Consider the following 72089-nt stretch of genomic DNA (forward strand, 5'->3'; position numbering starts at 1 on the left):
GTAGATTCCCACAAATCAGTAATTCATTAATGTTCTAAGTTCTAACCAAAGCCCTTGGCAAAAGAGAAGTTTGATGTTTTCATATATAAACTTGGATTGGTGCATAATTCATTCCTCACTGAGAAGGTGTTGAGAATAATTATAACTCAGATAAGAACTTTTGCTTATGTTCAGAGTGAAAATGCAAGTAGTTCCAGATAGTTTAGAAAATATATTTTCAAAAAGTAATCCTATTTTTGGAAAGAAAAATAAATAAATTGTAATTCACTTTAGTAAAAAAGTGAAAGTCTTATTTTTATCAGTTGACTCTAAAATTGTACTCGGAGTAATCTTAAAAATAGATTCTCCACTAAAACTATAAAGAGAGGGCAACGTAAGAGGTTTTACGCACACACTTGAGCAGTCAAGCAAGAGAGACAGAGAGAGAGAGAACAGGTAGCCAAGGAAGAGGCATTCTTAGGAAACACATAGTACGAGATAGTCGTCTGTACAATTATGTATAGTCACACAAAAGGTTGTACAATCATACAACCAGGTTCGTACAGTAATAAGAAAAGACCATACATGTTATCTTGCAGGTCATACAGCAATTCTCTGTTGTTTTTAGGTTTTTCAGCAAGTTGTACAAGCTTGGTTCAAGGCATTTTTTGTATCTGGGCTTGTTTTTTTGGGTAGCGTGTGAAGGACTTTCCCTTGTAAGTTTTTCTGAATGAATGAAACGCTGGTTTGGAGGAGTAATTATCTATGTGAATGTGAATTTTAATTTCATCATTAATTCATCATATACTTGTTTGATTGACATCACAAGGACATTAGTCACCTAGGGCTTGAAATTCTAACGCGCTTCTATGCAAACCCCTTCTATGGAAGCAAATTCACAAGCAACAAAAGGAGCAAGGTTTAAAATGCTACTTCTAGTCAGTGGAGACGTGAAAGAGAGCTTGTTCTCCTAAATTCAAGTCAAGGGACGTGAAGACGACAAGAGAAGAAGAGGGAAATGACAGATCATGAATCTTAGAGCAAAGCACACATGAGAGATAAGCATGCAGTGAGATTGTTGCAAGCAAATACCACGTGGATAAAATTTGATAGATGCTGAGCTGAGATCCATTTAGAAATCATGTAGAGGAGATTCATGCGAAGTACCCATGAATATTTCCCAGGCTGCATGAGGAGTGCCTAGGTTGAGGAAAGCCACAAACCCGTGGCTTTGATACCACTATTAGAACACACCAGAATGGAGATCAGCATGAGATGCATATCATTATATACCCATATAAATGCATGATCCATGACTTGTGGATTCATCTTCCAAGAGGTCTCTTGGACTCTCGATGACTTTCTATTCAATTGTGACTTTTCATATTCCTACTCAAGTAAAGAATCATACTCCTAATGGATTAGGTTTCCAACACATAGGCAAAGCTTTTTGTCTTCTAACCTAAATTTGAGTATGCCTTAATAATATAGCCAAACTTCCATGTTGGCTGTAAATGAATAAAAATTTAGGGAAGACCAAAATTCAGTACAACCATTAACGTCTCTTTTTCTGGTCTTCCTTACTCTTTCGAAAGAAAAAGTGGATCCATATTTGAATGGACATACTAGAAGTAAATAGAAAGTAGACTTGATAATTGGAATCGATATCTCAATAAAACAACACCTCACAGTGCAATTAATATTCCTAGTGTATTTTTATTCACATGAAGGTAAAGCATGATCTTTGTATATATTCTAAATCTAGTACTGTTTGTTGGATGTGCAGTGCCTCCAACTTAATCTTCCATATAAACCTAAATATCTCCCTGGAGATATTTTGGTCAATCTACAAATACATGATGAAGTTAGTTTGGTAAGCAAATTTCAAAAGCTTTGCAGCCTGTATCAATCACAAATCACGTATAACAGAATCCAACAAATTGTATCATGAAGGTTTTGAGACATCGTAAATCCAAGTCCGCAGAATAGCATATAAGATGGCAATGCTTTCATTATCAAATTAAATAATACACGAAAGGAATTACATACATGTACCATACAGGATGCAGCACAAGGATCCAAGTATATACTGTATGTTTTAAAAATTACGTTGAAAACATGGATAGATAGTTAAAAGACGTGATAAAGTACAGTGATACATTCATTTTAATGATTAATTCAAAACATATATGGCAGCTGGACAACCTGCACCAGACAAATATCAGCTGATTGTGCTAAGTTTCATGTTAATTGCTTGCTCCACTCTGAGGCAGCTCAATAGACCATGCACTTGCTAACTGTATTAAGAGTTCATCAACTGTATTACCCTCCCAGTCTTCTGGCAATTCCATGACTGATGATTCTTGGAGACTCAAAAGAAGCTCTTTCTTCACTTCTAGCGAAATCCCCAGGCAGTCTGGACCACTTTCAACAACCATATCCATAATCTGAAGGAGCAAGGACAATTTTCCATAGTCAGAAAATCACCCATTTAATCTATGGTCAGGATCAAGAAAATCAAATACTGTTCAGAAACATCTTTCAAAGTCATAAGCTATTAATATTAGCAATAATATATGTTATCATGATCTCATCTCTGATACTACACAAGTAAAATATCAAAGAAATCATTGACCATTTAGTTTTCACACAAGTAGACACGTGCTGCAAGTTGTTAAGTATCCCTGTTATGGTGTTATCATACTTGAGAGATTCTGGAATTCTTTTCCAGATCCAAGAGATCCCAGCCTGTAGAAAGGTGGATTTGACCAGTATTCTGCCTCGATCAGTTTCCCAGCTATTCCTGTGAGAGAACCAGATATGACACAGATTGCGCAACCCAAAGCAGTCCAATCAAGGATCCTTGTGAAAAGTAAATACGTAAAACAAGGCCTAGCTACTATCCTTCAGGATTTTCTATAACCTAGAGTAGGAGAAAATGTCATTTATGGTGTTCAATGACATTTTCTAACTTGGTATTCATTTGATAATTGTCACTATCATGTATACCTGTAGGCTGTCTATTGAATTTTTAAAAATTCTAAATACTATGTTGCATGGGTGCACCTGGGTGTGATTACCAGTGCATATACATTGTACACGTGACAAGGATGAAAACTTTTTAAGCTACAAGTGTAGGGGTATGGTGATTTGCCTTTGTAAAGGAGGTCATGGGGTAATTGTTTCTTGAAGTTTGACATGGAAGAGATAGACAAGTTTGTCATCAATATATCTCCAAGTTCTAGAATAGCACAGAAGGCAGAATATAATATGGAAATCAAGTTGAGAGCTGACAGCTTCGGGTTTCAGCTTTCAAAATGCTTGAAGCTAATCTGAACATGGGAACAGAAACATCAACAAAAATAAATCCCAGCCCCATTTATAAGCAGACAAGACACAACAGTATTTTGAAAGAAATACACAGCGACAACAACAAATTGTAAGGATATCGTAACTATCCTTTCCATGCTTGTTGCATCGGAAGAGATTTGAACATGGCAGCATGGCCTGCTATAAACAATGACCAGCATAATGACCATTTTTTAATGTGGATAGAAGAGCACATATAACATTAATACATAAAACAGTAGCATGTGATCACTAAAACTTGTTATGAATTTACCCAACAGGGCAGTGGCTCACTGGTAAAGTCAACAGACCATTAAGCGATCAGCCAGGGTTCCCTGCTTGGGTCTGCCCTGCCCATATAGCATGAGTTTCAAAGGGATGAGACCAGGTGCAAGTACTGGGCAATTATGGCAGAATAAATACTCCTCAAACCTGGCAACTAAGCTGAAGGAAGTCCACTCTTTGTAGTGCAGCCACTTGGGGGATGTTTCTTGAAGCACTTTAAAAAATGCTATGAATTCAGATATGGCTCTTTATCTATCTTCCCTGAAGACGTGTAAGATACAGTGGAAAATCCATTTCAATGTGGCAAAAAACATTGAGATTCATTTTCTCCATGAAAAAACTAGAAATCAACCAGAGTGGAGCTTAAAATGCTCTATAAAACAACCTCATCAAAGCAAAATAAAAAAGCCTGAACTGACCAAGAGCATGAAATGGTGCATCAATAGTAAAAGTACTCATTGTTCCACAAAGGTAAAACTATCAATATTAGATGGTCTTTAGTTTTTGGGAAAAAAGTTTAACCCAGTTAGCAAAACAAAAATACTAAGGTCAGACAAGAGATGTTTCTCCGTTAACTACCAAAGCCATAAGCAAAGCTTGTATTGTAGGGTTAAGTCTTGTTCTGCTGTATAGGTCCGAACTATGTTATTGGCATAAATGTTTAATGCATGCAAGGGTGAAATATTAACATCAGCTAACACATTTGTGGCCAAAAGGTCTATGTAGTTCTGCTGCAGTGGATTCAGAAACCAAAACAGGCAATGGAAGAATAGATGGCATTAAAAAATTGGAACTAAAAGTAGTAAATAGCTACTAGCTTCTATTTAAAACCATAATTGCACCCCTGAATGCAACATTTCAAAACTAAAGATACCTGTTGAATCCAATGTATTCCAAAATCAAAGAATCTCTGTTGCTGCAGCAACTGTCCGATAGCATGCAATGCCTCACTTGCTGTCCCAGTTGAAAGCTGATCAAGTACTGGACCTGATCTACTCATCAACCTCACTAGCAAGAGCTCATCTCCAGCAAACAGTACTTCGTTATATGCTGAATCAACATCTCCAGAATGTAGACATTCCATTGCACGGTTCCATAAACCACAATAGGGGCCCTTCCCCTGCCCACTATTGTATTCTGACACCTCAGCATCCAATTCAGGGACAGAAACTCTTGAAGAAGCTCTAGATGTTCCTGCATCTTCCCCAGCTACCCTGATTGCTGCAAGAGTCTCTTCATCTTTTGAAGCCTGCCAAACACTTCTAGCAGAAGGACCTTCTCCAAGTCTTACAGGTCCAGATCCCCTGTCCCAAGCTCTTCTGTTAACGACTTGCTCCCCATCCTGATGCTCCTGCCTTGAAAATCTTCCATCGTTTGCAGCACCAACCATACCCCTCCTAGAGCTTACTTGGCCTTCAGGTAAATGACCATTCCTAAAAGTTCCATGTGCATAACCATCCCACGTATCACTACCAGCTTCAGAAGACCTCCATTGGGCCTCTCTTGTTCCTCTGGCTCCCAAAGGAATAAAATCAGATTGAGCAAACCTTTCAGGAAATGAGGCCCGACCATCATTCCCTTTGCCAAACTTGGGCCCAGGGTAATCAGGTGCCCCATAGTATTTGTTCAAAGACCTATTAGTTGGACCTTCGTATCCCATCATATGATTGCTACCTCGCCTTCCAGATGAAAAGGCCAAGTCTCGGGCCATATCTTCTACAACTCTCTCAAGGCTACGTACCCTGTTCTCCAAAGAAAGCATACTATCTTGGGAGCTTCCCATGAAATCCTGAAAATAGAAAATGCAAGCAAAATTTAATAATCCACAACTTGCACATAGCTGAATCCCAATGTTATTTTCCTTTCCATATCGTACACATCTCTGAATGATAGAACAGGTCTGTCAATATCTGAAACAAGACTCCAAATGACAATGAAAGTGGAGAAAGCAAACATTTCAGAACCGTTAACTAACCCATAGCTTAACCTGTTAAAACTCTATTGACCTTTTAGGTTAAACTAGAAAAGTATATTTTGCAAACTGGAAAAATCATTAGTCATGGCAGGTCTCAACTAAGATATTATCCGCAGATAACAGTATAATGGTACAGATTGCCATCGAAGAAATAAGTTCGGCTAAGCCAAAAAAATAAATACTTTTCAAGCTAGAAAAATTATTTAGGACACATAATGTCTCAGCTTAGATATTATCAGTGTGCAGTGCAATAATGGTGAAGATATGAATCCAAGGGAATCATCTTGTACTCACTGTTGCTGTTTTAAAAGAGCCATGTCTGTTAGCAACTTAGCAGCATATAAAACTCTAAACTTAAGCCCAAAAAGAGGTTGTTTATGGACCTGGGTCTTCAAACTGAAATTTCAAGGGCACACTAGTTTAATAGTCTAGACTCTATCGTAAAATTTAAAAACATGCCAAAACGAAAACAATAATCATATGCTTACAAGCATTTAAAGACTTGTATTGTGTTTTGCAGAGGGAGACCCACAAAGAACCACAAGGGACTAGATTCTTCAGTTCTCTTGTTCGTGAGAGAACCATTGAGTTCTGCAAGCTAGTGGATTTCATCTCCAAATTGAACTTTGATCCTGATCTCTGAAAAACCAAGAGAAAATTGGCAGAAAGTTCCCATTCCTAAGCACACCTGAAACAACTAGTTTTATTTTTTCCATTAGCATTTGTTGATCACAGAAACAAGGCGGTTAGGAGGAAAAACCAACAGACACAGCAAACATTGATCGTGAATTCGGTGGCATTGTCCTTCCAGATCTACTGTCAGAACTTGGAACTGAGATTGATACCGAGCGGCGAGTATCAAATGTTAGCCATATTGAACAGGGAGTTGTATAATCAATCATCACCATAGAGGTTGGTGTATGCTACTCAGCTATGTGAAAATCTTGATAGAGTTAAAAATATTGCTCCTGCCAGATGTGAAGCATATGCGGCATCCTGTCTACAAGACTACAACCCTTTTCATGATGCAGAAATTATTAAAAATCCATCAGAGTCAGCAAAGAATTGAAGGTAGTTGACAGATCTTCCCTGGTTTTAGAGAAGGAAAATGAAGTCCTCATTATATTGACATCCCTCTATATTTCCATTTCAATATAGTATGGCAGACAAGCAAATATTTAAGGCAACTTTATTTCTGATGTAGCCAATTGCATGGCAAAAAGCACCCCCAAAAAGTGTAAACACAACTGTAGTAAAAAAAAAACTGGTTATATTTTACTACAAGTTTTTATACAGTGAAAAGAGAAGAAAAGAATAAATGATGTAGGTCCAGTTGTTATGTTTTATTTATGTATGATACACTAGGATAAGCAGATTGGGAAAAAAACTTTTATCATAATGAAAATGCATGGTTTATGTATTTATTTGAGAAGTTTGAACAAGAATATGCAAGGAAATGAATGGAAGTAATATGCATACTAAGGTATTAATTTTCAATAATAAAAAAAATTACTTAAAAAAACTAGATAGAAATGATTTTATCAGAAAAAAGAGAAGCTAGTAAAATATAGATTTATGGATAGGCATCAATAATCTTTTATCTATGAATGTGTCAATACCTGTATATATATTTATATGAACAAATATATTACATCAGGTGTCCATAATGAGTTTAAGCTCTTTAGTTATGTCCAGGCTAACTATTTCCCTCATAACTTCTTTGTTAATTTATAAAATGCCTAAAGCAAACACTCGAAAGCTTTGGTAAATCAGGTGTTCATCTGAACGGGACATGCCAAATCACTTGTAAAAATCCTTTAAACAGCTTTGAGACAAGCCTGGTTCACATTCCCTTGAGGTCTAAGCAAAACTTCACAGCTTCCCACCACAGCATTGCTTCTGGCAACAACACCTTCGGGCCTCAACAGTGTACCAATGGTTATAGATATTATACTGGTCTCTCTTAAGACTTTTCTCACTGCTACTTTGACAATGAATAGCTATTGTGCCTTGTGCAAATCCATATTGTGCCAGATCATAACATTACGTTGATGTCAATTTTCACATCATGTGGATCTTTCCTCCTAGAGAGTTGGCATGCAAGACTCACCTGTACCATGGACACTTTCTGTGTATCAAAGATGAGAATCGAGATGATTCTCCACCCTGGCTTCTTACAGCTTCACATCATGCATGGGTTGAGATTTCCTATGTGCCAGTTCAGATGTGTTCACATCAGATTAAAACCAAGGGAAAATACTAGATTGACAGGAAAAATAGGATCTGTAGACTTTGCTTGAATGAAATTGAATCAGAAGAGAATACTCTTTTGCCATGTCAGTCATGAGAGCAGGGACGGAAACTGTTTGTTTAGAGATTCTAGAGGCTCCCTATCCTCCCTCATCAGCTACCATGATTGTGATGTGTAGCACTTTTTATATGAGAGCTCTTCCTCCATAAAATGAAACTCATGCTGGTAAATTTACAGTCAGCCTAAGGCAATCCAAAAGACAATCAAAAATCAATTTTAAGACTCATTTCATCCAACTCAAAGCAGAATCACCACCCTATGAAACCTCAGGCTGCTTCATCTGTGGTCAGACAGTACACAGGATCCCCTCATCATCAGGCTCAGCCAAAACCTATGGTGACCCATTTACAAAGCATGACAGTCCTAAGGGGTACACAGGGTACTGGGAATTTGATATCACATGGCAGGAGAGGGAGAGGCTTTGAGAGACGGAAGAAGAGATAAAGGTGCAGACATCAAGGAACATATACTGTCATTTATACATGGAATAGAGATGTCATTGTCAATCTAAGAAAGAAAGGATATTTCTGACTGTTTCAAACTTTCACCACTGAATATGACCTATTGCTATAAACATCCTTCACCCACTGTGATATCCATGTCTCAATGAGAATTAACAGTTTGTGAGTCCGCTAGGTTTGCAAGAGCACTTCTCATAACTGGATACTCTTTTCGCTATATTGATATGCAATACCTGGCTTCTCTTCAACTTTTCTTCTATAATAAAATTATATTGTTTTGTGCATATGATTATCTTAGGTATTTTTATTTTCCTATTTGGGTTGTTACATGCTGAGATGTTGTTGGTCCCATTGACCACTGCTTTGATCATTCAACTATTTTGCAACATCAAGCCAGTAGTCGCCTAGTTTTTTTGGGAAGTTGACAGAAATAAGTACCACCTCGTTGTGCAGATTATGGTCATCTATACTGAAATGCTCTGATGCCTTTCTATTTTTTTCGAGATTAGGAAATAAAACGAGGGTTCTTTCAGAGGGTATTTGGACCTATCTTGTGCAATATAACTCTACTAGGACTGTAGTGAGCAGAAGAGTTCAGGGAATTTTGTTGCATATATGTTGAAAATGCAGGTGAGCATTCTCAACATATTGTCAGCTGATGATCTTGTTACAGATATTCTGCTATAACTGTGTTTGAGTTGCATCTCACTAAATTTTAAAAGGTATACATGTAGGAAAATAAATTAGTTACCAGTGAAAATTCGAAAAGCTATAAGATATAATGTGTTCTTCCTTCTTCAGTGCTATGATATAAACAGACAGATAAAACAGATACCATAAAAGCCAACAAACAGAATTCAATAGTATACAAACTTCTAGGCTTCAGCAAATTTTTGTGGCACAAAAAAGGGCAAAAGTTTACACATTCGAGACAATATTGGAACTACATTCAGATACAACTTATGCTTAAGTCACTCCGCGGCCCGCAACAATGTATGCCATTTGGGTCCTGGTTCACCAAAGGTAAAGGATGAATGAATTACTGAAAAATCAAGAAACCGTGATGCCTTAGTAAACCCTAAAATTTTGTAGACTAAAGCCAGGGTGTTAGGCCAAACAACCACTAAAATAACTGCAACCTGAAAAAAAATCCAGTGCCAACACAAGACATTACAAAAATAATTTCAAAAGCTGAACCCATCTCATTTTTCCTGTTCAGCGGGCATTCCTCATTTTCTTAATCATAATGACAAACTTTTTGGTTCTGTTGACAAACATTTTGGTTCTGCTTCTCAACATTTGTGATATTCTCATCCTCTATTTCACAAAAAGTTGCACAAAATGTGTACTTCAATAAATTGGGAAGCGTCCAAAAAACAACAATTGGGAACAAATTCAAAAAATCAGTGAGAAAATGGCAAAAAATCAGCCTTTTATATGCCGCAATGCTGCCTGCAGTGATCTTTCCAAAAAATCATGATTTTGTCCAGGTGACAATGTTTTAGAAGTAAAAATCATTCGCCTGTAATCTCCAATTATAATTGGCAATTCTGGTAACACAGATTTCACATTAGCTGTCCACAGGTAACCCAAACTTAATCAAACATGCATAGCCACACAGTCACAGCCACACTACATGCATATACCTACTAATAATCAGAGAATATTGGATTCTCCTGCAAGGAGATGAGAAGCCTTGCAATGGAAGTTGTGCATGTAAGCATTAAGACATTCACAGTCAAATTGCTGGTTCTAGACTTTCATCTGCATTCTGATTTTATATCATCATAGATAATCAGTGTTCCACAGAGGCACATCCCCCTACCCAAGGTAGGGGCTGAACCCCCCACAGTAACAGACACTTTATTCACCCTGTACATACCCACTAATAATCAGAGAATACTCCTGCAAGGAGATGGGGAGCCTTACCCATGTTATCAGAACCGCCTGGTCGGACTGGTTGGAGGGCAAAACCAAACCAGTGAACCAGATCGTTTTTGGCTAGTTTGGTCATCTGGACTGGCCAGTTCAGTACCAAACCAGCTGGTTTGTACAATGCTACCAAGGACCCTTTGAACGCAATTTCTTTTTTAAAAAGCAATGATTTATGACTGTGGAAGCCTAATATTTGACCATACTGCCCCACTAATGCTATGCAATTAATGGCAATGTTAAATTCTTAAAGTAAAAGAAACAAAATAAAGGAAAATGTCACTTTTGCTTTAAGAATTTAACATTACCATTAATTGCCTAAGGATTTTTGGGAGTGGTTTCAAACTCATTGGATTTCATATGGAGAAAGTAGAATTTATATCTCACTCAAAATCCAGCAGACTTAACAGTTTTTTAGGATTTCAGGAAGCCTGGGGAAACATTTCCCCATGCCCCCGTTTGGGGAAAACTCTCTGAAATGCAAAGTAAATGTTTCCCCAGTGTGCAGTAGCCAAATCCTGTAAGGTTACCAGCCACCAAATCGTGTCATCAATCCAGAAAACTGGGGAAGATGGAGGAAATCCACAGTGTGTTTGCAAGGTATCAGCTTCCTCACTCTTAACATTTAACATGTTGAAGGGTGAGGTGAATATATTTCTCTGAAAGAATAAATAAATAGGTGTGTATGTATGCATTAACCCAAAGCCCCAAGGGATAGCTTGATTGGTTCAACAATATTGCAAAAAGTGCAATATTGATGGAAGGTTGCGAGATCCATTTCCATTGAGTCATTTGGGGTTACCAAGCTGCATGCACAGTGGCAGTTATACTTATCTCTATCCGAAATTTGGTGAAGAAGCCAGAAATCCATGAAGTTGTTGAAATTTTGATGTTCTATGTTGTTACAATCACTTAAATCCAGGATTCATGGGAGCCATTCTCCACAAAATATTACAAAAAGGGATCCAAAGCATTTGTGATCCAGGCTGCTAGGAATTATCCTCTCCTGCGAAATCTCCCAATAGCTCTGTTGCGCAAAACTCCTGAACTGCCCATGTACCAGTATCAGAAACTCACAGAACTTTTGGGAAACACCCAAGTGCCCATGAGGGTTGTAGAACCCATAAGAAGTTTTAAAAACCTTAATCTATGGAAAAAGGACAGATTAATAGTGTTCCACAGGGACGCGGGGAGACATGCCCCGGCGCTCCCCCATGCTCAAGGGACAGGGAAACTCCTAGGGAAATGTTTCCCCCATGTCCCCGTTTTGGGGAAACATTTCCCCCACGTCCCCGTTTTGGGGACACTACGGGAAACTCCGGGGGGCATTTTTCTGGCGACGAAACGCGACTCCTTTGCAGGGGGTATCGGTGAACGTCAGGGGGACGCAAGGGGGACACATATGCGTCCCCCCATTTTTTTGTCTAATAATTTTTATCTATGTTGCCAGGAAACGTGGGTTCGGGGACGGGGACAGGTATGTCATTTTTGAAATAGGGTGTGTGGGTTCGTCGGGGGTATATTATAATTTATATATATAATATATAAATATTATATTTTATAAATTATAATATATGTGAATTTGTATATCTTTCAACTTTAAACAAGAAAACTAAAATATTTATGATTTAAACTTTAAATATTTAAACATGCACATCATTGAACATTCAACATTCACAATGAAATTTCAAAATTTCTAGTTTGATATCAAGTGCAAACTGCAAATTGGAGTTTACATGTCCATGATATATATCTATTGTCATACTACATTAAAAATTTGCCTTAAGGCATCTCCAAACAAGAACTAGGAAATTTTAGAATACTAAAATATTAGGGGAAGCCAATTAAATTAATTAAAAATTTAAAAATAAAAACTAAAATGAACCCCAAAGAACCCGATTTTGGGGTTCCAAATACCCATCATCAGGGTTCTTTGTACCCGTCAAGACAAAAGAACCTAATTTTTTTAATGGAGAACCTTGTTCTTCATAGAAGAACCCGGTTCTTATGGGTTCTTCTCAGAAGAACATGTACCTGAATCTGGTACTTGGGGACAAGAACCCAAGACGGGTTCGAGAACCCCACCCCCAGGTTCGCGAACTCGTGCAACATAGATTTTTATAAAACATTAAAAAATAAAAATAAAAATTTAAATATATGAAAAAATAAAAATAAAAATGAAACTATATTAAAACTTAAAAACTTGTTAAAACTTAATTTTTTTTAAACAAATAAATTAATTAAATTATATTAAAATTTAAAACTAAAAAAATAAAATAAAAACAATAACAAAAATAAAAAAACTTAAAGTATATTAAAACTTAAGACTTAGTATTTATTAATATTATTTAGTACTTTTTAAAAAATTTACTAGTATTTCACTACTCAGTGCTTTCTATGTTTACTTTTAGTTTAGTATTCTATGGCTATTTTAGACTTCAACATAATGTCAATGTCATTGTCATATGATGAATTTACTTTTTATCGTTTTTGAAAATTTGATGCGCATTGCATAATTTCAATTGTCAAATGATGAATTTATTAATTTAATTTAGATGTACCTTGCATCATGTCAAATGATGAATTTAGAAGGAACATTGCATAATGTCAAATGATGGATTCAATTTAGTAATTTACTTTTAGATTTACAATGCAGAAATGTCAAATGATAATTCATAAATGATAATAGTCTAATAAGTAATGATGATCATATTTAGTCTTTAGATGTACATTTCATAATTATTAAGATTTTCTATTTAAATATTATTTTTCAAGAACTAGTGATATTTGGTTTTAATAAATTAATTTAAATATTATTTTTCAAAGACTAGTCGTTTAATATAGCCGTTACCTATTAATATTTTGAATAAATTAATGAAATAATATCCTTATTTAAATATTTTTTCAAAAACTCGCTGTTTAATATAGCGGTTACATATTAATATTTTAATAAATTAATAAACTGATATCATTATTTAAATATTATTTTTCAAGAACTAGTAATATTTGGTTTTAATAAATTAATTTAAATATATTTTTCAAAAACTAGCCGTTTAATATAGCCGTTACCTATTAATATTTTTAATAAATTAATGAAATAATATCATTATTTAAATATTTTTTTCCAAAACTAGCCGTTTAATATAACCATTACTTAATAATATTTGTTTTTAACATATTAATAACTTAATATCATAATTTAAGCACTATTGTTCAAATATAGCCATTACTTGAAATTATGTCTCTACATTGCTCTCTATTTAAGCCTTTGCCATGGTCTGCCTCTTCATCTGGTCCTGATGATAAACCACACTTGTTGGTTCGAAACGCGTCGGCCAAAAAATTCTCTCATGTGATTTCTACCGAAAGACTTTGTTTAATTTATTTTCTATTTAGTTATTGACATATTTTTTAGATATTATATTTTTATTTTTATATATTAAATTTTTAATAATTTATAATTTTTATGACTATGACGTTCCCCATTTCCCCGAAAATTCCCTAAATTTTGGGGTTGCTTATATACGTCCCCCTTGTGCGTATCTCCACTCCCGCAGAAACTCGAGGTGGAACATTGCAAATAAATCTCTAATTTGTTTCTAAATCTGTCTAAAAAGTAACCCATCTTTCATATTTTCTTGCAAGATAATGTGTTATTTAAAAATAACTACACATGTATATTTATATCTACATATCATGTTTGCCCCAGTGTACTTATTTTAGGGGTGCATGTTTCCAGATGTGCCCCTTTCCAAAACTAGTACAAGTTTCCAGGTTTCATCCAACTTAGCTAAATAGTCATAGTTAAGAGGCAGAATTCACCTCTGCCACAGGCAAGGTCAGTGCCAAATACAATCAGCCTACACTCGAGACAAAAAACTCAAAATTCTGATAACAAAGTTCAAGCTCAGCACGTGATTAATGCGGATATTGAATACAAATCTTTGGTCAGCAAAATCTAAGCCAATAAAAAAATTCCATATCCAAGGCTATGGACAAAGATAATGCATATTTCAGAACTTATGACGATTGAAGAACAGTACTTTTCAGCTATATAATCCTATTAATTAGTTGACAAAAATGGAGACTGTTCATATTAGTCATTTTACAAAACTAATATTCATTACACACTACAAACGTTAGGGTCTTCAGTCCTACAAACCTGTAGCATTTCCATCAGATTGGCTTGTTGGCGTTCCATTTGTAATAGCTGTCGTTGAATGACCAACCAATTGCCTTTACCATTTGTGAATTGTGTATCACCATAATTCTCACTTCGTAGAAAACTGGTTCTTGTACCACCTGTGTCCCTCTGATCAAGATCACCCCAGTCATCAGACTCCATGTTTCTTGCGTTTGATTCCCTGTTCCTCATAACTTTTCTTTCCATCCACTGATCTTGTGAGAGGTTATCCCTGGTGTCAAGCCCATTATAAGTAGCCCCTGTTCTTTGAATACCAACCAAATCCAGATTTTCACCTTCTCTGCTTGCGGCTGATGATGACTGCCAAACTCCATTTGATGTTCCTGATACTGCCCTGCTTGATCTTTCCTTAAAATTTATAACAGTGTCTTCAGCTTGTTCTTCGTGATCAGATTGGGCACCTGGTGGACGTCCCCTTGGTACAGCTACTTCAACTTGCCAATCATTTGAACCCTTTTTCTCAAGCTTCTGAAAGAAGTCTGCATTTAGCTCTTTGTCAGTCAATGCAGGAGCCCTTTTCTTCAAGAGACCGACTGTCTTATCTGGCATGTTACCATCTTGTGTGTTTGAAAGAGAATTCAGTGCCTGGTTTGAACCATCCGATGACACAGCAGGAGTGGAATTCGCTTCATTCCCAGTGCGATTTGAATTTTCAAGATCCATCTTTTTCAATGACTGAGCCATCTCTGCAGTTTCAGTATCTGCGTATAGCAAAGTGAGGTTGTTCTGCATCTATCAGACCATAAGGCAAAACAAGGCAAATATAAGGAAGGGGTAGGCCTTATTACCTGAGGCCAGTGGCTTTGGTGTTGAAGAAACCGATTCATCTTCAGGACCTGGAATGTCCTTCCAGATTTGAAGCGCCTCTGCTACACTATCTCTTACTGGTTTCACCTGAAGCCACAACTCCAACAGTTCAATGAGATATCGCATTGAAACACTTCAATAGAATAACAAGAGTCTTTATCCACAGAATCTACTCGAGCTTCACAACTGGAAATAAAAGAGGAAAAGTATTAGCCACAAATTTTATTACAATCTCACAGAAATCTATTTGGTTTTCTTAGAGCTCATTCAAGATTATAATTTATAGAAAATAATCAAATGCCCCAGACTTGTGTGTGCATTAGTATTCCTAATTTGTATGGCAACACACCCATGAGGTATAGACTAGCAACTTTGAGTGTGATTTAGTCCCCACCAAGTCTCAGGTTCAAACCTCATGGGGAGGGGTTGAGGATGGAGCCACTTTGGAGAATTAAACTATCCTAAGGGGCGTCCAAGCTCAACTGCATTTCGCACAATACTGGTGATATCAACTCACTGTGGGTAAATTGTTCTTCCATACGATAAACAGGCTAGCCCCAGCATAAGATCAGCCTAGTTACTATAAAAAAATTGTATACCAACACAATTTAAAAATTGCCTGTTATTTAATACTGCAACAAATTTAATTACTAAAATAAAGTGCACAGATCCTCAAAAATAATATGGAATCAATGTTGTGAACTGACACAGTTGTCATCAAAGCGACCATAATAATTCAAATATAACTACATGATTCGATGCAAAGAATTAAAAAGATCAAATATAAAGATGCATTTTAGTTTAGAGAAAATTAAGGAAAAGAACTCCTGGAGAAACCTTATCAAACCGGCAAGCTTCAAGTGCAGCAATAGTTGAAGACTTGGAATTCGTTAAAACATGGCTTGCATGAGTTCCCATCCGGCTCAAAGTATCGGCTGCCGCTTTACGAGTGGCCCAATCTGTACTTTCAAGGGATTCATGAATGCACGGCATCAATATCGCCAAATACTGTTGAGAAAGAGCTCCAACCTGCATTAAGGCAAAGTTTACCATATTAGGTTTGCAGATGCCAAATTCGTTGAGCTTTAAATATTACAATCCAGTTGATTTGACCAGAATTTCTGACTACCATTGTTTTCTGTCAGAAAACAGCTCATTAACTTCAAAGAAAATGAGAAAATACAGTGTAGTCATGGCTGCCAAGTTCTAAACAGAAGTACCCAGCTCGTTTAAGGCAGCATTTCGTAACCTGTTTCTTCATTTTCAAATACAAGTTTCATTATCCAACGGCAAAAGAAATGCATCAACATGGTTCTGAGTTCTAGACAAACAGCATCTGACAAATACAATTAATTTTATTTATCAAAACCCATTGAATTGAATTGATTGGCAGCTCCCAATACTTCATGCTTGAGTGTCAAGATTTTCCCACTTTCCTAAAATATCAACCATGAGATTAACAATTTCTAAGAAAAAATAAAATGCAATAAGGATATCCATTATGCTTAGACAAAGGATAGGAAACACAGATGAAGAAAAAACTACTCAAAATGTTACAAATTGGAATCTTGAAAAGGAGTGAATGTGCATAGGAAAACCAAACTAAAGTGAAAGGAAAGATGGCATGGTGGTTTATAGATCATCGGAACAAAAAAGAACTAAAACCATACAAGACAAATTCAGAGCTCAAGCGAAAGGAAAAAAAATCAAATAAAAAAAAAATTAATGCAGAAGAGAAATACAAGGTTGGCAAGAAAAGTAGTTAGTGGCACTGCTAAGTACAAACTTGCAACAGCTTTAATTGAAATTAGAAGATGGAAAAGATTTTTAAAAAGAAAGATTGGAATTAAAGAATGTGTTGATCTGCAATGCAGGTAAGAACAAAATTCAGGAGGATTTCATGCTATAGGGCAAAGTCTACAACCTCTTAACAGGACCATATAATTAAGTTTTGATGAAAATTTAGACAAACTCATTGTAATGTCCCCAAGTGATTAATTGGCCCAAGGGACGAAGTAGCCTATCGATCCCTGTAGGCTATATAGTCTTGGATAAAAGGGAAAATCCCAAAATTCCCATTGTTTGGGCAACAGGGACCAAGCATTGAGGCAGCTGGCGCAAAAAAGCCCATAGTTGGGGTTTACCATGAGCCTCTCTTAATTAATTAAGGAGAAAATCCCCCTCAAGAAAATCTATAAATACAAGAGGATTAGAATCACTTGAAGCATCATTTGATTGGATCATATTGTCTCTGTTTTTTCTTGAGCCTGAGGTTTTGAGGGTTTTAAGACCCCATTTCTCCTTTGACTAGTTTCTGTGGAGATGAAACCACCCTATCTAGTCACCTTTCTTTGTTCTGACCACAGGAGGCATTTATCTGAGGATGCAGCAAAGTCTTTGTGGGGAAGTCTAAGGCAAATCAACCTATTTTGTCTTTTATTTACTGTCCTGGCACACAGGAAGGCATACATATTGAGAATACCAAGGTTTTTGGTGGAACGGGCTAAGGAAAGGCATCTGCATTCCTTCTAAAGCTAGAAAGGTCGATCTGAGGCAAACAAGGGCTAATTCATGGAGCAAATCAAAGTGTTCTGAGGTCAAACTTATGCAAGTTATCATGAAGCAAAGAACGAGTCATCTGAACTGGATCATGACAGTTTTCTAAGGTTGGACGTCACTTCAGCATCTTCTGAAGCTACTCGGAGGGCTAATTACAATCTACATCTGACTCGAAGTCACCAAAGGACTCGCAATTACCCTGTGTTAGATGCGGAGTGTTTCTGAGGTATTTTTTGTGCTTCTATACAGTGCTGGAGTAGTGACCTGAGGCATTGCAGAGGTCTGAAATAGACATGAATTTCTATATGGAAACCCAAACGGAATTTTAAGGGCCCCTGAAGGAAGTCGAAGGCAGAACAAGTCCAATTACCAGCTCTGAAACTGTTCCGATATTCTTTCTGGACAGATTTGTAAAAATGGTTTTTCTGTCTGCACAATTTTAGAGTAACTCAACTTTCTGGTTAGATATAGTTGTAGAGATCTGTTGAATTTGGGGTTATACTGGATTTATTTGAATTCTACTGGAACTATTGAACCTGGAAGATAGTGATACTATTGGTGCATTGCATTGAATGTTTACTGTGTTGTTGAAGGAAATAGTACTGTTTAGTGGATACTATATTATTTGAATTCTCTACATCATTATCTGAATAAGGAAAAAGGAATTTGTTGGAAAACCCTAGTTACTCAAATAGAACCCTAAGGCAAAATTGCCCTAGGATATTACAGTGGTATCAAAGCAGACCTTCCTGCCAGCTTGTGAGTACATAAGCCTTGTATGCTTCCAAAAGATACAAGCAACGTCACAGTAAGGAGAAAAAGGAACACCCATAACTCAGCCATGGGAGATAGAGCAGGGCATGGAGAACAGGACCCTAGTATCTTACTAAATGCCATACTCCAGGGGCAGCAGCAAATGACCAGCATATTAATGCAAAGACGACAGCAAGGACAACAGTTGACTGAGAGGCAACAGGAAATAGCCCGTGTATTAGCTCAAGGACAGCAACAATTTACTCAGCTAATGGCTCAACTCATAGGAAACCCAAACGTTGCTGGCAACAACAGAACCACCACTGAAGGTAGCAGTAACCATAACCCTAGTCCTACTGTACGCACTAACACCAGGGCAGCTAGTGGGGGGGGGGGGGGCAGCTAGTGTGGGGGGGGGGGGGGGGGGAGTCTCAGACCCTTACTTCCTCAATTTTTAAACCATCAGCAGACAACGACCCAAGAAGCAGCAGAGCCGAATAGACTCTTTGATGAATACTTTCGGGAGTATGCAGCACTAGAAGAGAACACTCGAGCAGCCCTAACTTTCCAGGAATACAGCAACATCAAATACCAAAATAGACCTAGGGAACAACAAAATCCGGATTTGATGTGCAAGGTAGGAAAGTTTCCCATCCCCTCTTTGGATGGATCATCAAAGTGCTCCGCAAGGGCTTGGGTACAAAAGTTGGACACTTAATTCCGACTTAATTCCATGCAGGAAACAGATGCTATTCAATTCGCCATGCTACACCTAGAAGGAGAAGCACATGATTGGTGGTATCATGGACTGGTTACATTGGGACATGCAAACATCACTTCTTATGTAGACTTTACGCAGAGATTGATAGATAGATTTGATCGAAAGAACCCAGATATACACTTTAGAGAGCTGGCACAACTCAAGCAGACCAGATTGCATGAAGAGTATATCGCAAAATTCAAACAGACTGCAGTCATGGTCACAGACATAGTTGAAGAAAGACTAATCATGCTCTTCACAGAAGGATTAGCTGAACCCCTATAGGGTTGGGTTAAGGCATTCAATCCCGCAACCCTACAGGACACCATCAAGAAGACTCGAGATATGGGAGGTGCAGCATCAAAAGTGAAGACTCCACCCATGCCACAAGTCCCTCCAAAAGACAAGGGCAAGAAGATATCTCTAGACAACGAAACCAAGAAGGATCAGTTGGATGAAGAGACTAAAACAAACTTAGAAGAAAGAAACTTTGTTTCACTTGCAAGGAAGTAGTATCCTAGGGCAATTTTCTTCTTATTTTGCCTATGGTTTTCTACATACAGCTAGGGGTTCACAAGAAAAAATTCCCTTTTCATTCTATCATGAGATAAATAACACAGTAATCATTAGAGTTCCAACAATAACGCAGCCCAATCAATTAACATGAAAACAATAATTCACAGTATTGTAATGCCTCCAGTAAAAGATCTAGAACAATATTTTGATCCAACAAGCCTAATGATGAGCATTTGTACTTGTCTGCTACTAAGACGTAGTCTAAAAACAGTACTCAATTATCACTACTTGCAAGCCTAGAATGAATAACCTAGGGTTCTGAACAAGTTGAGTCCTAGAAGAGCAACCAACTACTGGAAATGAAGGACAAATCCTGACTCAAGGTTTATCTTAAACCAACCCTCCGACTATTACTCAAAATGCTCCTCCTCAGTGCTATCTGTATGACTTGAGATCACCACAGGACTCAACAAGATTGTTCAATCTACTTGTGTAACCTTTTGTTCAGCCTCGACCTGCCTCAAAGAATTATCACGACCCCTTTCCACTACAATTTCACATGTATTCAATCAACAGGGGTTACACGTTGCCTCAGCGTACACGATTTTGTAGCCACAAACTTTTCCAATTACTTCAGAAGTTTCGACCTACTGGCCTCAGGCACCACTGCAGCTACCTTAGGGATAAAACTCGCACAGATCCCAACCTCAAACAGACTTGTTTTGCTTTCAGATTCTTCCTCTTTGTCTTAATTAACTAGTCTTAGCTTCAAAAGTTTGCCTTCGCCCTTGATCGTAGAAAACCCTTATTCAAGACCTCAAAAATGATTGCATCCTACTTTAGAAGTTTAGGAATTTGTTCTTGTTGTTTTTAGAGAAATTCACAGCACTATAAAAATTAGGTCGATCCACCTTAGGATTTCCACAAAGTCTCACTGCTTCCTCAGATGAATAATTTCATGTGACAAGAACAAAAAACAAAGACAAAAAGGTAGGAAGACTTTGTTGCTTCCTCAGATAGATGATTCTTGTGCCAGAACAAGGGAGAGTGCCTAGGTAGGGTGGGATCACCTCAATCGAAACTAGTCCAAAAGAGAAAATGAGGTCTTAAATCCTCAAAGCCTCAAGCTCAACAAAATAGAGATGATATAAACCAATCCAAGTCATGCCTCAAGTGCTTCTAAGCCTCTTTTATTTATAGATTTCCATGAGGGGGTTTTCACTTTAATTAATGAGTGATGTTCACACCAAGCCCCAACTTTGGGCTTTTTGCCAAGGCTGTGGGGGAGCGTCGCACCCCCCCCCCCAAATCTGCTCCCGAAGCCTGCTCCGAGTGGGAGCAAATCAGGAGCAACCTAGGAACACGCTCCCACAAAAAAAAAATCTATCCCTGGCTTTTTTACAAAAAAAAAAATCACAAAGATGTTCCAAAAGCAAACTTTTTTCAAAGAAACAAGATTTTTTGAGTGGGGCAGCCTAATATTCAAGCCTATGGACCTACTATTGATATGCAATTCATGGTAATGTTAAATTCTTAAAGTAAAAATGACATTCTCCTTTCTCTTACATTTTCATCCTTTTACTTAATTTTTTAACATTACCATGAAATGGCTCAGGAAGTTTGAGAGTGGTTATGCCTCATTGGATTTCATATGGAGAAAGTAGAATTTTAGATCTCACTCAAAATCTAGCAGACTTACCAATTTTTCACAATTTCAGGATTGGGGGGCTTGCAATGTTTCCATTGGATTTTGTCATGTACTAGGGTATGGAACTTGTATTTAATTAAGAGCACCAGGCCCTCTATGTACCTTAATGTTAATGACATTGGATGTCGAACTCCTCTATCATCACCCTAGTAAAAATGTACCCATTACTCAGGCAAAATCTTGACTTGTCATGCTACATTTTTTCTATCTTATGTTAATGCTTAGAGGGTGATATTAATGACAAAGATCCCAAGATAGACAATGATTTTGATGATATGTAGGTACTTGTTGTAGAATGAATTTTTTGGATGCTAGAGGCCATCTAGAGCCTATTTGTTGATGTATTTTTGGTTCAGAGATAGATTGCACTCGATGTTATTTTGGTTATGTGCACCCTTACATACTATATAAATGAGAACATGTAACTTGTGGACATGTGGTTGATGAAGATTATAACTTCTAGATGATTGATGTTAGATGGTTTAATGATAATCCATGTTTTATGTTTTTTATATCTAATTCATCATTCTACATGCTTTTGTTGGCATTTATGCATCAAAATATATAAAAATATGTATTATATAAAAATTCGCTCCTGATTGGCTCCCAACCCAGGAGCTTTTGAAAATGTCGCTCCTTGCTCCCACTTCCCGCTTTTGTTCTTGTTCCGAAGCAGCCTTGCTTTTTGCCCCAAGTGCCCCAAAGCTTGCCCAACATTGGGTATTTTGGGGTTTCCCCTTTATCGAGAACTATAACCTATAGGGATCGATAGGTTACTTCATCCCTTGGGTTAATTAATCCCTCGTGAACATCACAAAGAAGCCATGGGAACTAGGTCATCAATGTTTGGGAAAGGGTAAGATTCACTACATTGAAGTATTGCCCGATAGCAATAGTGAGAGTGGTACATCACAACCACCAAGCAAAGAGCTTAGCATTTATGAAGAAGCACCACCCCTAAAAGTAGCAAGGAAGCCACTTCCGAGAATTGAAAGACGTACTATCACCACTCTCTCAAGAGTTCCTAAATAATAAATATCACACATTCAAAATCAAGGGTGATATACAAGGGCAACGAATCAAAGCATTGACAGACGGTGGAGCAAAGCAACATACAACTTTATCAATGCAGTTGTTGTGGTAAGGAGAGGCATCCCCACCCAAGAATTTGACGGCTTTGAAGTGAGGAAAAAGGATGGGTATCATATGACATGCACCCAAGTGTTTCCACAATTGAGCATCACTCCTGGTAAGTATACACTTACTGATTATTTTTATGTGATAGAATTGACAAATACTAATATGGTGTTGGGAGTTCAGTGGTTGTACTCGCTAAGAAGAATTGTGATGGACTACTAAATGATGGAAATGGAATTCTGAGACCCAAAGGGAAGCAAGGTAGTTCCGAGAGGCATGACCAACGGGGGACCCCGCATTGTCACAGCCCAACGAATGGAGGTCATACCCAAACAAGGAGGAGTCACTTGCATGTCAACTTGTGGAACTACATGTAACAGCTTACAATCTAATGAGGTCAGGTTATGCGGGACATGTCGCATTCTAGAGAGATTGGAGAGCCCGTCGTCTCTTAGTAGAGTACTCCAATAATAATTTTTCTTGCGATATATTGGATGTATTCATTCATGATAACAGGTACAAGGTGGAAGACAAAATCATCTTCTATGAAGATGAAATATATTTTGTCCCTGAATCTATGCTCAAGGAGAAGCTTGTCAAAGCTACACATAACAAACCAGTTGAAGTCACAATAAAGTCTCGCCCTCAAGACAAGGATTGCATAGACAATGAGAATTTAATTGCAACAACAAGGGAAGAAAGGAACACAAGGTAACTGGCATGCAGGCACAATATCCAGCCAACACCAATATTTCATATGTTGACTGGCCTATTGTTGAACAAGTGGGATCAAACAAGACTGCAACATCTTTACCAGGCATGATTCTGAACCTAAGGAAGTCCATTATCTACGAAGTCTATCTTGGTGTGAAGCATAGTTTATATGCTTTGAAACCAAATTCGTTGAAATAGGCTAACGTGTCTCAAATCCAGCGAATCAGACACAATTCGTGCCAATTCGTGTCCGAAAATCAAGACACATCGTGTCCGATTGGGACACAATCAAATCCGGATCGTGTCCCAATCGGACACATCGTGTCCTGATTTTCGGACACGAATCCAGAAAAGTGACCCGCGCGGCCTAAAAAAAGGCGACTTTGCTATTCTTTTTTTATCATTTTCTCTTCTCTCTTTTGCAATAGTTTTGCTATGGGTTTGCTGCAAGGGGTTTTGAGCAAGGAGCAAAGGGTATTTCTACATCTAGTGTGCACATATTTTGTGCAACTTCCTAATGTGCCATTTAGTTAACACTCATTTGTTCATTACAGTCTAAACTTCCTTTTTCCCATTCAACTTGATGGGTTCCTCTACCAATTTCTAACTTTGTTGGTTTGATCTTATCCTAATCTTCACAACGAATTACTTTGTTCTCAGGGGTATTGTCATTTTAAAAATGTTCTTCAGTCATGTGTTCTTCTAATTGTTGCTTTAGCCTCAAGTTCTCTGTGGTCAAGGTTTGACATGGCTTTGCCCTTCCTGTTTGGTTTTTAAGAAGGAACCACATATGTAATGTATCATTGTTAATTAAACTGGAAGAACCTAGTTTGCAGTGACTGAAATGATTTTTATTGTTAATTATTTCCTTGCTTTGAACAGTTTAATGTAATGAAATATTTACTATTACAGTGGACAGTGTAAGTGTCCTGTTGAAATATTCAGGTGTAATTTTAGAGTTTTGCATATTAAACACTTCAGAAGTAGGTTATTTGCAGTTGAAGTTTGCTAAACACTGCTTTCAGTTTCAAATTTGGTAGTTGTCTTTGTTGGTGGTGGTGGAAATAGTGACACTTGTATTGATGTGAAAATTTTTATATTTCTACCAATGGAGGTTGTTCTAAATCATTCATTGTTTATGCTATGTAGTTACAACATGTTACCATGCAACCGTTGCATTATCAATGCTCCGAGAGAGAAAGGGTAGCTTTGACTTGGTCATAAGTGATGTTTATATGCCTTGAGGCTTGTATACTTGTAGTTGTTTTGTATTTTCTATTTCTATTTGCCATTGGCATTGCACTACCTATGTAACACATTTTGATTTTGATGACTTAATGAGAAAACTACAACTGTCACTTGTCAGTGTCTTTATCTTACTATCTTGTCTTTCTCCTATTGGATCATTGATGAATTGAATATGTGTTATGAATTTAGAATTTATCATTTATGTGACATGTCACAAATTACAATTGTATTTGAATTTTGTATGTACTATGCATGCTATAATGTTACTAACTTAATTTGTAAACAGTAAAACTTACATCTAGATGAAGATCTATGTTTGAAATCAATGAATTTGTATTATGAATGAGAATTTGTGAAGAAATATCTAATTTTTAATATATATATAGAACGTATCCGAACGTGTCCTCTTCCGGGGGGTCAACGTGTCCGAATCCAACACTCGAATCCTCGTATCCAACGAATCCCGAAAACACGTGTCAGGTTACTTAGTTTATATGCTAACAGACTTGAGGGTACAATGCTAAAATATGGTGGGTTTACTATCAACCAATGTTGTTAAAAGCGCGAGCGGGATTAAATCGGCGCCGGGAATGAAGCGGAAAAAATCGGAAAAAGCGGGAAAAAAGCGTTTGGTACAAAAATATTCTTTTTTTTTTCATTTTTTTTCAATTTTTTTAATATCTAAACCATCTACAACATAAAATAAATACATTGACACATAAATATGATAAGAAAACTAATATATAAGATGTTTAATATCATTTCTAGCGCTAAAATCACACATAACATTGAATCATGTCCTGAATAGTAAGTCCTGACTCCTGAGTCCCAGCTCAGCCTCAAAATATCAACAAAAAATATGATAATGTATCTCATCATGTCATAATGTCATAGACTCATATACAATAAAATGAAAGTCTAATCCTATTGATTTCCTCTGCCCCTCTTGCGAGAAAATGTCACAGCGTTCTCTTTCCCTCTAGATGTAGATGTTGGTGCCTGTGCTGGTGGAAATGGCAATGGAGTCTGATGTGCTCTAGAAGCTGAAGAACTAGAAGTATGAGCTACAGGAGGTAGACCACGTCCTCTACTGGTCCTAGTGGTAGCCCGGGTAGGCGGTGTCACCTCCTCCTCCTGCTCCTCCTCCTCCACCTGCTCCTCCTCCTCCTCCTCCTCCTCCTCCTCCTCCCCCTCATCCTGCACTAACCAATCATCAGTAGAATCCATGAGAGGCCTCTCGGCCTCAACCCTCCATGCAGCAGTGGTGTCAATCCCATCCAATGAGATGGCATCCACATTAGGTGTCCTCTCAAGTTGCCTCACCCACAATCGAAGATTGTAGTAGACGTAGACCATGTCATTAAGTCGCTGGGACTCCAACCTGTACAAAGATCATGAAATAATAATTAATAAATCCAAATTTTCATTATAAATCGTGTTGTCACGGACCCCCGAGCTTTTTTACGAAAAAAGAGGGCTTTTTCAAAAAAAGCGGCAAAAAAAATTTTAGGCGCTTTTTTCCCATAAAAAGCGCGATTAAATCGGCTTAGGGAAAAAAGCGCGCTTTTAACAACACTGCTATCAACAGGTTTCTCTCCTAGTTGTTACTCCAATATTGTGTGTAATGAAGGGCGCAAAGTAACCTCACCTGCAAATAGGCCTTTGCATCAGATTTCAGATAAATCGCTCCTTGAGGTCATAAGGAACATATATGATCTTCCCATATCTTGTACTGTCGAAATGCATGAGGTTGAAAAGAATAATTGTTATCTATATTCTGGATCACTGTTCCTTGTTTTTCTGCTTCCTAGACTACTTTGGGAGATGGTTAGGCGGAAACTTCATGGAAATTTTGTTGGAGGATTTTCTTGGAAAATCATGGAGCATGTTAAATTTTGCAATTTTTAAATTCATTGTCTTAGATATTCAACCTTTAAGGTGCAAACAGTGACCAATAGTCATACAGAAGATATTCAGTGAACAATAAGACAGCAAATTTGGTCCAAGACCAGGGAAAAACCCCATTGTGGGGGAAAACCCTTTAAGAATATTCTTCTATTAGATCTTCATCAAATGTTCAACAAAGATACATAAGCAAAGTACAAGACCCTTTTCTCAATGACGGCAACATTACCCCTTTTCAAACTAGGACAGATCTTCTAAAGTGAGAGATATGATCACAAATGTAGAATAACAAATCCTTCAATCCTTCAGCAAAGATTACAAGTGCGAATAGGAGATCTGCAAAAAATGATACAAGGGAGATCTGCCACCAATGATAATACAAGATAGAGATCTTGCCAATAATATGAAATCTACCAAACAATAATGCAAGAAAGAAATATCCAGAAATGCGAGAGAGAAATCTCCACTAGATCTGCCAATGATGAAACGAAATAACAGGGTTCCAATAAATTTGCTAACGGTGAGAGATAAAATATTGATGCAAGGGCTTTATCACCAATGTGAAAGAGATCACTAGCGATGACAAGAGATCTACCACTGATAATAAGAGGTTTGCCATTGATAATAAGAGATCAGCCAATGATGATAAGAGATCTACCACTGATAATCAGAGATTTGCCACTAATAATAAGAGATTTGCCAATGATGATAAGATATCTGCCATTGATAATCAGAATCTGCAAATCTACAATATATATGCTAACAATAAGAGAGATAAATTACTGATGCGAGGGATTGATCACCAAAGCAAGAGAGAGAGAACTCGATGTGTTGCAAATGAAGGCTTCTCTTCAATATACAAGAATCTTTGAGACAAAATCCCTAACTCGAATTCGGTTTTTGGAAGCTCCTAGAGTGATCCATTTTTGCACATGTCTAATTAGATCACTTAAATGATTTTATTTTGCACATGTCAAAATACCTTTATAAAGCAATTTTGAAATAACTTTTGCACTTATAAAAATATTTTGCACTTGATAAATAATTTGCTTCAAGGGTGAAAGGGGTTTAACTCATAGTGTTTTCTAGGGAAATTTCTCCCTTAGTTGCACAAAATTCAACACTCCCTCTCAACTAGGGAGGAATTTCCATCAATAGTTTCAAAATTGTTGTACTTGTCAAATCATCATGGCTCGTGTTGAACATTCTTGAATCTAAAGAAGAATACTCATGGAAGGAGAGCCTTAGATACCACCTTGAATCCAAGCTCAGCCAAATAAAGGCTAAGAAACCATTACCAAGGAGTCTCAAGCTCCAACCCGGCCTAAATATCATCGGGGAGCCAGATGATTCCACCCAACATCAAGGCGCCACATGTTACAACCTGGAACAAATACCATCGAACAGACTCATGCTACCACCCAAAATGAATACTGCTCAATCATGAAGATTAAGAAACCACTGCTCAGCCAATGAGGTTAAGAATCCATAATAGCTCAGCACATAGGCTAAGAATCCATAATAGTTCAAGAACACAAGCATCTTCGAACTTACGATGACTTGTAAGGATCACAATCTAATCTCAAGTAACCAGCAGCCATTGGCCAAGTGGGTGGGAAACAAGATGCATGACTGGGGCATACTCTTGATTGGAGGTCCCCCATCCCCAGGAGCTCACTAGCTCACTTCCTCATCCTTGGGAGCTCAACCAGCAGGGAAGAGCACACATCTCAATGTTCTTGATTAGCCGAGTCCCAAACCCGGAAGGGGTACATCCCTTAATCCAAGCATATCTCTGAAGACTAGAAATTTCTTCTTCAGCAATGCTTTGGTAAGTATATCAGCAATCTGCTCATCAGTTTGAATATGGTGGAGTCTCACTACTCCTCTTTGTACCATGTCTCGAATGAAATGATATTTGATTTCAATGTGCTTGGATCTATCATGAAATACGGGATTCTTAGACAATCGGATCCCACTCACATTATCACATAATATCACTATAGTATCTAGAACTTGCTCAAATAACTCTCCAAAGAATTTTCTTAACCAGAAAGCTTCACAACTAGCTAAGCTAGCAACAATATACTCAGCTTCAACGAAACTGAGAGCAACTGATTTTTGTTTTGTTAAATTTGGCAATTAGGGCCAAACTTCACCTTGGACAACTCATATGATACAGTTGATATTTTTATTGGATTCCTCTCTCCGAGAGGTGTAGGATTGATCTAAATATCATCTCAGTTTGACATGTACAAATGGAATTATGAATTTATTTTGATTATGGACAAATTGTCAAGGTCGGCCAACCATCTAATTTGCACCCTCAAGCCCACAACATTGCATATAAATACAAGGAGCCTCCTCATTTTGTCATCTCATCTCACACTCATTCTTCTCTCTCCTTCGTTGATTGGGTACGAATTTCAGAGGCAGCTCTCCACACGTGCGAAGAAGAGAAGGGTTTTTTGTTCCTGCGTTGCATAGCGTTGACCACAATTGCAGGAGGGTTGTTTTGACTTGCGCTGACTAGCATTGACATGTTTTCACTGCTGTTTTGTGTGGGGGATCTCTGTTTGGGTACGCTACATTTTTGGGCACAGAAATCGAGGTTGTTTGACCACTGTTTTACTAGCATTGACTACATAAGGGTTTGTTGCAGTGTTGACTTTCGTTGACCAAATTTGACTGGACTTTTTTGTACTGTTTTTGGGCTAATGTGACTAACTGTTGGAGGCCGAGTTGACCGAGTTTGACCGAGATGTTTTGGAGGTTAAAATCTGCCCTGTTGACCAGCGTTGACTTTCTGGTTAGGGATTTATGTTACTATTGTTTGACTAGTCAGATTTCACTATGACTGGGCAAGTAAAAATTGTATATTGTACTCTCTCTCTCTGCTGAACTTTTGAAGAATTATGAGAAGAATTGATCAAGGGTTTCCCCACATTGGGGTTTGTCCCTGGCTAGTGCCATATCTTGTGTCCTCTTGTCTTGGCTTGTCTTCCACTGTTATTGTTTATGTTCTATCTGCATTTTACTATCATGTTGATGTGATTGCTAAACTGGATATTGATATTGGGCTAATAACAAAATTGAAGTAAAATTGCTCTTAAGCATAGAACATATCATTGTTATCTAAAATTAACATGTTTCCTACTCATCCAAGAGATCATGGCGAATCCAAACTAAAACAGCATCTTGAAGTGCTTTTTTTGTCAATAATGTTACCTGCTCAATTAACATCCGTATAACCATGCAGTTTTATATTGCCAGCAGTGTATCGAAGACCAAAGTTAATTGTCCCATGTAGATATCTAAGCATGTGTTTAGCAGCAACCCAATGATTATGTAAAGGCTTGGTCATGAATTGACTCAAGGTGTTTACAGCAGAGCAAATATCAGGACGAGCGTTCACTAGGAACATCAATGCTCCAAGCAATTGACGATACTCAGATGGATCAAATAAATCAGGTCCAGCTTCATCATCACAGAGTTTCTTGAAGTTCATCTCCATGGGAGTGCTCATGGATTTGCACTCTACTATTCCAAACCTTTCCAATAGCTTTACAACATACTTCCCTTGGGAGAGAATAATTTTGCCAAGTCTCTGCCAGACCTCCAAGCCCAAAAAGAAGTGCATCATCCCAAGGTCTTTCATTTCAAATTCAGAGGCAAGCTCCCTCTTACACTGAATCATCAGAGGTTCATTACCTGTCAAAAATAGATCGTCAACATATAATACCAAAATCAAAGGCATACCTTGTACAATTTTGAAGTAGAGATTTGGATCAACGCTACTCCTCGTGAATCTCAATTTTACTAAGTAGTTGCCAATGCGAGAATACCATACCCTAGGGACTTGCTTTAAGCCATAGAGTGCTTTCTTCAATCTGCATACATGGGTTCTCCTATCCTGTACCTCAAAGCCTTAAGGTTGTTCAACATATACTTCCTCTTGAAGAACACCATGGAGAAAAGTTGTCTTGACATCCATCTGATGGAGAGTCCAGCCTTGACTAGCAACTAAAGCAATAATAGAGCAAATGGTGATATAGCAAGCAACAGGAGCAAAGATGTCTTCATATTCAATTCCCTCCTTCTGAGAGAATACTCGAGCCCAAATCTTGCTTTATAATTTTCAATACTACCATCCATGCCATGTTTTATTTTGACAAGCCACTTTGAAGTCACAATTGATTTTCTCTGAGGTCTAGGAACAACTTCCCATATATCATTTTGCATAATGGATTCATATTCTTCTGTCATGGCATCCTTCCATACTTGGTACTTTACTGCTTCTTCAAATGATTGAGGTTCACTCTATATGATAGAACTCATAGCAACAACATAGTTTTGATATCGACTGGACTTCTTGCTTTCTCTAAAAGTGCCCCTAGGAGCAGTATGTTTTTCAACATCTTGTAGAGTATCACGAAGCCATAGAGGCCTTTTCCTATATGGAGGAGGATCTAATGGATCCATAGGCTCAACAGGTTCATCTAGGTCCTCATGATCAAGTTCATGAGTAGAGGGATCCACATCATCATTTGTTTCTTTAGAAGAGATAGAAGGAGGACTAATTCTTACTTTTTCAAGAGCTGCATCTTCATCAAATGTTACATCTTTGTTGAAGTCTATTGTTCTTTGACCAGGTATATAAATTCTAAATGCTTTAGAATCTTCACAATAGCCCACAAACATACCTTTCTTACCTAAAGCATCACGCTTGTTCCTCTTTCCTTTTGGTACATGAAAATAAACAAGACAGCCAAAGATCCTTAAATGACTAACATCAGGTTTCTTGCTTGTGAATACTTCTGTAGGAGTCTCGTCATATAACGCTCGATGAGGAGTCTTGTTTTGTACATATACAGCAGTGTTGGCAGCGTCTCCCCACAGGAACCTTGGCACATTCTTATCATGTAACATGGCACGAGCAGCCTCCATGATAGTTCTATTCTTTCTTTCTGCCACACCATTCTATTCAGGATTATATGGTAAAATGGTCTCTTTCTTGACACCGACTTCTGTGTAAAATTGAATGAATTCATTTGAAATGAATTCTCCTACATTATCTAATCTGAAGACTTCGATTTTCTTTACAGTTTGGTTTTCAATCAATGCTTTGAAATTTTTAAACATATCAAAGGCTTCATCTTTGTGATTTAGAAAGTATATCCACGTTTTTCTATAGAAATCATCCAGAAAGGTGATACAATACAAATATCCACCTATGGATGTCACTGGCATAGGTCCACAGAAATCTGAATGAATTAGCTGCAGAATGTCATGAGTTTTGGTACTGCTAGAAGGGAAAGGCCCTCTCGTTTTCTTTCCACTTTCACAACTAGGGAAACACCATCATGTTTTGATTGGATTTTTAGCATTCCAAAAACCATCTTCTTTACTTTGGGCAGTGCCTTATAATGAAGATGAGCAAATCTGCGGTGCCATAACTCGATCTGATTGAAATTGCATTCTTGAGCCATAACTTTAATAGGTCTCCCATTGACCTTGTAAAGCCCTTTGACTCTTGATCCAAGAGTAAAAGCATTTTTCATGTTTGTTTTCTCTGGCCAGGTTAACACCTTTCCTTTTATAAAAGCCACCTTCTAGAGCATATATAGATACAGGATTTTTCTTTAGACCAGGTACATATAGAACATCTTGAAGGTGAATAGTTTCTCCAAGATCCAAATGAAAAGAAGCTGAACCAAATCCTTTTACAGTGTATGTAGTGTTATCTCCTAGGATAATGTTTAAACCAGTCTCCCTCTCAACCAAATTAGAGAGGACTTTTTTATAACCAGAGAAGTGCCTAGAGGCACCACTATCCACTAACTAGCTATCTAAAGAATCTAGAGGAGAAGCACTAGACAAAGTTGAAATCAGAAAGTACTCAAATTGAGAAGCAGTGGCATTATTTTCATACCTTGTATTTCTGTATATTTTTTGAGGAGGAGGCTCTTGATCACGATCACTGCAAGCATTGCTTCTTCCTTCGTATCTTCTTCCTCCATAATTCCACATTTTTCGATCAGGAGACTGATTATTGTAGTTGTTGCTACTATTTTGATTATAAGAGGATCTTCTTTCTAGACAATCTCGAGCATAGTGCCCATGCTTGTGATAGTTAAAGCATTTAACATTCCTCGTGCTCTTCTTGAAAAACTTGGGTTTGGACATTGACTTAAAAGATTTCCCCTTTCCTTTCTTCTTCTTTGCTTGTGCAGTGAAGGCAGATGGTTCTCCTTCTTCGTGTCTCTGAATTCTACCCCTTGAAATCATCCTGCTTGCATCTGTTGAATTTCCACGACCTTGGGTCTAGATTAGAGTCTTAAAATCACTGACGCTACCAAACCAAGAATCTCAACCATAAACTACTTTGCACAGCAGAATAAAATAGCAGTAAATCACACATGCACAGAATATAGACAACTTTTTAATTTTTCAACCCAACTTCGTTATATTAATCCAATTGATATAATACAACAGTCTAGGGCTCCCGTACCAAGGATAATGGCCCTCATACATCCACTAGTACAAGATACAAATTGGGGCTTAGTGTTGTCCATCTACAACCAATCTACCCTCAACAAGATACTTTGACCATCTAGCTGATGAAGTCAACTCTCTCAGCTCCCCTCGGTCATACCCTGTACCTGCCCGGTCTTTCGGCTCCCGATCTGTAGATCCTGCCTCTATCAATGCTCCAAGTCCATCTGGCCACTGAATCTCGGCTATCCCATCTGCTCTCTAGTTGTGCCTCTGTCCTTCAAGGCCACAGCACATCGAGACTCTTGTCGAGTTGTTCAAGCTCCACTTGTGAACAACTCTCACATGCCCACTGCTGCTCCTCAACTACTCGGGGACTTCAGCCCACTATGGTCTTCCTACGCTGCACCGATGAAGACCAACATAGAGCAGAGGGCTGCCACCTATCACTGCAAGATGTCCATCTCCCATAATGAACACGGGCTAGGAGGACTGCCCATCTTCTACTGTAGAAGTCCTTCTCCACACACAAGTCTCAGGCTCCACAAATTGCTCCTGGTTGATCAGACCCTTGAGCTCATCAACTGCCACTCTAGCAACTACCTTCGTCCACCAAGGTGTTGCACACCGGCTCCAACTTGGACACTATCACGTTGTCCTCCAGCAGACCATAAGTGCCCAATAACGTCCACACTTGGTCCACTCTCACGCTGCCCTCCAACAATCCACGAGAGACCAAGTCTGTTGTACCATCTACACCTAGTTAGGGCATCCCCACACCTAGGAGACCTTTACACACGGCTGCCAACAGACTTCACCAATCCGCCCTCTACTCTGCAATAGAGGAGCTATTGCACAAATCTAGGCACATGAATATGTCCTCACCTAGGACACCATCAATCCATAGATCATCAAGTGAACAATCTGCAACACTCTTTGTTGTTGTCCCCTTACCTTCCAATCTGATGTGTCTGTTGTTACCTTGGCTGCTTGGTAGGCTTCCCAACAGTCCACGTGGGCACCTCCAAACAACTCCTAAGGCTTCTTCATGTTGCCCATCATCTTATCCAACCAATGATCCAACACATGGATTGTCAAGTGTGCCCACCTTATGTTGTACAAGGTCCTTTATGACAGTATGTTTAGGGCACCTTGTCACCTTAACATCTCACAAAGATGACAAAGCACATTTGTCCAACCTAGGACTGATCCTCTAGCATCAAATTCAACATTATCTCATCAACATACCTCTCATTGTGTGTGTTGTTGCAGTTACTCACTGGTTAGGGCACCCACTGAATTTTGTCATTGTCCTAAAACACTCCAATAGGCACCTAGAAGACTGCGGCTTCCTCTCCACGAGATCCTCCTCCCTTCGTTGTTATAGATGGCACATTGTTTCATCTGTTAGGGACAGCAGTCCTCACAAAACTCTTCTATAGAACTGCGGCCAAATAAGTAAATATAGAATAGGACTGTGGCATCATAGGGAAGACAGTCCTCAAAAAATCCACGCACAGGTATCAGATTCTCCTCAAGATATGCAGCCTCCCTTCCAACTCAACTTAGACCCAAAACAGAGATAAACAACACCACAAATCATGCCCGAAATTGCCTCTAGGCCTACGGCCTACTTCCTGTAGCTTCTCAGCCTCATCACAGGTGTATGTATGCCCAAAAACCAGACTTTTATCTCACCCTTGTCCTCCTCCTTGAGCTCGGCCTATTTCAGAGAGAATTCTATGAAATGATGCATACCTGGATGCCACAAATGAATCCAATTCACCCTCTATTTATAGAAAACAAGAGGTCTCAACGAATTCATGAAGAGACCCATCTATTGGACGAATTTTACATCAAGCCTACATGACTTGAAAACCAATAATTAGTAGTCAACTTCAAAAATGCATTTCTCTCTAACGACAACTCAAAATCAGATAATTCTCGTATCATCCTCATCCATCACATGTTGATTTCTCATCACAGTTTTGGCACAAATCATGATGGGTACAAAACCCCACACTTGGGTTCCAAGCCCACAAGTTGCCCTTGTGGTATTTTGCCCTCCAAACCCTGAACCCTAGGGCTTGGAGTACCTCCCAAGCTACACAAATCAACAGCATCTTCCGATCAATTCCTCAAAAGTTGGCAAAACATTGTTATTGCTGATAGTAGTAATGAATACTTCCCAAGTTGTAGGAAGTCCATCAAGGGCTATGTGTATCAATTCCTTATCAGACAAGGGCTCGCCAGCAAACAAAATTTGGTCCTTGAGTTCAGTAATCCTTATAAAATAAGACTGAATAGATTCTCCCTTATTCAATTTGATATCTTTGAGTTGTTTCTTCAGGTCAAGGACGTGATTCAGATTTTGGACTTCAAACATGCCAACAATCTTGTCATACATTTCCTTAGATGTCTTCAGTTTGGAGATACATGTAAGAAGATGATCTTTCAAAGAATCAATAATAATTTTGCAGGCTTTGATCTCACCTTTCTTGTATCTTGCTTTAGCAATAGCAGGGGCATTTTCAGGAGGCTGGGGTACACCTCCTTGGACATACTCTAGAACATCTTCTCCATCCAAGTTGGTGTCCAGCCTGAGTTTCCAAGCAACATAATTTGAAGCCCCTATCAATTTCTCGCTGTCCTTGAAGAAGGATGTAGCCATCTGAACTGATCTATTGTTGTATTTTGAGAAGCAAATAATTGCCTTCAACTTACCGTTCTTGAGTTTATCTTCACCACAACTCTGATACCATGTTAAATTTTGCAATTTTTAAATTAATTATCTTAGATCTTCAACCTTTAAGTGCAGACAGTAACCAATAACCATATAGAAGACAGTCAATGAACAGTAAGACAACAGATTTGGTCCAAGACCAGGGAAAAACCCCACTGTGGGGGAAAACCCTTTAAGAATATTCTTCTATTAGATCTTCATCAAATGTTGAACAGAGATACATAAGCAGATACAAAAACCTTTTCTCAATGACAGCAACATTACCCCTATTCAAACTAGGACAAATCTTCGGAAGTGAGAGATCAATCACAAATTAGAATAATAGATCCTTCAGCAAAGATTACAAGTGCGAATAGGAGAACTGCAAAAACTGATACAAGGGAGATCTACCAAACAATAATGCAAGAAAGAAATCTCCAGAAATGCGAGAGAGAAATCTCCACTAGATTTGCCAATTATGAAACGAAATAACAGGCTTCCAATAAATTTGCGAACAGTGAGAGAGATAAAACACCGATGCAAGGGCTTTATCACCAATGCGAAAGAGATCACCAGTAATGACAAAAGATCTGCCACTGATAATCAGAGGTCTGCCACTGATAATAAGAGATCTGTCAATGATGATAAGAGATTTGCCACTGATAATCAGAGATCTGCCAATGATGATAAGAGATCTGCCATTGATAATCAGAGATCTGCAAATCTACAATAGATCTGCTAACAATAAGAGAGATAAATTACTGATGTGAGGGCTTGATCACCAATGCGAGAGCTAGATCACCAAAGCAAGAGAGAGAGAACTCGATGTGTTGCAAATGAAGGCTTCTCTTCAATATATAGGAATCTTTGAGACAAAATCCCTAACTCGAATTAGGTTTTTGGAAGCTCCTAGAGTGATCCATTTTTGCACATGTCGAATTAGATCACTTAAGTGATTTTATTTTGCACATGTCAAAATACCTTTATAAAACAATTTTGAAATAACTTTTGCACTTATAAAAATAATTTGCACTTGAGAAATAATTCGCTTCAAGGGTGAAAGGGGTTAACTCATAGAGTGTTTTTCTAGGGAAATTTCTCCCTTAGTTGCACAAAATTCAACAGAGCAAGGTGGGAAGTCTAACTGAAGATTTGACTGCTAGAGAACAGGGAGAAAGATGCAGCCTGCACATTGCTGAAATCTTTGACAGAGGAATTGATTGGATTGTATATTGGCAGCATAAATTTCGCAGATTGGAACCGGTGAAGTTTGTGCCTCATGGAAGTGCAGAATTTGAAGCATATAAGGATCACCACATTCAAGTAACTAATGAAGATATGGGTGCAAGCAGTAGAATGCAACCTCTAATGAACGAAATGACATCTCGCAGTGCTGGTATGTTCGGAATGGTAACTGTGAAGTTTGAAGGCAATTTTTCATGTTCAAGGGTTGATGAGAAAAAGTTGCAGCACCCAGATTTGTCATTGCTTGGGGACAAGCAATGTTGGGAATGGGGGACTGTAATGTCCCCAAGGGATTAATTGGCCCAAGGGACGAAGTAGCCTATCGATCCCCGTAGGCTATAGTCTTGGATAAAGGAGAAACCCAAAAATTCCAGATGTTTGGGCAACAGGGGGCAAGTTTTGGGGCAGCTGGGGCAAAAAAGCCCAATGTTGGGGCTTACCATGAGCCCCTCTTGATTAATTAAGGATAAAAAACCCCTCAAGGAAAATTATAAAAACAAGAGGATTAGAATCACTTGAGACATCATTTTGATTGGATCATTTCGTCTCTGTTTTTTCTTGAGCCTGAGGTTCTGAGGGTTTTAAGACCCCATTTCTCATTTGACAAGTTTTGGTGGAGGTGATCCCACCCTACCTAGTCACCTTTCTTTGTTCTGGCAACAGGAAGCATATATCTGAGGAAGCAGTGAAGTCTTTGTGGGGAAGTCTGAGGCAAATCAACCTATTTTGCAGCTAAGTCTTTGTGGGAAGTCTGAGGCAAATCAACCTATTTTGTATTTGATTTACTCTTCTGGCACACAGGGAGGCATACATCTGGAGAATATCAAGGTTTTTGGTGGAAAGGGCTAAGGAAAGGCATCCGCATTCCTTCTAAAGCTAGAAAAGTCGATCTGAGGCAAAGAAGGGCCAATTCATGGAGCAAATCAAAGTGTTCTGAGGTCAAACTTATGTGAGCTATCCTGAAGCAAAGAACGAGTCATCTGAACTGGATCAGGACAATTTTCTAAGGTTGGATGTCCCTTAAGCATCTTCTGAAGCTACTCGGAGGGCTAATTTCTGTTTTATCTTTAAGTCATTGGCATGGACAGAACGATATTTTCGTATGGGTGCCACACCCCTCATGGGCACTTGGATGAGCCTGGAACTTTAAAAAAAAGTGCTCAAAACGTCACTGAAAATAGCCAAAACATGGAAACCCTGAACCCCTGGCAACATTTTGAAGGTGTTTCATACCCATTTCAATGTTTTCAGAATTTTGGTTACCAGAACATGACTAAAATAGGCATTTCCTTCAACTTAGACCATGATGTAGGTCCATGCAGATTAACTATTATTAGAGACGGTGTTGGGATTCTGGAATAAAGATAAAATCAAAAAATTTATAGATAATGATTAGTCATTGGGATTATTTTTCTACTGAGAAGATGTTAAGGATAATAATAAAAGTTTTATTTTGATTAATATTTTTTAAATACTTCCTTTAAGTATTAATATAAACAAGTAATATAGGGATGCATCTTATACTCATACAAGGAAAAAAAATGAAGAGAGCCACCACAAATGCTGGTTAAAACCATAACCAAAATCAGACAGGTTAAAAACCAAAAACACCCTGTTAACTATTGGCCCTTGCACATGCAATTGTAATATGATACGTTCATAACAAAACATAACAGCAAGCATAAGCAAACAACCCTAATCCTAAAAAATATCAGTTCAGTATCATCAAACAGTAGTTGGGAGGAGCCCAGCATCAGGCAGCAGATTGTCCTGGTCCTTAACGGTAATAATTATGATCTATAAATAATGGTGAAAGTGGATTAAGTACTCTAGATGTTAGAATGCACTGAATGCTGTAGTGGTCAGGGAAGGGCATGGAGTGTAATGATAGTTACTGCTAATCTTCTTCGCATATACAAATCGAGTATTATCCCTTCTGTGTTTCCATCTAGTACTATTAAATTCCCTTGCCTAAAAGCTTGTTGTGAGGTTCATGTAAATTTTTATGTTTCAGCGTATTGCAGGCAGCAAAGGAAATATGGTCTGTCTATGGCGTAGAAAGCAAGGTCACAGCTGTCAACTCATTAGAAAGATTTGTGGAAATAAATGAAGATACAAAAGATGGAAATAGAAATAAACACGTACACGTGTATATCTCTCTAACACAACTCTCTCTGTGTTATGTATATATATGCATATACACACTATACAACTATACATATATGCACAAGCATATAGCTATGTCTGTATATGGTTGTGTGCACAAATGTGCCATGCATATCTAGTCAATAAGTCTATGAACACTTATGTGTTTATAGTTTATACACACATCAAAAATGTTATAATCACAAATGTCTGTCATGGATGAGAGCATGTGGATATGGACATGACATGTAAACATATATGTGTGCATGCATATCTGGTGTACATCAATATAGTTGCAGACAGCTCTCTCTTCAGGGCATGTAGGCTGATGAACTTTAACTATTCACTTCCCTTGTTTTTAGCTACTTTGTTGAATCCTTTTGCAAAAGATGATTAACAAACAGTCATGTTTGCACCAAATAGAACTTAAAATCTTCAAATAAGGGTATGTCATTTTTTCTTTTATTATTAAAAAGATAAAAATGCATTACAGAGACATGAATTATAAGGAAAAAATTAAAAAACACAAAGCCACTTTTCACTTTAAATGATGTTAGTATCGAAGTCGAGGATGATAGTAAGGTGATTGGTAGAGAACAAGGTAAGGAAGAAGATTCACAAAACACAAAGACACCTAAAGGAGGAGGACGATTGGGAGAGAAAAATGTAAGGAAGAAGATTCACAAAACACAAAGGCACCTAAAGGAGGATGATAGTACTGTAATTGGGAGAGAGCAATGTTTTGTGAAGAAGATTCACAAAACACAAAGGCACCTTTAAATAATGTTGGTAGTGAAGTAAAAGAGGATGTTAGTAGGGTGACTGGGAGAGAGAAAGGGAGGATAATAATAGGGTGATAGGGATAGATGATCGCGAAAGAGCTCCATGTCACCAAATTACAGAGTGCAGAACTCTCGAAGTAAAATTTGCAAAATTATCTGTAGATGCCCAATAAGCATGAAGTTATGTTTCAAACCAGCTTCAAATAGAAAAAAAATTGGATATAGACACATTTTTGTTGTGTGTAAAAGAATGCTCACATGTTAATATTTTGGAATAGGTGTGTACTCTCCGTGCAGTGCTTTTTCTTTTATTTTTATATTTTTTCTTCTGCATCAAGAAAGAGCTTGCAGAAATATGAAAAATTCGAAGAAAAGGAGATGAACCTGAGCAAGACTCGCAATGACAGGAAGCAAATATGCCTTAGCCAAGAAGTTGGGATTGCTCAAATACTTGCAAATACGCGGGCAGAGTCGCTGGAAAGCTCCCACTGGCGGGTCTTTGGCATTCTCAATGAGCTTCGAGAGGCACATTGCAGATCCGCTCTGCACACTCTTGTTCTGCTCGCCCAATGCTTCAAACAGAGGTTTGACAAACACAGAAACCAGAGATCCCGCCCCATTGCCACTGTCTCCCCTCAGATACTGCCCTGAAAGAACACCCATTGTAACCGGGCAGGCCTCCCTGACGCTGGAATCCGAGTCTTTGAGTCTCTTGACGATGTGGGTCACTATTTTTGTCAGGTGGGGAGACACCAACTCAGTGTGAGTGACCGCCAGAGTGCCCAGAAGCCTAATGCATTCCTTGCGAACAATGCCCTTCTGCTGGAAATCTGTGTCGTAGAAGCAATTGAGGCATGCTGTGATGGCTTCAGGTGAGAGACTTTGTATGATTTTTTCTAAGTCCTCCATTGCTATCTGCTGTGTGTCTCGATCTGCGAGCTTGTTGAGGGAGATGAGAATCCTCTGCTTGAGCTCGATCACGGCGAAATGCGATGTTGGGCCTCCGGATCTGCCTGTGCTGGGAGGTCTCGCCTTCGCCAGTTTCACCTGGTTCGTCGCCATTCTGCAAACAAAAATTGAGGTGAGGTGGGTATGGGCGTTTTTTATGAAGTTTGCAGAGATTTGTATGGGTTTGAAGCAGATTTCAGTATTTTTGGAAGCCTGGCTTGTTGAGTCCGTTTGCTATTATTTAACCCGCTAATCGAGTAGTTTTGAACGAGCCAGAAATGCGGAGTGAAATATAGAAATGTATGAATCTACCAATGACATTGTTATGGAAGGTGAGCAAGGGCAACTGTGGGGAAACACCATGGCCCTGATGGTGTCAACCGAACCAAAAAATAAATTAAAAATAAAATTCGAAGCCCAAGATGGTAGTGTAATGAATTACAACACACCCATCAAAATGAAATGTAATATATGCATGGTTAGAGTTCACACAAATATTGTATTTATTGAAGTTTGATATATGCAATTTGAAAGGCCATATGGTCAGTGGACTTAAATAAGGATTGATGTGTCATTCAGTACATAAATACAGCATATATGATGAATATTGGATGAATTACTTGAAAGAGTCTACCCCACTCAAGCTTAGAATGTACTTTACTTATCTTCCTCCAATCAAGAGCGTCACCCTATCACTGAAAGTTTTTTTTTATTTATAAATTTACAATTTTATCATTAAATATCAAATTTAATTTTTAAATAAAAACAACTTTATGAGCTAACTTTCAAGATGGGATGATTTTTTTGAAAAACATATTTCACCTAAAAATTAAAATATATAAAAATTAAAAAAAAAAAATAATATATATATATATATATATATATTTTAATTTTGAATTCATTAAGTGTTAATAGATTTTAAAAATAAATATCTTATATAATACCAAAATTTAAGAAAAGATTTACACTTATTATAATTGATTTTTTTAAGCATTTTATAGATGTAAGATTTAGATGGATATAGGTCAATATTACATTTGTTGGTGAAATGCTTATGTATAATGCAACAAACTATTTCATTAATAAAGAATTGGATGAAATGATAAATGAAAAGTTTATTCTAATCTATCTTTCCCAACCTTTAAAGAATGATGCAAACCAAGCAAATAATGATTTGGAAGGAAATGAGAAGCACACCAATGAAACACTCCAAGCTTTGAGGTTGAATAGGAGCAAGAAGAGGAGGATTTGCAAGCTACCTCAATCTCCCAGCTATCTTATGTACCAAAACAATCCACTGAGATTCCGTTGACAACCAACCTAGACCCATATTAACTCTAGATCTACCAAGCGCCAAGAGGGATCAAATATTTTTTCACTCTAAAAGAGGTTTGCACCTCAAGAGATTTGATCTCTCTCAGTGCTTGGTAGATTAGGAGTTAAGATGGATCTAGGTTGGTTTAATTGTTAATTATAAATATAAATATAATTATTAATTTTATTTGTTTATTTATTTATTTATTAGTTTTATGTAATTTCTCTTAGTTAAAATGTTTTAGTAATAAATTATAATTCTTAATTTTAATAACATGACAAGACAGGGTATTACAATATCTCTTCCATACACACTAGGTTGAAGAGCTCCTCTCGGCACAATAAATTCCATAACATGAACTATTTTATTTTAACTCTTTTATTTTAAAAATGTAAAAAAGTTAACCAATATGCTATATAAATTACTTATTCTAATTAGAGTGGAGAGAGATTCAACATCTTAAATACTATTACTTAAACTTACAAATGTGGAAACACAAATAAGTCATCGTAGGGAGAACAATTTGCAATGCATCACTTAGTCTCCAGCAAAATAAATGATGCACAAAATTGTTCAAAACAAAGAAATTGAACCAGTACAACAACCAACCCTTAAACTTAATGAAAGCGAAATAAGGAATTGAAATTAATTTTGAGAATGAAATATGACATTGAGATTATTTCTGAAATCAAAATCAAACAACGAGTTATGTTTCCTCAAACTTCTATGAGGAATGTGTTTATTTTATACACAGTAGAGAGTAGACAATTAGATCTCAGGTTATCCACTCTACCATAAGATCCCTCTCACTAACTAAGCATGGCTCTATGAGTTCATGCAAGATGTTGTAGGATGAAACTTCACATCAACTTCCAAAGAAGTAACTGGATTAGTGTGGAATTGGTAATATGCTTCAAAGTGGATGTAGTATTGCTCCCTCCAACTATATTTCAAAGGAGATCTCAAAAACGAGTTTGGGGTAAAATGAAAATAACTTTTGGCAAAACAAATATGAAAACATATGAGAAAACCCTTTCGAGATCTTGAAAAAGAAAATTGTTCTTAGTATCAAAATTTTGAGGAAAAATAAGCATGCTTAGCAAAGTACTATATAGATATATATATAAAACATATGAGAAAACCCTTTCGAGATATTGAAAAAGAAAATTGTTCGTAGTATCAAAATTTTGAGGAAAAATAAGCATGCTTAGTAAAGTAATATATATATATATATATATATATACTTACTAAGATCTGCTATTTTTTACACATGTTTTCCCTTCTCTTTAACCCTTTCTTGAGTTTTATCGCAGTTGGCTCCCAGTCTCGAGCTCTTCCAATTTTATAACCCTACACAATTACAAAATGATACTAGGCCTACCTCAATCCATTCCAAATCCTCAATCAGAATATCATAGTGCAATTTCATTTCTTGAGGGGGATTTTCCATCGCCTTGGATGTTACCTTCTCCCAACAGTTGGACTATCTTTGTCATAAACAAACAAAGCATCTTCAAAGGCATATAGTCCAGATCGATGGAAGAATGTAGCATAGTCGGATTGTCTTTAAATTATTTATCATATTTGAGAGTCTAGTTTATGGATCAATGATGTATCTTCCTCCCAAATCTAGAACATGCAACCTTCAGGTCAAAGACAAAGTGAAGTTTACATGTGGATAATTTTCATATTGTTCACACTGCAACCACTCTTTGTGAGACCCTTCACAACCTTATTGTTCAATGCCCTCTAATCTCATGGGATTCAGGGCTCCACCAACGAGTTATATAAAACAATGAAGTATAAAAATAACCAAATACATATTTCTAAAAAACACCTAATTTATAGTATTCTAAAACAATTCTTGGCCATGAAAGTCTTTTTATATAATGGTCCATTCTCGACCATCAGGGTCAACTTATATAATGATTTCTATCCTTTGTTAACTCTCCATCAGAACATAATTTATAGTAATTTAGCTATAGTTGACTATATATTTTTATTTTTAAATTGAGTCTAATTTTGTTATGTTATTGGGTCGACATTTAAAAATGTTGACATATTATCTTTCTTACATTACGCATAACTCCTACACATCTCCCCGATATTGGCTTGTAGAGCGCCTGTCAACACAATGAAAAATCTTACCTGTAATTTACCAGAATCTATTCTATTTCTTCATAATGTATGAATAAATGAAGTATGTTTGGGGTAGGGAGTTAGAAAATGAAATCCAGAGTGCAATATTTATAATGACCAAATGGTGTGGATTGGATCACTATATAATTTTTCATCCATCTCGATGCTTTCAGAGTTGAAAAAAATGGAGGAATCAACTTACTTTGTTGAAAAGTGTGCAACAAGAAATGCTTGTTGAGAATACAACAAGATGATGGAGCTTAGTGAAAAGAGTCGCCTTCACTAAGTGGGCCCGCAGGTTATTTTTGGCGCAAGTCTATTTTTAGACATATGGATCATGTCTATGGATTGCAGGTTGCTGTTTATGGATGATTGGTCAAGTTGGGAAAAATAGATGGACTTCTATTTTTGATGAAAGTGTGAGTGATCACAGTGTGAGTGATCAAAGTCTATTTTTAGACTGGTTGTCAAAAATAGAAAAGTCAAATATTATTGTCTCATAATAATATTTGGACTATAAACTTGATCTTATTCTCTTGGAGCACTTCAGAATGAGCTATGGATGTGGTACATGCAGATCCCACAAGGAAATACGTGGTTACCTATGGGATGACTAATATTTGCATGCAGGACTTCAGTTAGAACTCAAGTGAGTTGAGTTTAGTGGACTGGAGGTGCAGTTGATGGAGTTGTGTTCAGTTTAGCTTTGTTAAACTGGTTGTATTTAGTCTAACTGATCAATAGACTAGAGATGAGTTGGGTGAATTAGTTATTAATTAATTCACAAGTTATTAACTCATAATACAACTAAAGAATACATCAGTTAACTCAGTTGCATGTCAGTGCATGTTCAGTTCAACAGGGACAAGTGGTAGAGAATCAGATTGCTATCAGTTGTGACTATAGTTGTGCATCAGATCTTGCACAATCAAAGGATTGAGTATGCCAATGAGTTTGCTCACGTATTTGGCCCACATTTTAGCCTTTGCTCACGTCCACAAAGAGTGAGTGACTATTTTGCAGGTGAAAATCGAGTTTGGGAAGCAATTCTCATCAGTTCTTGAGTAGGTATTGAGCAGTGGAGGCAGGCAAGCAGCGGGGGAGATTTGGAGATCAGATCTGAGCTGTATTGTGTGTAACAGGTGGAGCTGGTACTGGATTGCTTGTGATAAGCATTGTACTTGGTAATGTTACATGATTAAATCAATATAATATACAGATAGTTGGGGTTTTTAGCGAGATGCTTTCCCCGGGAAAATACTGTGTTAATGAGTTTGATTGATGCTTCTATGTGCGCCTGTGAATGTTTCTGCTTCTGTAAATTGATGATCAACGTAGAGGAGGTTATGTATTATGCATGTTCCGCTTATAATTGTATGATCAGGATAATATCTGTGAATATGTGTTAAATTATTCAAAATTTCTACATGGTATCAGAGCTAGATGATTTGTAGAAAAAGTTTCTACATGGTATCGGAGCTGCTTGATTTGTAGAAGAGATTTTTACAGGATATCAAGCGAGGATTGATCATCGGATCTATTATTCAGAAAGTGTTTACATTTTATTTCTTCAGGCAGAGTCTGTAATCGGGCCAGGTAGCCTCTGGATTCATCCTTCTTTTGGAAGGTGAGATATCCGGTGAATGCCCAGACAGTCAATCTCTGTACAAGAAATACTTTGTTCTCACGAATTTTAGATCGGAAGCGGTTGAGTTTTGAGCTGGTGGAATTCGGATTTAATTCCAAAGCAAGAGATAAACTCAGAAACATTCAGTGTGAGAATGGAGACAGTATGCCCCAGTATCTCACGAAGTTCACCCAATGCCGGGATGAGCTGGGAAGTGTGGGGGTGACTGTCAGATGAGGATGGTGAGTCTAGCACTCCTTGACCTTCCTAAGAGTTGGCATAGCTACCAGGACTCGGTGAATGGAAGGGAGAAATTGCCAGGATGGGAGAGACTTTGGTCGGATCTTGTGCAGGAGGAGATTAGACGGAGCACTAGAGACAGTTCTTCATCCATGCAGGATGAGGAGAACTGTGCCTTAGCGAGTAAGGCGAGGAAGGGGAAGGAGAAGGTTTCTCTTTTCGAATCCAGTTCTTCCAATGATGGGAAGAAGTTTGACAAGTCGAAGGTGAGATGCTTTCATTGTCATGAGATTGGTTCACGGGTTAGGAACCTGTATGCTCTTGAGGTTCAAGATGCATGCAAAGCCTTGAGCAGCGAGGCAACTGATGGAGACTTGGTGGTTGAGAGGGAGCGTATATTACCTTTCAACATGCAGAGCCAGAAGAAGTCTCAAACGATTGTGGAGGAGCCACAATTGGTGCAGCAGCTTCAGGAGGTTGTGGAGGAGCCACAACAGGGGAAGCTGAGAGGAGATCGAGTAGAGACATCTACTCATCCAGAGACCTCCAGTAGGGGGAAACTTCAAGCCAGGTGGGCTGAGGGATCTCATGCAGCCATACCTCCAGGTAGGAGGTGGGGTGATGTGGATTGATTGTCCCAAGGAGGAGGGGCAGGATCCTTGAGGTACCCAACCTCTTGGATGAGACCTTGCTACGGGAGCCCCGATGTGTAGTAGCAGGAACTGACTGATTGGGTAGAGACAGATGCGGATGGAGCGGCAGAGAGAGCGACAGTGCAGGGAATCCCAGGACAGCGCATAGCTAGCAGGTTGTAGCAATGCGAGAGGCACAAGTGTTTTGCACAGTGCTAGGTGGCACAGAGAGGTGTGCAATGGTGCGAGATGCATGGCGATGTTGCAGTAGCGCAGATGTCAGAGAGGGAGCACTTGTCAGCAGCAGGTAGAGCTTCAGCATCAGAGGGTGTTTCTATCCCAACAGGGAGGTCAGTTGGGAGGTGCAGTGCGGATGCAATGCTGGGAGATAGAACCAGCAGCAGCACGGATGCAGTCAGAGATCAAAGTGACAGAGGCTAGAGTAGTCAGATACTGAAGAGCACAGAGATGCAGAGTTTCAGTCGACAGAGGCAATAGCAGTCAGAGACTTTGATGACAGAGCAAGTGGACCAGCCAGATGTGTTGCATGGAGAACATTCCAGAGTTACAGGATCGGGTTTGAGAGGAAGCCTTTCTTGTTGAGAGGGAGTGTTGAAAAGTGTGCAACAAGAAATGCTTGTTGAGAATACAACAAGATGATGGAGCTTAGTGAAAAGAGTCGCCTTCACTAAGTGGGCCCGCAGGCTATTTTTGGCGCAAGTCTATTTTTAGACTATGTCTATTTTTAGACATATGGATCATGTCTATGGATTGCAGGTTGCTGTTTATGGATGATTGGTCAAGTTGGGAAAAATAGATGGACTTCTATTTTTGATGAAAGTGTGAGTGATCAAAGTCTATTTTTAGACTGGTTGTCAAAAATAGAAAAGTCAAATATTATTGTCTCATAATAATATTTGGACTATAAACTTGATCTTATTCTCTTGGAGCACTTCAGAATGAGCTATGGATGTGGTACATGCAGATCCCACAAGGAAATACGTGGTTACCTATGGGATGACTAATATTTGCATGCAGGACTTCAGTTAGAACTCAAGTGAGTTGAGTTTAGTGGACTGGAGGTGCAGTTGATGGAGTTGTGTTCAGTTTAGCTTTGTTAAACTGGTTGTATTTAGTCTAACTGATCAATAGACTAGAGATGAGTTGAGTGAATTAGTTATTAATTAATTCACAAGTTATTAACTCATAATACAACTAAAGAATACATCAGTTAACTCAGTTGCATGTCAGTGCATGTTCAGTTCAACAGGGACAAGTGGTAGAGAATCAGATTGCTATCAGTTGTGACTATAGTTGTGCATCAGATCTTGCACAATCAAAGGATTGAGTATGCCAATGAGTTTGCTCACGTATTTGGCCCACATTTTAGCCTTTGCTCACGTCCACAAAGAGTGAGTGACTATTTTGCAGGTGAAAATCGAGTTTGGGAAGCAATTCTCATCAGTTCTTGAGCAGGTATTGAGCAGTGGAGGCAGGCAAGCAGCGGGGGAGATTTGGAGATCAGATCTGAGCTGTATTGTGTGTAACAGGTGGAGCTGGTATTGGATTGCTTGTGATAAGCATTGTACTTGGTAATGTTACATGATTAAATCAATATAATATACAGATAGTTGGGGTTTTTAGCGAGATGCTTTCCCCGGGAAAATACTGTGTTAATGAGTTTGATTGATTCTTCTATGTGCGCCTGTGAATGTTTCTGCTTCTGTAAATTGATGATCAACGTAGAGGAGGTTATGTATTATGCATGTTCCGCTTATAATTGTATGATCAGGATAATCTCTGTGAATATGTGTTAAATTATTCAAAATTTCTACATACTTGAGCAATTTAATTGATAATGCCTCATTTGGAGAATTGGGGTTTGAAACATTTTGAGGCCATTTTAAGGCCTTAAATGGCATTTTTTTTTGGGGGTGGGGGGGGCGGCGGGGGCGGGGGCAGGGGGTGTAAAACTAAAGGGCGAACCTCATGAAGCTATTATACACTCAAAGACCTTTCTAACAGTGCAAGAAAGATGTCAATAGGAGTTTTTACGCAAAAGTTATGCCTCTTAGAAGTTGACTGATTGTGATTGACCACCATAATTCGAGAGGATGCCACATTAGCACCTATTACTCATGGAAAAGGGGTTACCCACATGAATATTATGAAGAAGACTCTAGAAGGGTCAAAATTATAACTCTAATTGAGAGTTGAGAGAGTCAAACTTAACCCCTGGTTGGATATTGGGCTACATTATAACCATGCCACTGGGAGGTAAATGGGTTCCATTCATTTCAACTATATCTTGTTCCACATCAAAGCATAACAACTTGGGAGTGGGGGTAAGAGAGCATAACAGAGGGGGTTTATTGTTTGTAGTAACCTATCAAGTGTTGAGCAATATGGAAGTTGTTGTCATTGATGTCAAGTGATGATAAGTTCAAGGGGAGCTTGTTGAGGTTTTAATGCATGAGACTTATGTTGTTATTGATGTCTTGGTTGTTTCTATTAACAATGTGTTAAGCTTATGGTGGCTTAGCTGTTTTTCAAGTATCTTTTATTTGAAGTCATTTATTTACAGGTAACTTCCTCAAAATCACATGAAAAGTGTTTGGTTGGATAGTCCTCTTAGAGACCTTTCCAATGGTATATGGCACTTGACCTAACTCACAAGGAATGAAGAGAAAATTTAATTTGAAGAGTTGTAATTCAAGCAAGGTTCCAATTGGTCATTGTTCTAGCCTGAACTGCCCATCGGACCAATGCCAAAGTTGAAAGAAGCTCAGGAGGAAGCACAAAAGCCAACAAGAGGTGGAGTCACAAGTCATTGGTCCTAGCCCCTGATTGCAGGATCTAGGCTAAAGCACCCAAGCACTTATTAGACCACCCAGTCCATTTAATGCAAACCAACAATAATGGGTGGTGAGCAATGAGCAGTGGGGCACCAAGGCCCCTTGGTCACGGGGTGCTTGGCTTAGGCATCAAAGCGCTTATTGGACCACTAGGACCAAATGATGTACACACAAAAGAAAGAGCGACAAGTGGTAGGCAGCAAGCCTTGGCACATTTTTCAAAGTTCAAGGTGGTGACACAAGTGATAGGCTAATGACATGGCCCAATGAGGTGACGATAAGTGGTGGTGACATGTACAGGATGATACATGACACGCTGCAAATGTGACATGTGGTAGGTCGGTTTGGCCTTTTTTGGTGGCCAAGTGGACCTTTCTCGAGTGACACGTGGCAATGATGTGGCATGATAGGCGATAGAGAGATGACATGGTATCTTCAGGAGATGACGTGTGGCAGTGATTGATCCATATTTAATCATGATATTTTTTTCATCCATCTTGATGCTTTCAAAGTGGAAAAAGTGAAAGAATCAAGTCACATGACCATTTTTACCAGCAGGACCTAATTTGGCAAGTTAGGTTCTGAAACCTTCCGAACGCATTTTGAGGCATCAAATGACATTTTTTTGAGGTAAATTTTTTTTGCTTTAGTGTTGCACCTTTTTTTCCTATTCTGCACATATAGACCCTTTTAATGACACAAGAATCGTCTCAATCAAAGTTTTCATGCAAAATTTATGCCACTCAGAAGTTGACCTTCCTATTTTACCACCATAATTCAAGAGGATGCCACATTAACCCCCATAACTCATGGAAAAGGGGCTAACCACATGATTATGATGAATAAGACTGTAAAACAGTCCATATTGTAACTTTGGTTAAGAGTTGAGGGATTCAAACCTAAACACTAGCAGGATATTGGGTTGTGTTATAACCAAACCACTAGGAGGAAAAAGGGTTCTACTCTTTTTGAGTGTATCTTGTTCCATATACGAGCAAAGTAACCGAGAGGGATAGGGAAAGAGAACAAAAAGAGGATTTGTGCATTGTAGTAGCCTACAAGCCATTGGTCATACTTCTTTGTACTCACAACCATCTTCTATTCAGAGAAAGAGAGCAAAGTGACCTCACCTTCCAGTTGGGTTTTCTCCCAAAATGGGTTTCCCATGACATAACTTGTGTCAATCATGGTTTCTGAGTTTTTCTATTTTCTGCAAAATTGTAAATTACATGCATACACAATACACAATAATTTATAGAACCATAAATCTAAAGAGAAATAAACCCTCATAGTGTAGATTTCAAATTTTTTAGTGTAATTTATCATATCTATTGTGACAAATTTTCCAGTGGAATATTTGTGGAAATTTATGGATCATATTGGTATCAAAGTAGGTTTCCTTGAGTATATTGTGGATATTTACAGAGAATCTAGATCGACTAAACCAAAAAGTCAGACTCTAGTCATGGTCGATGAATTTATGAATAACCCTCAAGATCCTATAGAGGAGAGGTTCTTGCGGCTAGAAGTACAAGTTGCAAATATAATCCATAATGTGAATATCCTCATGTCAGCCCTAAGCAATAAACTTAGACTATTTAGAGAAGATTAGATTTCTAACACAGAGGACAAATCAAAGTGGAGATCATGAGATCTGGAAGAAACAGAAAACGAGTTGAAGAAAGGACCCAAAAAAGATCAACCTAATTCGAGTGTCATGAACCATTCACTATCCCTGTTCAAAATGGAAGCGAAGGTTGATATCATGATGTACCAAGGTGAGATCAACACTCTGAAGCTAAATCATTAGTTGCAACAATTAGAAGTTTATTTCAGTGTTCATCATATAGAGGAGGAATACAATATTTCATTTGCGCGAATGAAATTAGGGGGCATGCCCTGACCTAGTGGGAAAGCCACACAAAGTCCTTGAGGTTGGAAGGATATCCTCTAGTGACTAAGTGGGAGGATTTTAAAACCTAATAAAGTCACAATTTTACCCTATCGGGTATGTAAAGGACCAGTGGATCCAATGGCACTACTTCAGGCAAAAGTAGGAGCAGAGTGTACAAGAGTACACCATAGAGTTTAGAAAGATGGTAATAATGTTGGGTATCTCCCCAAATAACCAAAATGTACTCCTCAAGTATCTGAGAGGTCTACACACCCATTTGTGGAAGAAAGTGATGTTGTTCAAGCCCAGATTGGAGGACAAGGCTTGTGTACAGGCATAGTACCTGGAGAACATAGGCCTAAAGAAAGGGCAATCAAGTGGATCAAAGCAGAAAGAGCACAAAGACGCTTCTAAGGAGGGGAAGAAGAAGTGGAAAGGGGGAAAAGATAAAAAGATGGTAGTCACAACACACCAGTGCAAAGAGTGTAATAACCACTGCAACCACTATAGTATTGACGGTCATACATAGGAGAAGTGCTAGAAGTTGCATTTTGAGATTAACCCGAAGAACAAAAAGAAAGATAATAAGAAGAAGAATCTCATGGCCATTGATTAGAGCAACCAGGTTGAAAGCAACTTGGATGTGGATGAGAAGATCGTTTGTATGTCGGTGCAGAAGGAGGTGAATCTCAGTAGCCTTTAGCAATAGGAAGAGAATGAAATGACTAAACTCTTCCACATAAAGATACAAGTCAAGAAGACAAAGACTCATGCTCTTTTTGACTCAAGATCACTGGAGAATCTCATTGTAAGAGAGTCAGTCAAGAAATTGGGATTGGAAGTTTGTGAACTTCCAAGCCCATATCCATTAGAATGGGTAATTAAGGATGTAGGTCAAAGGAACAAAATAGTGCAAAATTAGATTTGTTATTAGTGTTGATTTTATTGATGAAGTAGAACTAGATGTAGTTCCCCTTGATGTATTTAGAAGTCCCTACATGTATATGTAGGATGTAATCTTCATGCATAGATTCAACCAGTAGTAGATCGTTAAGGATGGAAAATCGTTCACCATCATTGCACACAAAGGCAATTCGAAAATTTCACTAGTAAGTGACAACCAAGCTAAGAAACTAATTAGTTCTACCAAGAAGTGTGTTTTATTGTTTTTAAGAGAAAATCAACCTATAGAAGAGTTATTAAGAGGTAAGACATCCTTGGAGGGGTGCACTAAGAAATGGGAACAACAATTGGAAGACTTGCTACATGCATACAAGGATGTGTTATGGAAGCCTAAAGGGTTACCACCCAAGGGGGAAGCGGAGCACGAGATCTAGCTATTGTCGGACTCCCCATTGCCAAACATTGGCTTGTACAGACAATCTATTATAGAAGCAAGTGAGGTGAAGAAATAGTTACAACAACTACCGTAATAGGGTGTCATTCGACCGAGTACAACACAATGTGGGTCACCCATCATCAATGTACCAGAGAAGGATGAGACTTGGCAGATGTGTATTGATTACAAGGCGTTGAATAAAATTACACTCAAGAACAAGTACACCTTCCCCAGGATATATGATCTATTGGATCAGTTACAACAAGAGAAATACTTCACCAAGTTGGACTTAAAGTCTGGATATCACTAGGCTTGAGTCAGAGAAGAAGAAACCTGGAAGGGTGCATTCAAAACCATGCAAGGTTTGTATGAGTGGTTAGTCATGCCATTCGACTTATGCTATTCACCAACTATATTTATGAGGTTAATGAATGCTATATTGCACCCTTTTTAGTTTCATTTGTGATTATCTATTTAGATGATATAATGGTATATAGTGTTATCTAGAAGGAGCGCCTCCCACATTTGGTTCATGTGTTGAAGACATTAAAGAAGCACCAACTACTAGCAAATCTTAAGAAGTTTGAGTTTGTATAACAGTCTTTGGTGTGTTCAAGGTATGTGATAGGTGGAGAATATTTAAAAATGAATCATGCCAAGATGGAGGCCATCATGAAATGGTCAATGCCTACTAATGTTTATGAGGTTAGGAGTTTATACCTAAGGAATTTCATAGCCTCATTATCAGTGGTAGAAGCACCACTCCATGTCATAATTGCTAGTGGCAAGAGCTTCCAATGGGGAAAGGGCCAATAGAGGGCCTTTGAGGAGCTAAAGAAGAAGATCAAATGAAGCATCAATTTTAGCATTACCAAATTTGCAGCATCCCTTCGAAATGGAGACAGATGCAAGTGGGTATGTTATGGGAGTGGTCTTGATGTAGGGAGGAAGGTTTGTATGCTACCATTATGAAGTATTTCATGGGGAAATTCTTAACTACCCTACCTATGACAAGGAGCTCTATGCCCTAGTGCAAGTTGTGAAGAAGTGGAAGCACTATTTGATGGGAAAGAAGACAATAATACACACAAATCATTGGCCACTACAGTACCTAGAGACCCAAAGTAAGCTACAACAAACCAAGCATTACAAGTGGATAGGGTTTATATAATAGTTTCTTTTAGCGATCAAGTATAAGAAGGGTAGCATAAACAAGTTGGTCAACATGATTTTAAGGCCACCCACATCAAAGACCACAACTTTGGGAACTCTTATGCACATGGAGCCATTCACCCATGATGCATATAGAGAGGAATATTCAGAGGATGTAGACTTCAAGGAGGTGTTTCAATAGTTATCGAGCCAGAGTCATGTGCACAACGATGATAACACAATAGACTACACTCTACATTCTAGATAAGTTATGTGTTTCTAAAGGTGAGTGATTGTAGTTGATTAGAGAGGCTCACACCTCTAATGTTGTGAGGCACTTTGGTGTAGGGAAGATGGTGGCCAACTTGCAGAGGTATTTGTATTGGCCCAAGCTGCAAGAACACGTAGCTAGGTTCATAAGAAGATGCATGCTTTGTTGTGCTAACAATCCTAATAACAGGAAAATAGGGACTATATCATCCCTTACTTGTACTCGCTTTTCCTTGGTAAAACATTTCCGTGTACTTTGTGGGAGGTTTACTAACAACTAGGAAGGGACATCAATAATTGTTCATGGTATTTGACAAGTTCAACAAGATGTGTGTTCTGATGCACTGTAAAAAGGCCATCAATCAGTAAGAAGCAACAAATTTGTTCTTTAGACAAGTTTGGGTGCACTTTGGGATACCAAGGAGCATCATTTCATACAGGTACACAATATTCCTCAGTGCATTTTGGACTACATTATGGGAGAAGATGGACACAAAGTTGAATAGGTCTACTTCATTCCATCCACAGATAGATGGACAAACAGTTGTAGTCAACAAGACTTTGGTAAAACTTTTGAGGGGTTACACTTAGAAGCATCCAAAGACATGGAATGAAAATCAGGTATATATACAACACTCTTACAATAGAGTAGCCCACACTTATACTCGTAAGTCCTGTTTGAAACTTGTTTTGGATATTTGCCACCTTCACCTTTAGATATTGCATATAGGAAGCAGAAGGAGTATGAGAGGATCTTAAAAAGGATGCCTTGGGGGCTAAAAAAATTGTTGATAAGATCAAGCATATCCATATATAAGTACAGGAGACACTATAGAAGCAACAAAAAAATTATAAGGCTAGGCAATATTAGCACGAAACAAAGAAGTTGTTCAGGGTGGGAGATAGAGCATAATTACAGTTGAACAAGGAGAGGCTACAAGGACCTATTAGGAAAATCAAAGCTCTATAGTATGGACCCTTTGAGATGTTGGAAAAGGTGGGAGATAATTCTTATAGACTCAATCTACCCCCATACATTTGTATTTACTTAGTTGTGAAAGTAGAGAATCTGAAACTTTATGAGCCTTGCATGTTAGATCAGGAAGAGGAACAAGTCTTACCTTTTGTAGAAGAATTGACACCAGAAGCTCAAGCAAAGTTGAGAGAAGATACAATTTTACAGAAGAGGCCCAGAACTATGAGATAGGGACAACATGACCTTTGGCAGATTGGGTTGAAAGGACAACTTTCAGGCAAATCCAAATGGTCACCCAAGAGAAGGTGGTGGAAAAATTTCCTCACCTCATTCAGTAGAAGCTTTTGGGGACCAAAAGCCTCCAAAAATGGGGAAGTGTGATCTAGATTGGATCATTATATTGTTTTTCATCCATATCGATGCTTTTAAAGAAGAAAAAGTGGAGGAATCAACTCACAAGACCATTTTTTTACGACGGGACCTAGTTTGGCAAATTAGGGTTTGAAACCTTCTGGGAACATTTTGAGGCATCAAACGAATTTTTTTGGGGGGTAAAACTTTGTTGCTTTGTCCCAACGCCATTTTTTCCTATTCTACACACAAAGGCCTTTCCAATGACATATAAGTCGCCTCTATGAGAATCTATATGTGAAAGTTATGCCACTCGAAAGTTGACCTTCTTGTTTTCACCACCATAATTCGATAGGATGCCACGTCAACCCCCATAACTCATGGAGCAGGGGCTAGCCACATGATTATGATGAAGAAGTGTATATAATAGCCCATATTGTAACTCTAGTTAAGAGTTGAGGGAGTCAAACCTAACCAGTAGTAGGTTATTGGACTATGTTATAACCAGGCCACTAAAAGGAAAAGGAGTTCCATTTTTTTCAAGTGTATCTTATTCCATAGACAAGCAAAGTAGTTGAGAGGGACGGCGAGAAAGAGCGTAGAGATTATTTGTGCATTGTAGTTGCCCATTGGCCACATGCCATACTTCTTTGTACTCACAACCATTTTCTATGAAGAGAAAGAGAGCAAAGCGGCCTCATCTTCTAGCTAGGTTTTCTCCCAAAAGGGTTTCCCAGGATATATCTTGTGTCAATTGTGCTTTGAGAGTTTTTATTTCGTTGTTCTCTATTTTTAGCATAATTATAATTTACACGCATGCACAATACACAACAATTTACATATCCAAAAATCTAAAGAGAAATAAACCCTCATAATGTAGATTTCAGATTTTTAAGTATAATTTATCAAATATGTTGTGACGAATTGTCTAATGGAATATTTGCAGTAGTTTACAGATCACTGATGTGGCATGACATGCGGTATATATATGACGTGGAAACACGTGAGAGTGACATGTGGCAAGTGGATTCAATGTTTTTGGTTCCCCAAATGGACTATTGGCAAGTGACACATGGCAGATACATGTTAGAAAAGGACACATGGTTGACTCTGATTAATTGCGCAAGATGATGTGGATGATCCAGGTGATGTGGATGAAATTTGGAACATGGTGATTGGTACATGTGTACTTTACATGTAATCTTTGGATGCCTTGGGATCTACGTCTATGACTTGGATTTCAGGAATTTTTAGTGTTATATGATTTTGGGATTTTTGTGATTTTGTGAAATGGGGGCCATCGGGCACTACCCACTACCCATCGACTTGAGAAAAATAATTATGAAAGCTTGATCCAGTGGTGTTTGTGCACAGGGGGTTGACCCAAGGTTCAAGAGAATTTTCCAACAAAACACATGCAGACAACAACCCTTTCGACAACACCTAGAAGCAGGTGAAGTCTCACCCGAGCCATCTAGAGGGAACTACAGGAACCTGAGTAATTTTGTAGTGATGAAGGAGACATGGACCTTAAGCTAGAGTTACTCATATTCATCATATTATTAATACTATTAAAAAAAATAAATGAAGTATACCACAAATCTTCAAAAATTGTGTATTAATCTCATTATGCATATATTTTAAAGTAACAATATCATGAAAAATAGAAAATCCATTACACATTGCACAAACAAATAGAATAAGCCAAAACTCGATGTTCTTATTATCAATGTGGATCTTCCCTCACAATCATGCCCATCTCAGCTCAACAACCTCACCAAATCATCATTATAACATAAACTATATGTCTTTTTGTAACCATGTTTATCTATGTGTTTGTTTCTTACACTTTGGCCTTGATCTATTTATAGGTTTATGTTTGGACCTAAGTCGAACAAAAATCCCTTGGTAGTAAATTATTACTATGTGCTAGTACATAGAAAATTAACCCAACAACTTTCCTTATTCTTTGCACCTCCACGCGCTATCCTTCTGTTGGCCCTCATGTGCGATATCCTTCCTGCATGATGCTCTTCTATGGAGTAACCAAAACTTGTTAACCAAAACACCACTCCAATGGGCCCCCAACACTCACCTATGGCTCGTCCTCAAGACACTTAGTCTTTTTGTTGTTGCAAAGATGGAATTGTCTCCTTTGTCATCACGAAAGCCTTTTCGAAGGTTTGCTTTGTAACATCTACCTTTGCGTTAACACCCTCTTCTTGCTCTAGTATTTGTTTTGCCAACTCCACTATAATAGGGGCCTTCAAATTTTCTTCTCCTTATTATACTACCTGTTTAACTATTTGAGGTGTTGTCTCAATCTCGTCTATGAACTTAAGTGCTTCATCCTGCGAGGTCTAGAACTTTTATGCCAATTGTTGTCGATGAACCCTCATTTGATTGTTCTACTTTCTCAATTGTGCATTCTCTAACAATGTGGTCATGTGCTCATTCATTGGTAATATGTTAAATGTGTCATTGATCTTTTGTGCCTTTTCCTATGTTGTTTGAATCTTTTGTGCAACTTCTTTTAGCTCTTCACTTTCCAGTATCTTGGCCCAAATCTACATGCCCTTTTCATAGATTTTGCTACACTCTACGTTTAATCCTTTGATCTGTTAAAAATGCAATGTTGCTACTTGTTTATTTTCCTTGTGTTTTGTTTCTTCTGGTGGAGTGCTTGGCTTTGTTTGCAACTCCAAATCCATAACTTTAGTCTTGATACCCTGAATGGCCTCGCCAATTCTTGTCAATTTCCACTTTGTTGGCGTGTCCACCTCCATTGGCACTCCTAGGAGGTTGTTGTAGACCTCCTCTACCGCCTTTCTCAAATTCTCTTCTATATGAACCACTTTCTCTCTTTCTGCTACTAACATCATCTTTTCTACCTGCAGAGCCTTGTGAGATGTTAACAAGTGTGCTAACTTTGCTATGGTTGTGCTTGCACAAAAATGGAGTTCTTATGTGACATTGAATTGTAGCAGATGTAAATTGTCCAATAATAGTTGAGACAAGACCAGTTGTACATGTATTAAGCCTTGTGCACACTCTTGCATGTCTACACTTAGAAAATCCATCACCTTTGGTAAATGAATGCAATTCCACCAAATTGGTTACTAAGGAGAAAATTTCTACCTAGCTATAGAAATTAACTATTGATTCCACCCCAAGGAAAGCCATGATGCCACGAGGGTTAAAAAAACAAACTAATGACTCTCTTAGGTTACTTATCAAACCCAATTACTCTTAGAATCAACCAAACTATGCACCATAGAACACTCCAAGTGACCATCATCTAGCTAGCACAACTATGGAACACCTTTTCACTATCCAACATAACATAAGGAAGATGTTTCCTTATATTCTCCTTCTCTACTCAAAATCCCTCAAGAATTTTCTTCCCCTTGGTGCTCTTAGTGACTTTAGAAGGAGTCCAATCTACTATCACCCAATGGTGTTTTAATTGGATCTTGAGCCCTCAATGAGCAACAATCTATGAGAAAAGGAATGGTTTACTAAACAACCCAACCTCTATGATCCACTATAACCATCTATATATCTTCTTAGGTCCACCATGTTCTCTTTCTCAACTTGATTTGGTCATTCACATGTCCAAGTATTAGTCTCGCATATGAGAATGTGTTATGAGATCAACTCAAGAAAAGATAGAAAAGATAGATCAACGCCTTAGAATTCAGCCTCTTCAAGGGGGCAACCTCCTTTACATTACATAAATGAACAATTCTTGGATGATTCAAATGATAAAACCTCCTTTCTATATATAGGAGTCTAAGGAGTCACAATATAACCTAGCCGACCTAACAATAATAATATAAAGCCACAAAAATAACAATAGAGGGATTCTATGGGGCACAGTAATAACAATATGGGGATAATAGGGGCACAACAATATTAATAAGGGATGCAACTACGATAGTAATGGGGTAATCACTAGTATTATAGGGACCCAACATGCCCCTCTCCTTCAAAAAAGTGTTGTCCTCAACGCTTGAGTAGTTCTTGATGCTTCTGTATAAAATTCTCATCCTCCCATGTGGAATCTTCAGCAGATAAGTTCTTCCACTTGATAAGATACTCCGAAATTGATCGATTTCATAGCTGTCGAGTTCTTGTTTCTATGACTGCTTCTAGTTCCAATATAATTTTTCCTTCCTCGTCAAGTTCTGGCAATATTGTTTGAACTGGGAGCTTGTCGCCTATAACCTTCTTTAAACATGAAACATGGAAAACTGGGTGCAATCGAGAAGCTGCAGGAAGCTCCAATTTGTATGCCATAGTACCAATATTTTGCAACACCTTGTACAGACCATAATACTTTGGTGATAATTTATTATCCTTCTTAGCTTGCTTGAGGAACATTTACTTATATGTTTGTAGCCGTAGGAATACCCAATCACCTACATCAAAACTTCTTTCGCTACGATGTTGATCTGCCTGTTGTTTCATTCTATTCTGTTCCAACACGAGGTTATCCTTTAAGAGTTGGAGGACTTGTTGTTGATGTTCGATGTGATGTTCCACTGCTTGAACCTTAGAATTTTCTCTTAAATATGATGTGATGGATGGTGACTGATATCCATAAAGTGCCATAAATGGGGTCATTTTTGTTGCTGTATGGAAGGAAGTGTTATACCACCATTCAGCCAGAGGCAACCATTTGACCCATTGTGTCTGTTTATCAGATACAAAGCAATGAAGATATCCTTCCAAACATTTGTTTACTATCTCAGTTTGCCCATCAGATTGAGGATGATAAGATGAGCTATGAGCTAACTGAGTACCAAGACAAGAAAATAATTTTGTCCAAAAATTTCCAGTGAAAATGGGATCTCTGTCACTTACAATAATCTTTGGGTTTCCATGTAGCTTTTGAATTGTTTCCATAAATGCAGTAGAAACTGTACTGGCTTTAAATGGATGTGATAATGCACAAAAGTGTGCATACTTGGTAAGTCTGTCAACTACCACCATGATGACACTCTTTCCCTCAGACTTGGGTAAACCTGTGATAAAATCCATTGAAACCTCCTCCCAACGTTGGATTGGAATGGATAAAGGTTGTAATAGACCCGGTGTCTTAATTTTCAACTTTATTTTGTTGGCAAACCAAACATTCCGCCACAAATTTTTGAATATCCGATTTAAGGCCATCCGAAAAAAATTCCTTCTTAACCTTGTGGTAAGTTTTTTAAAATCCTGAGTGCCCTCCTAAGGGAGAAGTGTGCAATTCCATAAGAATCTTTTGTTTTAGTTGGGAATTCTTACAGAGGTATAAGTGATCTTTGTACCATAAAGAATCATTTTGCCAGCTAAATGTATCAGACGTACTGGAATCTTGTTGTAACTTTCGAATAAGTGCCCACACTTCTTCGTCATTCTTCCATTCCTCCCTTGCTTCATTTATCCAATCTAGTTGGATAATAGAAATGGCGCACAACAATGCTTCCACATCCTCATCCTTTCTTGAGAGTGCATCTGCCACCACATTTTGCTTCCCTTTTTTGTAGATGATTTCAAAGTCATAACCCAACATCTTTGTGACCCACTTTTGTTGCTCTTTAGAGGATAATCTTTGTTCTAAAAAGTATTTAAGGCTATCATGATCTGTTTTCACCTTGAAGTGTCTTCCCATTAGGTAGGGTTGCCATTTCTTAAGTGCATGGAGTATTGCCAACATTTCCTTCTCATAAATAGCTTTGTGTAAAAACTTTCCCTTGATTGGATGACTTTCAAAAGCAATGGGTCTTTCATCTTGCATTAAAACAGCACCAATTCCATTTCCTGAAGCATCACATTCCACAATAAAGGTTTTTGTGAATTTCGGTGTAGCTAAGACCGGTGCTTGGCACATTGCCTCTTTAAGATGTTCGAAGGCCTTTGTTGCTTCTGGAGTCCATGAAAATGCATCTTTCTTCAATAATGTTGTTAGAGGTGCTGCTATTCTCCCATAATTCTTAACAAACTTGCAATAATACCCTGTCAACCCGAGAAATCCTCGCAGATGCTTTATGGATGTGGGGAATTTCCATTCCTTAATGACTTTAATTTTGCTAGGGTCTACCTTAACTCCTTCATGAGATACAATATGACCCAGATATTCCACCTCTTGTACTCCAAAGAAACATTTGGATCTTTTTGCATATAATTGTTTCTCCTCCAATAGTTGTAGCACCTTGTCAACATGTTCAACATGATCCTTCCAAAACTTGCTGTAGATTAGTATATCATCAAAAAATACTAACACAAATTTTCTAAGGAATGGTTTGAAAATGGAATTCATCAAACCTTGAAATGTTGAAGGTGCATTGGTAAGGCCAAAAGGCATGACCAAAAATTCATAATGACCCTCATGAGTTCTAAATGCTGTTTTCGGAATGTCTTTAGTCTTCATTCTGATTTGATGATATCCTGAACAAAGATCCAACTTGGTGAAGTAAATTGATCCATGCAATTCATCCAGTAATTCATCAATGACAGGAATGGGAAACTTATCTTTAATAGTGAGCTTGTTGAGCTCCCTATAATCCGGACACATGCGCCATGATCCATCCTTCTTGTGCACTAATACTACTGGAGCAGAGAAAGAACTTTGACTCGGTTGAATTATACCAGCCTCTAGCATTTCTGCAACCATATGTTCAATTTCACTCTTTTGGGCATAGGGATATCTGTACGGCCTGATGTTTGGAGGAACACTTCCTGGAATCAAATTAATAGCATGATCATGATCACGAATAGGTGGGAGACCTTTGGGAGTCTCAAATACCTTGGAATGATTGTCCAAGACTTTTTGGAGATCTGGAGAAATAGATGATTGCAATGTGGAAACATCTAGCGAACATAATTGTGCAATTACACCCCTTTGTTCCTTTTTTAGAAGCTTTGTCATACCATTAGAGCTAATTATCTTTCCTGGTTTCCCTGCAATACCCCTTAATTCAACTTCCTTTCCTTCCACAAAAAATTTCATGAAAAGTTCTTGAAAATTAAAAGCTATTGTACCCAAGGATTGTAGCCATTGGACTCCTAGTACAACATCAACACTTCCCATTGGAATGGAAAGCATTGGGCTAGTCAATACATATTCTCCCATGGATATCTTGATATTATGGCACTTTCCAGAGCAATTTATTGTTCCTCCATTTGCAACCATCACTTGACACTCTGGTGCTGGATATAAGAAGCAATTCAATTCTTTTGCTACCTTACAATGAATAAAAATGTGGGTACTTCCTGAATCAATCAATACTATTACCTTTTTCTTCTTGATTTGTCCTTCTATCTTGATGGTTTGAGGAGTGGTAATTCCCACCAATGCATTACAAGATATGGTCGGATTCATTTCTTCTTTATCTAGGCTTTGTTCCTAGAGTATATCCTCTTCTTTTGACCTTTCTTGTTCCTTTTCTTCTTCCTCTTCACAATCTATGTAGAATAATTTCTTCTCAGCACACTTATGACCTTTAGTGTATTTGCTATCACAACTGTAACAAAGCCCTTTTGCTCTTTTTTCTTCCAATTGTTGTGGTTTCAACCTTATAGGTTGTGGAAGACTAGGGGCAACCACACTTCCATCTTTATAGTTGTGAGTGGTATGCTTCCTGGTTGCCATAATTTTGCTTTCCATTTTTCTTGCTAACTTGAATGCTTTCTCTAATGAATCAGGTTCCCAAAGGCAAATATCATGTTGGATATTATCCTTTAAAGTCCCTATGAACACATCAATCCTATGCTCCTCTGGAATATTTTTTACCCTTATGTTCAATTTTTGGAACTCCTCAATGTGCTCCATTATTGAACCCTTTTGTTTGAGACTTATCAATTGGCTAAAAAAAGTGTTGCTTTTTGTATCCTCATAATGTGCTATCAATTCTTCCGTAAAAATTGCCCAAGTGATAATTTGTTTACGAGAGCAAAGCCATTGATACCATACAAACTGATTGGTTCCAAATATAAAGTTGCAATACATACCTTTTGTGTGTTTTGCACATTATTGAGATCGAAAAATTGCTCCATTTGTAATATCCATGTTGCGGGATCCTTGCCATCAAACTTCCTCATATTGATTTTTGGAATATGGTGGGTCTTCGATCCCACATTAGAGTCTAAGAAATCATGATTAACATTTCTTTTGTTCGCATCATCAGTTTCCTTTACTACCTTTTCACCATTAGTAAGTATTTCTTGTAGAAAATTTGTCAAATCTGTCTTCAAATCTGCCATGCCTGTCTTCAAATTTGTGTTCAAATCTATCTTCAAGTTGTCCATCTTAGCTTCCATGCCATTCATCGTAGCTTCCATGCCATTTATCTTAGCTTCTATTAGTTTTTGTGAGAGTGACATTTGTTGCACTTGTTCTTGTAATTTTGATATATCAAGTAGCATTTCTTCCTCTTCTTCATGAGTCATGCTAGAGCTTTTAGGTTGCTTACCAGGTGTTTTCATTTTCTTTCCTCGGGGCATCAGTTACCGATAATAATGCTTTACTATGCCCTTTGAATTCCTTCAAAATAAATTTTCAATTAGCTTAAGCAAAATTTTAAAAAATCTACACACCTTTTTTCACTTTGTAGGAGCTTGATATTGCCTCTGATGTATCTCTGTACTTTCTGATCATCAAGTTCTGAAATTGTGACCTATAGTAGCCCTCTATGTCCTCTTTCCAATGCCACCAGTCTAACCCAAATTGGATTCTCCAAGGAAGAGTTATGCGAAATCTCCCACAGTGACTTGATTATAGACTAGTTCAGTAGAGCGAACTTGTACGACGTGCCACGAGTCACTGTTTCGACCTTTGGCTCTGAAAAATATATACAAGAAACTACAATCTGTCATCTTTCTGTAACTTCTTATGAAATTTCAATCCGATGCTCAGAGAGAAAGTTATGATGATTTTCCCCAGGTCACCTGTTTGGAATGTAATTCAAGAGTCTGCAAAAAGACCAACTTCCTCAAATCATATCTCCGAAAATGTAGCACAAAAAGCTCTAAAATTCGGACCCGAGCTTCAGCGCGATGTCTTCTCAAATGGGTTTTTTTTAGCTTTTGAAACTTCACAAAAAAAAACTTATAGCGAAAATGCCACGATGACCTATTTGGAGCAGCAAAACCCTAGAATCCAAGGCTCTGAAACCAAATGTTATGAAATCAACTCAAGAAAAGATAGAAAAGATAGATCAACGCCTTAGAATTCAGCCTCTTCGAGGGGGCAACCTCCTTTACATTACATAAATGAACAATTATTGGATGATTCAAATGACAAAACCTCCTTTCTATATATAGGAGTCTAAGGAGTCACAATATAACCCAGCCGACCTAACAATAATAATATAAAGCCTCAAAAATAACAATAGAGGAATTCTATGGGGCATAGTAATAATAATATGGGGATAATAGGGTCACAACAATATTAATAAGGGATGCAACTACAATAGTAATGGGGTAATCACTAGTATTATAGGGACCCAACAGAATGAAGTTCCAAAAGTTATAATGGATCTTTTGACATGAGAGGTGTGGCGAAGTAAAATTATAAGTGCGAACACAAACAAATTCCTCTAGCCCGATAACGGGTCTAGCCACAGCTGAAACATTCTATGGAATATTTTCTTAGGTTAGAACCAATTAAGAGGGACTAACTCTTAGTACTCTTATCCCATTTGATGATGTCCTTGCTTGCTCGCTCCAGCTATCTCTCACTTTCTTCTTCAAGCACCTGAAACAAGTAAACAACAACAAACAACAACCGTGATAATAAAAAAATTGTAATTCAACCTACTTAACAAGTCAAGAAACATTAAGCCATGAATATTTAAGATGACAAATCATGTAGGAAATCGATCGATAGTTGCATATATATTGAATCAAGAAGAGGTTACAACCATTGCCTTGACGTTGCCGTTCTCCTCTGACAAGACCATGTTCCCACACACTTATGCTAGCATTCCATGATGGCCTCAACAACAATAGTTTTAAGTCTCTTCCCTTTAGGCTTCAACACTAAACCAAATCCACACTTATCCCTCACACAACTAGAGAGCTACAACTATGAATATCTTGTTGTTTACTCCAAACTTAATTAGCACTAGCACACCAACATTAACACTAGCTTGTGCTCGGGAAAAAGGGAGGTTTATAAAGGATGAATGGATGGGAGATGGATCCTCTTCTCATGGGAGAAGGTCTTATCCCTTGATGTAGCTCCATCATTATAGGGGAAAGGAGCCCAAACTGACATCCTCGACCCCATCCGGCCAAACCATTTACCAGACTTCCGTTATGAAGCTTCTAGAGCTGGAATCTTCGGCTCTATATTTAAAAAAAATTCCATAAGAGTACCGATGCGACTGGAACAAAGCTCAGTCGCTCCAGTCGACACTAGGGACAATGTTAATCCTTGCATATCGGCGTGAGGAAGACAAGGGCCATTAGCGTCGGTCTTGTAAACTTGGCAAAACAGAAGTTTTAGGGGAAATGGTGCAAAAGGGAGTTGTTATGCTCATGAATAGGGACACAATGGGAGTTTCTTCATGAAGGGTAAGCATGTAGGGTTCACTGTAGAGGTCCTCCAGGATCAAGGAACGGGGAGTATAGGGACAGTGACACAATCTTGTGTAACAGATGCCCCCTAAAGCGTGAAGGCCGTACTAGAGTGAGGGATGAAATGATTTATGAATTAGTGTGGGGAACTGTAGTCTGCCATTGGAAAACCTGCAAGCAAGTACATATACATATACATAACTGAAAAACTCTGTTAAATGATACATGAATCATGGCATGTATGTAGCCATCCAGAGAATGATCATGTAAATGGACCTAGGTATGGGCGCAACCATCCATCAAAGAGGATCATAATGAAACCAAGGTATGGTCGCAACCATCCAATAATGAGAAGGATAACATATGATAACTCATGGTATGGTTGCAGCCATCCATCTGAAAGAGACATGCATTTCAACATAACCATGTCACATCACTTCGCAACCTGGACTTTTGTGATCTTAGTCCAGGGTCTTGTGCTCCAACACGACCCGATCAAAGTACAAATTCTAACATGCAAATAGATGTGTTGACGTCGAACATGCTAGAAAATCACTTGATTACCAGTCAATGATGTAAATTGTTAACAAGCGCGAGAGAAACCACCAACAATGATAATGGTACTCAAGTTACTATTAGCACAATCCACGGAATGTGAATAGAGGAACTAAATTTGAACACCCGTGAAATCACTCGATCGAAAGCTAATGGTGTGAACTTGTCGTCGAGTGCAAATAACTTGCCATTAGGGCATGCAAGATCTAAGGTACTGGAAGGGAGTCTCTCGGTCGACTTCCCAGATAATGAGTTGAAGTCGAAAGGAAGAGATCATGTTGAAAGAGGGCCATAATGTATCCCACATCATCGACGTGGGACAAAATGATGCAAAATGATTTTGGATGATACATAGAATCAAAGGTAAGTGTAACTACAAAAGGACAAATCTTGAACATATCGGCAACATGACTGGAAGTTTGACAGCTTTTGGATCCATAGGATCAGTGGTCATGATGACGTGGCAGAGATCAAATGAAAGGAAAAAATGAACGGCCCAACCTAGGAAGGTCAATGATACAAAGGAGGATATCCCAACCCGACACGAAGCAAAAAGTGTCATGTTCAAGAGTGAGCTGCCGACACAACTGATTAGCTTTCCAAATTTCTCCCCACCATTCCTAGTAGGTACCACAATTATTTTTTAATCACAAGATTGAAGGGGATAGCATATGCTTGCACTGTAAGTTCATCCTTCGGACGAATCTGACCTAGTAAATTTAATGAGCCCTAGGAAGGAGAAGCTCATGTTCTTCATGATGACGAATCCGATGTCATTTAATATTTTAACGAGTCCGACAAAGGTGTAACTCGGTATCTTTTTCATGTTTAGAGAGTTTGAAAAAGACACAGAAAAGAAAACTCCACATTGTCCTTTTTCGTACGTTTGTGTCTCTAGAGCCCGAAAAGGTAGAAAACGATACTTGAGAGAACCGCTTGACCATTTCAGTCAAGGAGTCCCTTTTCATAAATAGTGCATCCAGCCCGAAAAAGGGGTAAACTTATACTGGCCACATGACATTTCACATTCGTTAACGAGTTCGAAATAACAAGGGTTCGACTATCTTTTCGCTTTTAAAAGGTCGAAAAGAGCTTGAAAGCGGACCCCCCATTTTATTCTCTTTTACGAGTCAAAAAGGAAAAACTACTCGACAATCTTTTCATATGAGTTTAACGAGTCGAGAGAAGAGCTGAAACGTGACTCGTCATCATCGTCGAACATCCATCACCTGTCGCTGCACAAAAAGATAAAGTGCATTATCTAGTTCTTTGAGGCAAAATAGGTTAAAATATTTACAAAAACCTAATATTTTCATGAAAAACTAAATAAAAAGGAGAAAAGTAAATATATTTTTACCATTTACCATTTTACCTTGTTGTGAAGACTTTTTACTCACTTTTGCCCTAATTGTTCTGGAGTAGATTGCCGGAGATTCGGGAGGTCATTCGCCAAGCCACCAGTTGCAGGTAAGAGCCAAGGCTCTGAGCTTCATTTTCATGCCTTTTATTCCTGTTTTTAACCATTTTTATGTTTTTTGAGGGAGGTTTTGTAAAAAAAAAATCGCCCTCGGTCGGCGTGACTTTTGGGCACAGAATCGTGCCGGTCGAGGGTAATTAACACGACTTATCGTGCCATCGGTGCAATTGTTTTTAAAACAGGCACGTCGGCACCATAAATAGGGAAAAACCCTATTTCCTCACAAAACCACCGCTAAAACTTGAATTTTATGAGCCAAGCATGATTGTTGACTCAAATTAATGGCCTTTGTAGGAAAGAATCGTTGAAATGTTGGACTCGAAAGAACGGGAACATGTGGACGTGGACACCCAGGCATTGAATGATCCAAATTGCCTGGAAGCTTTGAGGGCTTGTGGACTCCTCAAATTCTTTCTCATGCCAGGGATGCGGGCCCAACTTGAGTTGCTTAGGTACCTGATTAGTCTTTGGGACATAAATTGGGAAATATTTGTCATTGGTGACTAGGAGCTGGAGTTAAAAACTTCAGATATATATTTCATCACTGGACTGTCCTGAAGAGGGGAACCAATCAACTTGTATGGGCCACAACCGATTGGGGTGAGCATATCCTCATTACTTGCTGAACATTGCCCCGAGGCCCTGAAATCCAAGAGTGAGAAGATGGAGATTTCCACTATTCACGATCTGACACTAAGAGTGCTTCTGTTGACCATCAACAGAGTGGCGGGGTCCCAGGCAGTACATGAGACCAACAAGTCGAAGTTCCTATATGTTATCTATTGTACAACACCTACCATATTCAACTAGGCAGAGGCCATGAAGATCAACATAAAGTGTCAGCTGACCAAAACTAAGGTGGGGAATCTAAAGCAATTTTGCTTCGGATCTGTACTCGTGACCTTTTTCTTGGAACTTGGCCATTGGCCTGAGGGTAATATGGGGTCGAGCCATCGTGGCACAATCCCAATGCATATGTCAGCTCAGCCATCATGTAATCTCTGAAATGGGAGCCATGGTCTGTGACAATGGCTTGAGGTACACTGAACCTGGAAATAACATGGTTGAAAAGGAATTGAGTCGTCGTCTTACCATCTGCAGAGTATGTAGGCATCACTTCAGCCCATTTGGTGAAATAATCCATAACGACGATAATATAGCCATGCCCCCCAGCCGAACGAGGATTACATGTCATATAATTGATGCCCCATTTGGCAAAAGGACCAATGGTAATGACAGGGTGTAGGTGAGCGGGTGGGGCACGCATCTTGCGTTGGTAAATTTGGCATTCATGGAACTTGCAAATAGTAAGGATGTAGTCTTTAAAAATGGACAGCCAGAAATAACCAGCGCGAAGGATTTTTTGAGTGGTAGTGTAACCAGACATATGACCACCACATGCGAAGTGGCAATCATTGAGAACTCTTTTAGCTTCCTCGATCGTAAGGCATCGGTGAAGAACTGAATCGACACCGACATGGCATAAGGTATCACCAATAATATGATAGGGTTGGGAGTGATGTCAAATCCTTCGACGATCATCCTTAGTCAATGTGGACCGGAACATGGACATCTAGAGATACATGAACGATATCACCGTACCATGGATCAAGGGTGCTAATCAGGAAGAGAGTCTCGTCCAGACACTGTTCATCTACACCAGTAGGGAGAGATGTAGAAGGAAGGGAACAAATCAATTCAGTGAAAACGAGTGACTTCTTAGATTTGGCAGTAGTAAATACCAAATAAAATTCTTACAAGATGACAATCCATCTAGAATATTTTCCCCTCAGCAACTGACGAGTCAGAATGTAGGTCATGGGGTTGCATTCGGAAATCAATGTTGTCGTGCATAAGAGGATGTAGTGCCGAAAGTGTTGAACAGCCTGAACAACAGCCAAAGCCAACTTCTCGACATGGGCATAACGTGTTTCAATGTCGAGGAGATTATGACTAAGGTAGTAGATAACATGTTCGTTGCCTTCATCATCATCTTGGACCAAAACCATAGGAATGGTGCTAAGGGTCGCGGCTAGGTAAAGGAAGTAATCTTGATAATAATACGAGGGATGCAATAGAGGAGCATTTACGAGGATGACCTTGAGATCATCAAAATATTTTTGAGCCACCTCATCCTAGACAAATGGCGTTCCTTGTTTGAGCAACCGGGTAAACCCTGTAGTTAGCCTAGCATAATTGGGTATAAAACGACGGAGAAAATTTGCCTTTCCTTGCAGGTTTTGGAGTTGGTGCAATGAAGATGGAGGGGTTAAATTTACAATGGCCTCGACTTTCAGTGGATCAAGGCGAACACCATCCTTGGAAATGATAAAGCCAAGGAGTCGTCCAGGTTCTATGCAGAAAACACATTTATGCGGGTTTAACCGAATGTTATAGTGTCTGCAGCATATAAATATCTACTGAAGATGGTCAGGGTGATCTTGGCGCTTATGAGAATGAGTGGGAAGGTCATCCAAGTAAGGCTGGACAATGTTGCGAATATCATGAAACGCATAGGACATTGCGCATTGAAACGTAGCCCCAACATTTTTGAGGCCAAAAGGGAGCTTTTTGTACGCGAATGTACCCCACGGACAGATAAAAGCCGTCTTTCCTTGATCAGTCGGTGCAATGTTGATCTAGTTGTAACCAGAAAAACCATCCATAAAGGAAAAAATCTCACTCTCAGCACATTCATCAATGATTTTATCAATGAAGGGAGTAGGATAGTTATCTTTAAGACAAGCACGATTAAGATCTTGATAATCGACGCAAACACGGATCGTGCCTTGTTTTTTTGTCACTGGGACAATATTGGACACCCAATCTGTGAGAGGGATGGGATAGATGAACTCAGCTTTGAGAAGTTTTCAACTTCACCCTTAATAGCAACGACGTTCCTAGGGTGCACCAGGCAGAGCCGTTGATGAACGGGCTTCGCGTGTGGATAAGTTGGTATTTCGTGCACTATAGTGCTAGGATCAATGCCAAGAATTTCTTTGTAGGACCATGCAAACACATCATGGAATTCCTGAAATAGACGAGTATAAGTCTTGATCTCATTTGGAGAACAAGATACCCCAATATGGACATGTTCAACGATACCAAGCTTGATAGAAATATCAATCAGCATTGTTTGGGTAATGTCACCCAAATTTCCTTCCGACCATACTTCATGAGTCATGATCGGTGGTGGAAGTGGGAGGGAAGGAAACAGAGAAGAGGACTCTTTGAAAATGGTAGACATGACCACTGGACGAGGCAGGAATGAGGAGTGATGATGAGTATCGACCCAAGATGGTTCCTTGAGAGACATTACTTTCATGATACCTTCATCAACAAGGAAGGTCTCGGCTAAGGGATCAAGTGATTCCGAAGCGCCAAGCCATGGGGATTGAGAATACATATCGAGAGAGATCTTCAAAACAGAAGAATCAGAGGATGCAAAACTTGAAGTTGAAACAATTTCCATGTAATTGACTTCGGCGGGACTAAGCGGCATAACCTTGCCCCCCGGGCATCAACAAGATCTAGTGAATGTATGACCCAAGGATCAGATTTGACCAAGACCATAGTGACAGAGGCATTATGATGAGGTGGGAGTGGAAAAATTCCCATTAAGGCAGAATCTTTGAAAAGACCTGCCCCACACTCTCATAGGGAGCACCAATGTGCTTGACGTACGGAACATTGCCATCCAAAGAGGAGGAGGCAAAGAAAGACAGCTGGTTGACAATGACAATCTTCCCTTTGATGGAGAAAACA

The 72089-nt window shown here is 38.4% G+C and overlaps 1 protein-coding gene across 1 annotated transcript; it reads right to left on the reverse strand.

The window, feature by feature from the left end:
• Positions 1-1965: 1965 nt before the first annotated feature.
• On the reverse strand, positions 1966-41409 carry LOC149229161 (microtubule-associated protein TORTIFOLIA1-like). Its single transcript, XM_089378511.1, has 6 exons — positions 40376-41409; positions 16140-16331; positions 15284-15389; positions 14454-15196; positions 4487-5401; positions 1966-2426 (listed from the first exon to the last, which is right to left on the reverse strand). The coding sequence occupies exons 1-6, from the start codon at positions 41051-41053 to the stop codon at positions 2226-2228; spliced, it is 2835 nt and encodes a 944-aa protein (XP_089234637.1). The 5' UTR covers positions 41054-41409; the 3' UTR covers positions 1966-2225.
• Between the last annotated feature and the right edge of the window lie 30680 nt (positions 41410-72089).

Source organism: Pinus tabuliformis, chromosome J, assembly GCF_031772625.1.
Source record: "Pinus tabuliformis cultivar Carrire ecotype Pingquan chromosome J, CPIR1, whole genome shotgun sequence".
Classification (NCBI taxonomy): domain Eukaryota; kingdom Viridiplantae; phylum Streptophyta; class Pinopsida; order Pinales; family Pinaceae; genus Pinus; species Pinus tabuliformis.

Bases quoted from the DNA above. Each gene is read 5' to 3' on its own strand.
- LOC149229161 (XM_089378511.1), bottom strand. From the start codon at position 41,053: ATGGCGACGAACCAGGTGAAACTGGCGAAGGCGAGACCTCCCAGCACA. The intron at 15,390-16,139 runs GTTTCTCCAGGA...TTGTGGCTTCAG, and splicing joins AAGCTTGCCGGTTTGATAAG to GTGAAACCAGTAAGAGATAG. The intron at 5,402-14,453 runs GTTTGTAGGACT...TTCTATTTTCAG, and splicing joins ATCTGATGGAAATGCTACAG to GATTTCATGGGAAGCTCCCA.